Source organism: Malus sylvestris, chromosome 15 (assembly GCF_916048215.2).
Source record: "Malus sylvestris chromosome 15, drMalSylv7.2, whole genome shotgun sequence".
In the NCBI taxonomy this organism is placed as follows: domain Eukaryota; kingdom Viridiplantae; phylum Streptophyta; class Magnoliopsida; order Rosales; family Rosaceae; genus Malus; species Malus sylvestris.
The window spans coordinates 23,976,311-24,039,539 of NC_062274.1; the positions used below are offsets into that span (position 1 = coordinate 23,976,311).

General features: G+C 39.1%; 2 protein-coding genes and 1 pseudogene across 3 annotated transcripts; all 3 read left to right on the plus strand.

Annotated features, from left to right (window-relative positions):
* Positions 1-6,245: 6,245 nt before the first annotated feature.
* On the plus strand, positions 6,246-45,977 carry LOC126604490 (probable disease resistance protein At5g66900). Of its 2 annotated transcripts, XM_050271767.1 has the most exons (6): positions 6,246-6,594; positions 6,943-7,343; positions 7,607-7,968; positions 8,050-8,258; positions 8,413-9,191; positions 45,747-45,977. In XM_050271767.1, exons 1-6 carry the CDS (start codon positions 6,384-6,386, stop codon positions 45,795-45,797), a joined length of 2,013 nt encoding a protein of 670 aa, XP_050127724.1. In that variant the 5' UTR covers positions 6,246-6,383; the 3' UTR covers positions 45,798-45,977. The 2 variants fall into 2 exon arrangements, with proteins under 2 accessions (XP_050127724.1, XP_050127723.1); XM_050271766.1 differs by lacking the exons at positions 6,246-6,594; positions 6,943-7,343; positions 7,607-7,968; positions 8,050-8,258; positions 8,413-9,191 and adding exons at positions 42,406-43,342; positions 43,531-43,934; positions 44,188-44,549; positions 44,631-44,839 and having other exon boundaries at positions 44,968-45,977.
* LOC126604493 (probable disease resistance protein At5g66890) lies at positions 12,070-12,935 on the plus strand (annotated as a pseudogene).
* Positions 45,978-46,992: 1,015 nt separating the features above from the next.
* LOC126602838 (uncharacterized) lies at positions 46,993-47,505 on the plus strand. Its single transcript, XM_050269685.1, has 2 exons — positions 46,993-47,108; positions 47,229-47,505. Exons 1-2 carry the CDS (start codon positions 46,993-46,995, stop codon positions 47,503-47,505), a joined length of 393 nt encoding a protein of 130 aa, XP_050125642.1.
* The last annotated feature ends 15,724 nt before the right edge of the window (positions 47,506-63,229 follow it).

Consider the following 63,229-nt stretch of genomic DNA (forward strand, 5'->3'; position numbering starts at 1 on the left):
AAATGACTGAAAGCACTTTTAGAGAAAATGTTTTTGGGTCCAAAAGCACTTCAAGTGCTTTTCCAGAATTTACTTGCATTTTTACTAAGGATTGGTTCTAAAAACATTTTCACCAAAAGCGCTTTCAGTCATTTTAAAAGCACATTCAAATAAGCCCATTAGCATTCCAAGAATCCATACATTTGAATTTTACTAACGTTTTTTAGTGCAATTTCAAGAAAGAGTATTTTCGGGAAATGTAAGTATGAATTCTAAGGATTGGTTCCAAAAACATTTCCTTGTCGTCCTTCAAATCGAAGGTTGGTGACTTTCAATTACCTGGAGAAATCAATAGTAAGTCATTGATGAGATTCGAACTCACGCTGTCATGCAAGAACACAATACCTTTCCACCACTGTAGTAAATGATCACTTGCATGTAGGCCTGGTAATTCCTGACACGACTCGATAACCCGACATGACACGACACGAAATTAACAGGTGTTCGGGTCGACACGATAACAAAACGGGTCGTTATCGGGTAACCCGATAAGCACCTGTTAAGATAACGGGTTGGTTCGGGTATACACATAGGTAACACGATACACGATAAGAAAAATATTAATTTTATAATTTTATAACCCTAAAAAAAATACTATAATAATTATATATATTAATTTAACAATTTTATACCCCTAAAAACTATAATAATTATATATATATATATATATATATTAAATTAACTATAATAATTATAATAATTATATATACTATAATAATTATACCCCCAAAATATTAACTATAATAGTTATATATATATATATATATATTAAATTTTATACCCCTAAAAACTATAATAATTATACATACAAAATAAATAGATTTAAATCTACTTAATAAATAAATAAATATATATATACACACACACACCATTGAACTTCATCGGATACGAATTATACGAAACTAATTTCAACGATCCAACCGTTAAACTTGTTTGTATATGCTTCGAGATCGCATCAGCAAAAAATTACAAAAAAAAAACATTCACAGATCAAGTAACGAGACAAAACTTTACAACGGTTATAAACGAAAAATCACGACTTAACGGTTATTTTAACTCCGATTTTGATGATTTTTTACAGCTACACTCCTTGACCCTATATGAATACAATGAATGAATTCGATCTTCAATTTAAAATATTTACACTAGTGGATACCACAAAATCTTATGTTATACTTGATGAAAGTTTGAATAAACTCGTAAGTGTTAATGAATCTATTGTTTTGATAGGATACACATTCTACGAAACTAATTTCAACGATCCAACCGTCAAACATGTTTGTATATACTTCGAGATCACATGTGCCAAAAATTGCAAAAAACAAACATTCATAGATCAAGTAACAAGACAAAACGTTTCGACGGTTATAAACTCGTAAGTGTTAGTGAATCTATTGTTTTGATGGGATACGCATTCTACGAAACTAGTTTCAACGATCCAACCATCAAACATGTTTGTATATACTTCAAGATCGCATACGCCAAAAATTGCAAAAAAACAAACATTTAGAAATCAAGTAGCAGGACAAAACTTTTTTACGGTTATAAACGAAAAATCACGATTTAACGGTTATTTTAACTCCGATTTTGATGATTTTTTACATCTATACTCCTTGACCCTATATGAATACAATGAATGAATTCGATCTTCAATTTAAAATATTTACACTAGTGGATACCACAAAATCTTATGTTATACTTGATGAAAGTATGAATAAACTCTCAAGTGTTAGTGAATCTATTGTTTTAATGAGATACGCATTTTGCGAAACTAGTTTCAACGATCCAACTGTCAAACTTGTTTGTATATGCTTCGAGATCGCATATGCCAAAAATTGCAAAAAACAAACATTCAGAGATCAAGTAACGGGACAAAACTTTTCGACGGTTATAAACGAAAAATCACGATTTAACGGTTATTTTAACTCCGATTTTGATGATTTTTTACAGCTATACTCCTTGACCCTATATAAATACAATGAATGAATTCGATCTTCAATTTAAAATATTTACACTAGTGGATACCCCAAAATCTTATGTTATACTCGATGAAAGTATGAATAAACTCTTAAGTGGTAGTGAATCTATTGTTTTGATGGGATACGCATTCTACGAAACTAGTTTCAACGATTCAACCGTCAAACATGTTTGTATATACTTCGAGATTGCATATGCCAAAAATTGCAAAAAACAAACATTCAGAGATCAAGTAACGAGACAAAACTTTTAGACGATTATAAACGAAAAATCACGATTTAACGGTTATTTTAACTCCGATTTTGATGATTTTTTACAGTTACACTCCTTGACCCTATATGAATACAATGAATGAATTCAATCTTCAATTTAAAATATTTACACTAGTGGATACCACAAAATCTTATGTTATACTTAATGAAAGTAAGACTAAACTTTTAAGTGTTAGTGAATCTATTGTTTTGATGGGATACGCATTCTACGAAACTAGTTTCAACGATCTAACCGTCATACTTGTTTGTATATGCTTCGAGATCGTATACGCCAAAAATTGCAAAAAAGAAACATTTAAAGATTAAGTAACGGAACAAAACTTTTCGACGGTTATTAACGAAAAATCACAATTTAACGGTTATTTTAACTCCGATTTTGATGATTTTTTACAATTACACTCCTTGACCCTATATGAATACAATGATTGAATTCGATCTTCAATTTAAAATATTTACACTAGTGGATACCACAAAATCTTATGTTATACTTAATGAAAGTACGAATAAACACACTAGTGGGTCACCTTCATTAAGCTTTGAGTTCCATTGACAAGGTTTAAACTTTTGAGAAAGGCTTTACAACCTTGAAAACAAAAACGCTTTCATTTTGCATATCTTTGCACATTTAATATTTGTAATAGATTAGTAGTGTATGAATGTATTTTTTATGAGGCTCTTATAAATGTAGTACTTAAGCGACAAATGTGTTTTAATGTTTTGAAGTAATATTTATGTTACAATGTGTGGTATGTGCAAATTTAAGAAAAAAAATATTTTTCTTAACGGGTCATAACGGGTTGGGTCACTTTACCCGTTGGGTAAAGTGACCTGACCTGTTAAGGACCCGTTAAGATAACAGGTGTGACATGACACGACCCGTTAAGATAACAGGGTGTTACACGAAAACGATACGAACACGACTGACACAACCCGTTTGCCAGGCCTACTTGCATGGCCTGTTATTTGTTTAATTAATTTCAATATGACTTAAGATTTTAGGTAAAATTATTAGAAAATTTTCTGTTAAAACTATTTGATGGTCATTACTTTTACGTAAGTGTAGACGTAGAAGATAAACATTGAATAAAAAATAGAGAAAATAAAATTATAACAAAAAAATTAAAATAAATTATCATCCAACATCATGATTTTTTTAAGTCATCTCTATATGGGCTTGTGTTCACGGCTGAAAGAGATTGGATCTGAGAAATAAAATCAGATTAACAGGGACACGTAAGTCAGAATTTATAAATATATAAGAATAAGTTAGATAACGCACGTTATTTTGAATTCATAACCTATTATATCTTATTTATTTTACATTTTGACACAATAAACAACGAACTAGACTGAAGTCTATTTTAGTACATACCCACTCACATTGGGTGAACAATTTCCTTTCATTTTGTTGTATTATAAAGTGTTGATTATTTTAAAATTCTAAAAAGGAAAATCGATTACGAGAAAATAAAGAAAATAATGTGGCAGTTTTATTTTAAGTTGACATTTTTCTATTGTTATTTTAATTTTTTTTAGTTATTAAATGAGGTATATTATCCTTACATGGCTGTAAGATTGGTATAAAATTTATGTTTATGTAATTATTAAATTGTCCTTTTTTTTACTTATTGTTGAATTTTAATAAAGGGGTTAGAATGAAAATTTATGAACTTTTGATTGACAATCAAAGTTCTATTAATATGCAGTTTAAATTTGTCACAACCTATTCCAATCTCAAATAGGGTGTATATAAAGTGAGAAGACTAGGTAAAGCTTTCAAAATATCATAGAATAGGTGTGTCAAATTAGAATTCTTTGTCCCAATCTCAAGTAGGCCGCACATAAAGTAAGAAGGCTAAGTAAAGCTTTCAAAATACCATAGAATACCTCTGTCAACTTAGAATTCTTGTCCCAATCTCAAATATGCCGCATATAAAGTGATCAAGCTAGGTAAAGCTTTCAAAATATCATAAAATACCTCTGTCAACTTAGAATTCTTTGTCCCAATCTAGGGGTGGGCAAACGGGTATAGGAACCGCGGGTCGGGGCGGGTATTGCGGGTAAGGGGCGGGTCCGTGCCGGTTCCTAATTTTTAAAAAGAGAAACGGGGCGGGCCAGGCCAGGCCTTTGAAACTTTAGGTTCGGGCCGATTCCATAAGTGTAGAAAAACGGGTACCCAGACCGACCCGTTTCTAATTATAATGAACGGGCCATATTGCATGATAAGTTATCATCCATCAACTGTTAGTTTCTAGATCAACCCTAGCCAATTCCTTCAGGTTCCAGAATCACGCCCTCGCCTCTCCCTCGACTCCATCGCCTCTCCCTCGACTCCCTGGACAACCTCGCCTCTCCCTGGACTCCATCCACTCCATCGCCTCTCCCTCGACTCACTCCACTCCAACTCTCAATTGTCTTGCCCTCACCTCACAGTGCTCACACCAGCCTCACTATCTGGGTTTTAATTTCCCAGCTCCAAGGTGTGGTGGCCCCTATTTCTCTCACCTCACAGTCCTCATTTTCTACATGCTCCCAGGTTTGGCCCCAGACTTACAATCTTTCCATACCAGATATCTTGTTTGATAATAATTTCATAAATTAAGGTTTTTTTTTCTTTATGTAAAAATTGAAAACGAAATTGTTACGAATCCTTAATTTTCCGGTTTACAATTTGGTAAAGCAAAAAGAGGTTTTACTTTCTAGATGTACACGATATATTGGGAATATTTTTGTCTCATATATGGTATGAATTTTGCAGACTAGATGTTTTTTTTTTTTTTTTACTGGTTGTATTACCAAATTACTTACTTTAACAAGTTGTACTGTCTCCTGCAGATTGCTTGTGAAATTAATCTCATTATTCCATTGAGAACCACATCTCCAATGGAATCATTTGCAGTCTCCGAGTTTCCAGCTTTAGGTTCCGATCCCTATGAAGTAGTTGTTATGTGTTCTGCTACAAGGTTTCCCCGCCAGTGTTCGAAGAAGATTTATTAGAATTTGCTATCCCCGTCGAGGAAGGTGGAGGTTTCGGGAAAATAAAAAAAACAAAGAACCCGTGAACCCGGCCCGAACCGACCTGTTTCAACCGGGTCGGGTAAGGTCCGGTTCCTATATAAGAATTTTCTATTCCCGGCCCGGCCTGGCCCGTTTCCTTTGCATCCAGGTTCGGTCCGGTCCCTCCAAAAATGAGCCCGGCCCGACCTGTGCCCACCCCTATCCCAATCTCAAATAGGCCGTATATAAAGTGAGAAGGCTAGGTAAAGCTTTTCAAAATATCATAAAATACCTCTGTCAACTTAGAATTCGTTGTGCCAATCTTAAATAGGCTGTATATAAAGTGAGAATGCTGGGTAAAGCTTTCAAAATATCGTAGGATACTTCTATCAACTTAGAATTCTTTATCTTAATATCAAATAAGCTGTATATAATTATAAAGTGAAAGGCTAGATAAAACCTTCAAAATATCATTGAATACTTTTGTCAACTTAGAATTCTCGTCCCAATCTCAAATATACCGTATATAAAGCGAGAAGGCTAGGTAAAACTTTCAAAATATCATTGAATACCTCTATAAACTTGAAATTCTTTGAATTTAATTGAAAAAGGGAAAAACAGTAAAAAGGAACCCAGGTCCAAAGTAGCTGATGTGGCTGTAAAAATAATAAAAAATATCAGATATTTCAAATAATTTTTAGAATTTAAAATTAGGTTGGGTGCTCTCACCTCTTACGAAACTTTTCGAATTTAAAATTAATTAATGTTTCAATTTTTTTAATATTTTTAATATCGAAACAGGTGGCTGGTAATTCCGAAGAAAGTACTTGGAAGCACGGTAATTTCGAAACACGTGGCCTGTAGTAATTCCGTGTCTCGTCTCGCTTCTTGACTCGTTCGCTATATATGTGCCGAAACTCGAGTCGAAAACAAAAAACGCGCCTAACGTTCTCAGTTTCACAACGAACTAGATTATTTTACGTTCTCTCTGTAAATCCATTGGAATTTCTGTTGTTGTCACATCACCAACAACAGATTGCGTTGGTTTCTTTGAGGATTATCGAGACGGTGTTCTCTCGAATAGAAGAGAGTTTGAAGATGAACGATAATCAGCCTGATGAAATGGTTAAATGTTGGCCTGCGGTGCCTGAACCGCCATCGGTTACAGTGGGGTTGGATTTGCCGTTGAAGGAGTTGAAGATGAAGCTCCTTAAGGATGAAAAGGTGTCTATGCTTGTGCTGACTGCTGCTGGAGGATGCGGGAAAACCACCTTGGCAAAAATGTTTTGTCAAGATCAAGATGTCAAAGGTATGCTATTTGTGATTTCAACTTTTTTTGGTGAAGTTTAACTCCTAGTTAAAAATTAATACACCATGTAGAGGATTATGCGAGTAGAACTACGCGCTAGGGCCTACAAATTGTCCGCTAATCCCTCCAAACATACATACTAACCAAAATTTGTTAAAGAACATAAAACTACAAGTCTTGTAATGATATGAACTTGGTATGATTTTCTTTGTACTAGTGGTAAGTTAAGTTGATGCCCTCCTCTTAGAGTTAACAGGTCTTGTAATGAGCTCCTGTTTGATTACTTGATATGAGAATTGCAGACATATCTAGTCAACCTTTTATTTAACACCTTCTTTGTTTCGATAGATACATTCAAGAATAACATCTTCTTTCTCAATGTCTCGAAAAAGCCCAACTTGGACCTTATTGTACACCAACTATATCAACGGATGGGGTACGAGCTGCCTGCTTTCGAAAACGAAGTCATGGCAGCTAACTGGTTGCAACAATTTCTCAAGGAATCTGGACAAAATCCTCTACTGTTTGTCCTGGATGATGTTTGGTCAGGATCAGAGTCCCTTCTTGAGAAGTTTGACGAATTCAAGTTTTCAAATTACAAGATTTTGGTCACATCAAGATTTGCATTTCCAAGATTCGGTTCTCCTTATCATTTGGCACCATTGAATGATGAAGATGCAATGGCTCTTTTTCACTATTCGGCATCCTTGAAGGATAAGAGCTCTTCTTACGAAGATCTTTCGAGAAAGGTGATTTCTTAGTCCACAATACACACACACACAGAGACACACACATATATGTGGATATATATATGATTATTTATGCCTCAGAAGAGGGTAAAGAAATAACGTTTGAGCATCCACACACGTTAATGAACTGTGAAGGATGAAGTAAGAAGAGTGAAAGAGTAGACAGTTTACAATTTTATCAGCTTTATGAAACCATTTAGATGATTTTCAACAACTTAATCAAATAATAGTAATTGAATTCATTTTGGATAATCAAATTGCAGATTATCAAGCGCTGTAAGGGATGCCCACTTGCCATTGCATTGGTCGGGAGATCACTTTGCGGCCAGCCTATAGAAATTTGGCAGAAAAGAGTAGTGGAATGGTGCAAAGGTTCATCTGTTCTTGATTCTGACAAGGATTTGCTTGCTTGCCTCCAAAGCAGCTTAGATGCCCTGGATAAAGAAAAGGCTATCATCAAGGAATGTTTCCTCGATCTAGGTTCTTTTCCGGAGGACCAAAGAATTGCTGCTGCCGCCCTCATTGATATGTGGGCGGAGTTGTATGGTCTAGATGAAGAAATTCTGACCATTGCCAACCTTCATGAGCTCACCACCCGAAGTTTAGCTAATCTTGTTGTCACAAGGTATGCAGGCTGCTCATAATTTTTTCTATTTCATTATGTATGCCGAACAAATCATTAAAGAAATTAGTATTGATCATCCAGACATGAGGGGGAGACAGATGGCTATTACGCTGAACACTTTGTCACCCAGCACGACATGCTTAGAGAGTTGGCGATCCATCAGGCGAGTCAAGACCCAATAGAACATAGGAAACGACTATTTTTAAACATCTGTGGGAACAGACTTCCTAAGTGGTTGACAGAACAAAAGTATAAAGCGATCAAGGCTCGACTTTTATCTATCTCAACAGGTTCAATCAATCTCTCTTTAGTAAATACTTATACATGTGCGCTCGGGACACACGTGTGCACACACACACATGCTCATTCTTACTAAGACTTCAATCGGACCTCGACACATTTAAGTTCAACCCACGCTAACATCTTAAAGCTTATTGTTTGCAGATGGAGCCTTCTCAGCAAAATGGCCAAACATGCAAGTACCCGAAGCAGAGGTTCTAGTTCTGAATTTTGAAACGAAGAACTATGCCTTACCTGAGTTTGTGGAGAAAATGGATAAACTAAAGGTTCTAATACTAAATAATTACGGTTTGTTACCTGCTGAACTAGATAATTTTGAACTACTTGGTTCGCTATCAAATCTTAAGAGAATTAGATTAGAACGTATTTCAATTCCTCCCATAAGCAAGGTCCTTAAACAGTTGAAAAGCTTGCAGAAGATCTCTCTTTTCATGTGTGATATCGGCCAAGGTTTCGTCAAAATTTTAGATGCACTGCCAAATCTAGTGGAATTGAACATTGATTATTGCTATGATCTGGTGCAACTTCCTGCCAACCTTTGTGACCTTGTTCACCTTAAGAAGCTTAGCATCACCAACTGTCATAAGCTATCTGCCTTGCCTGCAGACATCGGAAAGCTAGTCAATCTTGAAGTGTTGAGGCTTAGGTCATGTGCAGATTTGTTAGAGTTGCCAGGCTCGATTAGGAACCTTAAAGTTTTGAAATTTCTCGACATATCTGATTGCTTTAGCGTAAAGGAGTTGCCAGAGGACATTGGTGCAATGTGCAGCATGGAAAAGATCAACGTGAGCCAGTGTTCAAAACTGAAAGAGCTGCCTGCTTCTGTTATGGATCTTGAGCAGTTGAACGAAGTGATATGCGACGAGGAGACGAAAACTTTATGGGAACCCTTCTTGCCAATTCTCACAAACATGCGCATTAAGGTGATCAAAGAAGATATCAACCTAAATTGGCTCAACAAGCTTCCACCCTAAGCCATGGTCCTTCCATCAATGAGTGTTGGTGCAATGTATGCATCGTGATTGTGCTTAATGTTATTTTTCCTTTGTAATTTACTTCTATTTTATGTTTTATGTGTTTTTAAATAAACTGGCAGCACTGTAAATTATTGTAAGGCCAAATTGAATAAATGATCCCTATGGTTATAAAGTATTCGAAAGATAGTTCATGTGCTAAAAAATCTCAGATTTAAACCCGTGTGGTGTACTCCGTTAGCAAATTTAGTCCAAAAGTGATTTTTTCGTTAACTATATGTTAATACATGGATAAAATTGTACTTTAACATGTGCACTCTTCCTCATCTCTCTGCTCTCTGCAACACACCCCCCACCAGTACCTCTTGAAGCAGGTTACTGAGACGCTGCTTCTTCACCTCAACCGGCAATAAATCATCAATCTCTTTCTCAATATCAAATATTGTCTCATCAACTGGTGCATCCATATAATTTCCCATGCTTGAAGCTGCCTGGATGGTTGATTCTTTTAATTCATTCAGTCCCTGCAATACAAAAGTGCTTCAATTAAAGCACGATGATCACCTGATAATTAATATCATCAAATCTTCTAAACTACGACCTTCTTGCCATTGCAAATCAAAACCATAGGTTTAATATATCAAAAAACTTGAAAATCAAAATATATATTCTTGTCATACTCAAGATGAGGCCTCCTGGTAAACCAAAGGCGTCTGCATTTGTCGATAGGCATCTTGCATATTTCCATACAGTAAGATAAAGAAAAGGTTTTGTGTGATTACCTGGTGTTTAAGAGTAGCTAAACTCTTTGTATGCATTGGAGACTGGGATGACTCCATTTGATGGAGGAATTCCAAGTAGACCACACATTAAAGTCTGCCATGAAAAAGCACCAATGATATAGAGGACTGGAACATTGAGCATGTCCTGTGAGAGGCTAGTCTTTCAAGCCTTTCAATTCTTGCTGTTCGTAGAAAGCAACGAAAGGCCAGTCTTGAAGCTTCCTGCCAATCTCAATGACGGCTTTCTTAGAATTGGTTTTGTGAAAATTCAAATTACAGAGAGAGCAGAGAAACGAGGAAGAGTGCACATGTTAAAGTACAATTTTATCCATGTATTAACAGATAGTTAATGGAAAAATCACTTTTGGGCTAAATTTGCTAACGGAGTACACCACATGAGTTCAAATCTGAGTTTTTTTAGCATATGGGCTATCTTCCGAATACCTTATGATCATAGGGATTATTTATCCGATTTGGCCTTATTGTAATTATTCACCATGGCTATTATTGTAAATAACATGTTTGCACTCCTCATTGTACAACTCTTTTATTGATTCTCTTTGATTTATCCAATCAATGGGTGTTTGTGCAATGTATGCTGGGATAAGTGCATGGAAAGAAAATAAGAGTTCAAAAATAACTACCCTTTGATTTATCCAATTAATGAGTGTTGGTGCAAAATGTATTAACTTTTGGTTGTTTCTCCATTCTCTCTCTTGCTGCACCTCTTTATCCCCCTTCAGTTAAAATATGACATAACATTACTATTTTATTTAAGGGTAATTCAAATTAGTAGATAAAATTTTGCAAACTAAGTGACATGGAAATTGATGATTGGAATATGACTTAAACGTAGATAAATGTGCTTAATCCTATTGGTAACATATCATTTAGTTTGTAAATTTTGTCCTCGTAACATTACTCATATAAATTATTTATTCAACAGCACAACATTTTTTTTACTATTTTATTTTCAACTATAAATGCTACAACACAAAATTTTAAAAGCAGTGCAATACCAAATCATATGCACTAGAAAATTCTGTATCTTCTCGCCTCCTAATAGCGCGTCAAATGTCTTTCCCGGCTCGTTCGTTTTCTTTGGGTGAAATTCATTGCTCTTCGTTAAGTTGTATATATGTGTGCTGAAACCAACAGACACCTTACATAACATTCTCACTTTCTCATCAAACTAAATTAACAAAGAGGATTAAGGGTTAGTTTGGGACTATTGTGTTTAAAAAAAAAAAAAACTAATATTGTTATGATTTAAGAATAATCAGCTGTAAAATAAAGGTGATGAGCGTTTGCTTAACTGAATTTTAAAAGTGCTGTGAATATGAAAAGCAACGCAAAAGTGTTTGGTAAAATTTAATGTAAAAGTGATATAATTGTATACAATGATAGATGGACATAGTAGTAGGAGTGGGGGCAACGACAGCAGTGGTGGTAATGGTGATGGTGGTTGTGGTGGAGTTGGTGGTTGCGGTGGAGCTGGTGGTGGTGCTAATAGTGGGATATGTTGGTTGAGGTGGAAAGGTAACATTGGTGGTATGGCGGTGGTAGTGGTGGCAGTTGCAGTTATGGTGGTGTCAGTGGTGGCGGCAATAATGGTGGTAATGATAGTTGTGGTTGTGATGGCGATGATGGCAGTTGCAGTAATGATGGTGGTGATGGTGTTGGCAATGATAGCATCGATGGTGGTAATAGTGGCGGTGGCAATGGCGGCGGCGGTAGTGATGGTGGTGACAATGATGGTAGTGATGACAGAGGTGAAGGTTGTGGTTATGGCGGCGGTGGTGGTGACAATAATGGTGGTTGTAATGGAGGAGATGGTGTAAGGTTAGTATTTGTAATGGTAGGTGATAGCGTTTATTTTATTCTCTAAGGAATGTGTTTGGAAGGTTAAACAATGTCATTTTAAAAAAAAAAATTAATGAAGGTATTACAACAATTGAAAATTATTATTATAGACACAATTCTACTTTTTTTTTTTATTAAAGCCGCTTTTAAAAGCAACTTACATGCTGCTTTTAAAAGATGCTATTTGGAGTCTCTTTGTTTTGGTAAATATGTCTGGCTCCAGTCGGAATGGGTGATTTCAGAACGACATTTGAAATGCTGTTTGATGCTGTAAAATCAGTGCAGGAGGAGAATAAAATGTTCCAGCACCTCTCCCGAGACATCAAGTTCGCACAGGACTCTGTACAACCACTCATCAAAGACATCGAAAAGTATAACTCGAAAGAGGGACCGCAAATTTTGCAATACAGATGGAGGAGGGAACAAGCTTTCAACAACTGTTACATAATCTCAGTGGCATTCCCGAATATAGAAGAAATGTATATCGACTATTGCAGTGATTTAATAGAGTTGCCCGCCGAGATTTGTGATCTTAGTAAACTAAAGAAGCTCAGTGTCACTAACTGTCATAAGATATCTGCCTTTACCTGAAGGGATTGGAAAGTCGGAAAATTTAGAAATGTTGAGGCTAAGATCCTGCACAAAACTGTCAAAGCTTCCAACCACGATGAAGAACCTTGGAAAGGTAAACTTTCTTGACATATCTATTTGCTTCAGCATCAAGATGTTGCCCAAAGACATAGGTGAAATGAGTAGTTTAAAGAAGATGAACATGAGACAATGCTCAAGGTTGCAAGAGCTGCCTCCATCAGTCATGGATCTTAAGCAGTTAAGGGAAGTTGTCTGTGATGAAGATACAAAATACTTATGGGAATCTTTCTCATTGTGTCTCAACAACGTAAGGATAATTGTGGCCAAAGAGAATATCAACCTAAATTGGATCCACAAGACTCAGTTCTAATACCTGTGTTTCCTTGATGAACGTTGCTCTTCAACCTCTCTTGACTTGTGTTTCATTGTCTTCCTATTTTAGGCTATTTCCCATCTCCTTTTTAGTTTGTTCGTGGCTAGAATTTCCGTTGGGGATGTTTCCTAGCGGACGAGCACACAGCTCACCAAGAGGTTGGCACCGGTTGATGCTTTCTGTTAGGCTTCTGCTCACTGGCGGGCTTGTCAGGCAAATCTTGTTGGGCAAGGCTTGTCGGGCAAGGCTGAAAGAGAAGGACATGGTTAACTTTGAAATGTGCCTTTGTAGGGCCTTAGGTGTAGGTCTTGAGGCTCACAATCAAGATTAACTTTTAGGTGTTCAGGCATGCCACTGCCATCTTTAGCATGATAGATGTAAAACAGATGTTGAGTTTTAATTGTATATATACCCGATAGGCTGTTTTAGTTATGAAAGGTGCCTTTGTAGGGCCTTAGGTGTAGGCCTTGAAGCTCTCAATCAATAACTAACCCAGTACTCGAACATATAATGTTTGTTTCATTGATTGCAGAAGTGTTATGACTATTATACTTCTAATTACCTGAGCCCGAAGAGCAGAATGAATCCAAATAGGTGCCTTTGTAGGGCCTTAGGTGTAGGCCTTGAGGCTTCCCATCAGAATTACTTCTATACTCAAACGTTCTACGATAATCATAATATAACAGAAATAAAACTAGGAAATAGGTCGATTACTTGCGCCCTAAGTAACTTCGGACTTCTTGTTATCAAAGTCTGTCGTGGATGGGTTAAGTCCACATAAGGTTCTTTTTTATGCCTTGAGACCAAAGACTTTTGAATGATCAATCTTACATGCCCGAGGGTTTAGAACTTAGATCTGATTTAAACTGTGACTACATATTCCAATCGGATTCAAGCACTGAGGAGTCTTTTAATCATCAACTTGCTAGAAATAACTTGGATACAAATGGAAGTATACAACATATTACTAGACTTATGAATGAAAAGACAAAAACAAAGAGGGTCGGGCAAGGTTTCACTTTGTCGGGCAAAGCTGGTCGTCTTGCAACTTCCTATCTTTGTGATTTATAGAGGGGTTTGAGAACTTGGAAAGAGGGATAAGGAGATGAGTTTACAGAAGGAAATCGATACTACAGTAAGATTTAGACAAAGTAGCAAAGCTTTTACAAAAGCTTTTGGTGAGGGTTGATCCCGAAATGGATGAAGGCTTGGGCTGACTACAGCTTCGTTGAAAGCAAATCTGGCTTGAGCAGAGTTTGTGCTTATATTTGTTTGGTTGTTTGAGTGTCCTCATCTCTGATTTTTCTTTCTTCTTTTATAGACAGTTTGGCTTGGCATCCAGTAGCTTTAATCTTGCCCGAATGCAGCTTGAAGGGCAATGACTCATCAGCTTTTTACTTGTATTGCTACTGTAAAGTGCTTTTGGGCTGATTAGCTGGCTGGTCTACACCACTTGGTCTCTAGGTAGGTGAACAAGTGGTTCAAATGATCTGCACCTAGTCGGGAAAAGGCCTTTTCTTCCTTCTGGGCTTTAGCTGGACTTCGGGCTTCTTTCCTCCTAGTCATTCTTTTGGACCGACTCCCTTTTGAGCCCAAAGTTCAAGTTTTAACCCAAACAGTGCCCCCTTCAATTAATATTCAGGCTGGAATTCCAGGCGCCAATATTGATTGAATAGCCGCATGCATGTATACCTCATCTCGGAACTTGTGTTTTCTAAACGGGACGAATGCAATCTTGCATCTCTTGCTCTTCTCATGACCTTTGAGCTATCCTCTGAGGTTTCTATAAATTCAGGCTCGAAATTGCTCCTGTCCAGCCAACAGATCCTCTTCAGCCTTCTCTTTTATCTCCCTTAACTGGAAAATGGGTTCCTCCGAATTCAATTTGGGTTTCCTAAAACTCCCTTTTCATGAGAAAAAGGATTTTCATCAAATGTCTACTATCTTCAACACCTTTGGTCAAACACCCCGTTATCTCCAACACCTTTGGTCAGACGGTCTCCTTCTGATAGTTTACCCTCATGCTCGTTGCTTTTATAAGTCGGGCTTCACCATCATACCTGGTGACGGTTCGCATTGAGGGTCCTCTACCAGGCTCATCTTGGCCGCACAACCCGATCACCTGATCGGGTTCTATCCATGAAGATAACAGAAAACTGGTTGAGACACCACTGCATCCAAAAGGAACCATACATAGTGCACTGAGGCAGAATATGATGTAAATTTCACCAATTTGTCGAAATGAATAAAACATTATTTTATCAACTTTTTATCTTTCTGTCTTCTTGAATGGTTGATGAACAAACACTGTACTTTGACATCTCGAAGCCTGCTTTATCTTGCATCCTCTTCAATATAACAGTCTCTAACATCCCATAATGTAGGACATTACCTTTTTAAGAATTTGACATTAATGGGATGTCTCTGCCAATTTCCTTCGAGGTCCGCCAAGTAATATCCTCCCTTGTCTAATACTCGACTAATCATGAAAGGACCTTCCCATGTCGGGCTCCATTTTCCAAAGCCCCTAAGTTGAGCCCCTAGAGGGAGGACTGTCTTCCACACTAAATCTCCTTCATTGAAAGACTTTATCTTTACCTTTTTGTTATAAGCTCGGGCAATAGCTCTTTTTCCTTCTTGAATCTGGTTCAAGGCTTCAATTCGGGCTACATCTAAGTCTTCAATCCCTTGGCACATGGCTTCGATGTACTCCTCACTATGTAACCCAAACTGATTTTGAATTCTGACAGAACTTTCATTGATCTATATGGGAAACACTGCATCTTGCCCGAAAGTTAAAGCATAAGGAGTTGTCCCTATTCCTGCCCTCTTAGAGGTTCGGTATGCCCACAGAGTATTCCCCAACTTTTCATGCCACTTTTCCGGACTATCTGTCACCATTATTTTGATAATGTTTACCAAAATCTTGTTGCTGAATTTTGCCTAGCCATTTGACTGTGGGTAGTAAGGACTGGACTGGATCATTTTTATTTTGTATTTGCTTGCAAACTCTTCAACTACTTTTGAGATAAAAGATGGCCCACGATCTGTTACTATAGTTTCGGGCACCCCAAATCTGTGCAGAATCTTGGTCTCAATAAAATTCTTGACTGCAGCTAAGGGTATGGATTTTACGGCCGAGGCCTCTACCCATTTGGTAAAGTAATCCGTTGCTACAATTATGAAAGTATCCCCCTTGCTAGAAGCTAGATAAATCTGCCCAACGAAGTCCATTGCCTATCCTCTGAAGGGCCAAGGCTTGACTACTGGATTTAAAGGTACTGAAGGCACATGTTGTAGTGGTCTATGTCTTTGACATTCTTCACACCCTCGGGAATAGGACTTGCAATCTTTTTCCATGTCGGGCCAGAAATACCCATACCTTCTAAGCAACCACCTCATCTTCGTTCCAGCTTGATGTGCCCCGTATATTCCTTCATGTACCTCGACCATCACTCTCATAGATTCCTCTTGGCCTAAGCATTTCAATAGTAACTCGTCTGGAGTTTTCCTTAACAGGTTCTTTGCCCATAAGACATACTTGGTTGCTTGCTGTATATTATTCTTGCTTGTGGGTGAAGAAGGATCCTTTAAATGATGAATGATAGGCGACCTCCAATCTTCTATCTCAGTTTCTAGAACCATTACATCCAGACAAAATCCTCTTTCTAGGATAGAAGGAATGTTTCTTCTTTGAATCTCGACATCTACCCCATATTTTCTTTCCTGTATTGGCACGCCTGAGGCTAATTGCGCCATCTCGTTGGCCGCTAGGTTGGATCCCCTGGGAACATGATTAACTGATATCTCAAAATCCCAATAACTCAACAATTGCATGGCCGCCAAGTAATACCCTGCCATGGTGATATGTCTGCACTTGAAATCCCCATTTAGCTGGTTTATTACTCTCTGAATCACCAAACACCTTTACCTCTACTGCCCCCAGATCTATCAAGATTTCCAAACCAATTATTAAGGCTTCATACTCTGCCCGATTATTGGTGTTCCCTTGGTAATCTAGGAGGAACGAGTAATAATGATAAACCCCTTAAGGGTTCACAATGACAATCCCAGCTCCAGAGGCATTCTGAGTGTAAGAACCATCAAAATAAAGCTTCCAAGGAGTAATCCAGAGGCCAGTCACTCTTTTTATCTCTTGCTGGACCCACTCCTTTTTACCCGAGATATCTTTGCTTGGCGGGATCCAAACGCTAGTAACTTCCAAGGTCCCCGAGATATTGATTATCTCATCTTGAGACTCTTGATGCTCCACCAAGAAGTCGGCAATTGCTTGGCCTTTGACTGCCCTTTGGGGTACATACTGAAAGCTGAATTCTGATAATGCTAGAATCCACTTCCCAATTCTTCCCGTCAACATTGGTTTTGACAACATATACTTTATCACATCTATCTTGGTAATGATGTGCACGTGACAAGGTAACATGTAATGCCTTAGCTTACTGGCAGTGAAATATAGAGCTAGGCACAATCTTTCCACTGGGGAGTATCTTGTTTCTACCTCGTTTAGAATTCTACTGAGGTAGTACACCGCCTGCTCTTTCCCACCTTCATTGTTTTGAGTTAGCAAACTTCCGATTGATTTTTCTGAAGCTGAGATATATAGCTTTAAGGGTTTTCCCCTTTGAGGTGGTACCAACACTGGTAGAGAAGTCAAATAGGCTTTGATACTGTCAAAAGCCCTTTGGTGTGGTGGTCCCCACTCGAAATCTTCTTTATCTTTCAGTCTCAGCATAAGAGTCAGTGGTTGGATCTTACCCGCTAAATTGGCAATGAATCTCCTTAAGAAATTAATTTTGCCTAGCAGCCTCTGAAGTTGTACTTTATTGGTGGGTGAAGGCGACTCCATTATTGCCCGAGATTTGTTTTTGTCGACTTCTACTCCTCTTTAGGTCAGCCATGGGCATGGGATATTCATCTTTTGGTGTGGCGCCATTAATATTTCTGTAATCAACACAACATCGCACTGCTTTTGTTATGGCTTTTAAAACGGGTACAATGTTGGCTAACCACTCTACATACTTAGCTGGTCTAATAAATCTAGCTTTTACTAGTCTTTTAATTTCTTCTTTGACCTTCTCTTCTATCTCATTTGACATCCTTCGTGGTGCTTGCTTAACAGGTTTATACCCCTCCTTGATGCGCATTCTGTGTTCCAGCAAGGTTGAATCCAAACCTGGCATCTTAGTGTAATGCCAAGCAAAACAATCTTTAAATTCTTGTAAAAGACAGATAATCTTCGCCCGATCATTAGTTTCTAACAAGCCACTGATTTGTATAGGTCTTGGATCTTTTTCTGTCCCCAAATCAATGACTTCCAAAGGATCCTGAACCTCTGGTGGTGGTTTGTCTGGTTCTGCGCACAAAAATTCAACTAACTCCAGGCTTTTGGGCAAGTTGTCTGGCCCATCCAAGTCATATATGCACTCAGCCATTCGTATGGCCATATCCAATTCTTCTCCGTAAAGCTCTTCTCTGCTTCTATCCTGATTGGTCGGAGTTCCTAGCTGCAATTCCTGCTCTTCTTTGTCTAAGAGCTCCCTTTCTTGCTTTCTTCCTTTCCCATACACCAACAGTCTTTTGATCAGGGACATGACTGCCATTACTTGATCCTTCCTATTTTGTTCTGTCATTGATGATGTAGGGGTGTTGAGACGATACAAGGTCTATCCCACTATTCTCTAGTAATGAGCATTCCTTGTTCTAAAAGCTTTTGGGCCGTCACCTTGGTAAGGCGACCGTTCTCATCTGCTCCTGAACATTTCAGAATTCCTACGTTGGGATTATAGAAACTCGCCTCCGCAACATTGGTTGTGGGGAGAAATGGCCGTGATTCGGCCTCCACCATTTCCCAAAAGCCTAGTCCCTATGTCCCTGCCTCATGATAAACAACCACTTGTTGATGTAGAGTGGAGGGTATGACGAGACTTTGGTGGATCCAGTCCCTTCCAAGTAAGGCTCCATAGGTGGAAGTGCAATCTACCACAAAGAATGCCAACATGATTTGTTTGGACCCCAAATCCACTTCTAAAGGCAATATCCCATGAGTTTTGGTAATAGTGCCCGAGAAGCTTGAAACCATGAAGTCCGTAGGAATAAGATCTTCTGTGCCTCTCCCTATTCTTTTCATTTGCTTGGCTGGCAGTACATTAACAGCCCCTCATCCATCAATTAAAATTCTTTTGAAAGACACCCCTTCCAAATGAGCCGCAAAATATATTGGCTTAAGATGGTTGGCTAGTAACATGTTTGGACAACTGAACACCATTTTATCCGTATAGATCCTTAAAGGACTATCTTTGGATGCTTCGGAAAATTCAGCTTTTCCTGACTCTCTTTCTCCAGCTATCTTAACACTGACATGGGCCATCATTGGCTCCGTCGTCACATAGTCTCCTTTCATAGTGGCAGGTTGATTAGGCTCAGCACCAAACATGGCGGATAACACATACACCATGTTGATATGAAAATTGCTAGGCTCTAGCAGTTCTTCTTTCTTGCTCCCGATTTGTTCCATGAACTCATCTAACCAGGCCATCGTATCTTCTGGAAGTAGTGGTTTTGGTGCCCCCTTATGTTGATTCATGCCCGAATATGGTGTTTGCTTTGGAACTTCACTGAAAGGATCCACTAATGATAAAGAAGGTGGTTTTCTTTCAGGCGAAACAGTTCCAAAACAAATAGGCTCCGTCTTCCATCTGGGAGTTGGCATCATGATCATATCTTCTTGAGCTCTCCTCAAGTACCTATATTTCCCAGGGTGTAGGCTTTGCGGTACATGGTTTCCTTCACCTTCTGTTTTACTATTAGCTCTCTCCACCTCTTTTTTACTCCTCCAGCGGAACTGACTACTCCCCCAGATGACGTTTTTTCGAACTTTTGATTCTTGGATGCTTCAGACGTCGCGGGGGTCTTTAAAGAATTCATGTAGGCTTTGTGCTGCCTCTGGACCCTTCTAACCATCGAGGCTCCCATTTGTTTAACGGGCTGTCCATTTTTTCCAACCACATACCATTTTCGCTCGAGGCGGGCAGGGTTATCTTTCTTGACAGGATTTGTTATCCTATCATTTCTCTTAACTTCTTTTCCCATATGGCCATATTGAAGATGTTCTACACCCCTATCTTTTGGCTTTTTGGCATCCTTGTCTTCTGCCTCCTTAGAAGCTTTATGATTACGAAATATCTCTGATAAAGCTTTGGGTTGGGAATCGCCTCCTAACCGCTGAAAAACACTTCGAGAAGTATCTATTCCTGCAGTCCGCCTAGCTTTCTCACGGGCCTCTTTTCTTTCTTCTTCTTTCTTCCTCCTGATCAGCTCATGATCCATGAGGACTCCTGCTGGTGGTATTTCGAGCTCACACTTGCATTGGCATTTATTGCAAAGAACCATCCTTTTGATTATAGCTGCTTTTGGATGTTCGGTCAATCTGATCACCCCTTTTGTGGATTTGTCAGCCAGTCTTCCTTTTTCTATTTCCCTTGCGACCTTTTCTTTCCCCTTCTCGGCCCATGCCATACTGATCATATTTATTGGGGCTTTTGAGAAGGGATCTGTATGTTTGCCCACCACTGATTCATCTGGCTGGTTGGTTTTAAGTCTCTCTTTCCCTATTATCTTTTACCCCAAGTTGAGGTAAAGATATAGGAATAGTTGGTCTTACAACTAGGTCTGCTTTCCTTCTGAAGCCTGCGGAGGCGCTATCCAGTCTTTGTAACATTTGCAATAAGGTAGTTTACAAGTCTTCATCAAAATGTTCTGGAACATCTGCTCTTTTTAAATCTTCAAGTTTTCTTGACATATTTCTTTGGTAAGTAAGATCTGATTAAAGGAATCTCACCAGGCGTGCCAAAACTATGTTTGTGGCTAGAATTTCCGTTGGGGATGTTTCCTAGCAGACGAGCACACAGCTCCCCGAGAGGTTGGCGCCGGTTGATGCTTTCTGACGGGCTTCTGCTCACTGGCGGGCTTGTCGGGCAAGGCTGAAAGAGAAGGACAGGGTTAACTTTGAAAGGTGCCTTTGTAGGGCCTTAGGTGTAGGCCTTGAGGCTCACAATCAAGATTAACTTTTAGGTGTTCAGGCGTGCCACTGCAATCTTTAGCATGGTAGATGTAAAACAGATGTTGAGTTTTAATTGTATATATACCCGATAGGCTGTTTTAGTTATAAAAGGTGCCTTTGTGGGGCCTTAGGTGTAGGCCTTGAGGCTCTCAATCAATAACTAACCCAGTACTCGAACATATAATGTTTGTTTCATTGATTGCAGAAGTGTTATGACTATTATACTTCTAATTACCCGAGCCCGAAGAGCAGAATGAATTCAAATAGGTGCCTTTGTAGGGCCTTAGGTGTAAGCTTTGAGGCTTTCCATCAGAATTACTTCTATACTCAAACGTTCTACGATAATCATAATATAACATAAATAAAACTAGGAAATAGGTCGATTACTTACGCCCCAAGTAACTTCGGACTTCTTGTTATCAAAGGCTGTCGTGGATGGGTTAAGTCCACATAAGGTTCTTTTTTATGCCTTGAGATCAAGGACTTTTGAATGATCAATCTTACATGCCCGAGGGTTTAGAACTTAGATCTGATTTAAACTGTGACTACATATTTCAATCGGATTCAAGCACTGAGGAGTCTTTTAATCATCAACTTGCTAGAAATAACTTGGATACAAATGGAAATATACAACATATTACTAGACTTATGAATGAAAAGACAAAAACAAAGAGGGTCGGGCAAGGCTGGTCGTCTTGCAACTTCCTATCTTTGTGATTTATAAAGGGGTTTGAGAACTTGGAAAGAGGGATAGGGAGATGAGTTTACAGAAGGAAATCGATACTACAGCAAGATTTAGACAAGGTAGCAGAGCTTTTACAAAGGCTTTTGGTAAGGGTTGATCCCGAAAGGGATGAAGGCTTGGGCTGACTACAGCTTCGTTGAAAGCAAATCTGGCTTAAGCAGAGTTTGTGCTTGTATTTGTTTGGTTGTTTGAGTGTCCTCATCTCTGATTTCTCTTTCTTCTTTTATAGACAGTTTGGCTTGGCCTCCTGCAGCTTTAATCTTGCCTAAATGCAGCTTGAAGGGCAATGACTCATCAGCTTTTTACTTGTACTGCCACTGTAAAGTGCTTTTGGGCTGATTAGCTGGCTGGTCTACACCACTTGGTCTCTAGGTAGGTGAACAAGTGGTTCAAATGATCTGCACCTGGTCGGGAAAAGGCCTTTTCTGCCTTCTGGGCTTTTGGTGGGCTTCGGGCTCCTTTCCTCCTAGTCATTCTTTTGGGCCGACTCCCTTTTGAGCCCAAAGTTCAAGTTTTAACCCAAACACAGTTTACGCCCTTTGTTTCGTAAATAGTAGTGTGGGATATTGCAAGGTATAATCATTGGTCGTTAAATGAGCACTATTTTGATAACCTTAAGAAATTTTCTAAACTTGTGAAATGTGAAGGGAAATTTAATATCTGAGCAATAAGTTTAATGTGAAAGTTTTTTTTTCAGAGGGAAAATGTGCTTTGTGTTTTTAATGGGACTTCTTAAACTCTACTTTAACATAGTTTCACAATCAATCCCTATACACAGTTTCTTAACCTTTTGGTTTGAAAATCTGTATGTATAGTTCAACACCACAGTGTGATTATGCTCTCCCAAACTAAGTTTTATAAGTAACAACAACAACAACAAAGCCTTTTCCCACTAAGTAGGGTCGGCTATATGAATCCTAGAACGCCATTACGCTCGGTTTTGTGTCATGTCCTCCGTTAGATCCAAGTACTCAAGTATTTTCTTAAGGTCTCTTCCAAAGTTTTCCTAGGTCTTCCTCTACCCCTTCGGCCCTGAACCTCTGTCCCGTAATCACATTTTCGAACCGGAGCGTCAGTAGGCCTTATTTGCACATGTCCAAACCACCGGAACCGATTTTCTCTCATATTTCCTTCAATTTTGGCTACTCCTACTTTACCTCGGATATCCTCATTCCCAATCTTATCCTTTCTCGTGTACCCATACATCCCACAAAGCATCCTCATCTCCGCTACACCCATTTTGTGTACGTGTTGATGCTTCACCGCCCAACATTCTGTGCCATACAACATCGCTGGCCTTATTGCCGTCCTATAAAATTTTTCCTTGAGCTTCAGTGGCCTACGACGGTCACACAACACGCCGGATGCACTCTTACACTTCATCCATCCAGCTTGTATTCTTCTGTTGAGATCTCCATCTAATTATCCGTTCTCTTGCAAGATAGATCCTAGGTAGCGAAAACGGTCACTTTTTGTGATCTTCGCTAGATTGCTCCGGTCATTAGTGTGGATAAGTATATAAATGGATAGAGATAGGAAAGCAAACACAAGATGTACGTGGTTCACCCAGATTGGCTACGTCCACGGAATAGAGGAGTTCTCATTAATTGTGAAGGGTTTACACAAGTACATAGGTTCAAGCTCTCCTTTAGTGAGTACAAGTGAATGATTTAGTACAAATGACATTAGGAAATATTGTGGGAGAATGATCTCGTAACCACGAAACTTCTAAGTACCAGAGTGTGGTATCGTCTTAACTTGCCTTATCTGTCTCATAGGTAGATGTGACATCTTCTCTGGAAGTACTCTTCCTCCATCCAGGGTTGGTATCTGTAACTGGTGAAGATGCACAAGGTAATGTATCAATTTCACTTGAAGCTTACTTGTAGTTTCAGGCTTGGTCAAGCGCGATACAAACCATGTAGTAGGAGTCCCCCAAGTCGCCGAGCTAGGGGATCTGCTGAAAGAGGTGACAGACAAGGTAAGCAATCAGAGCTCCGGCTGATTGTTCACATTCTCCCTATCTTGCAGGCAGCATGAAGGATAAAGAGAAGAAAAATGAGAAGAGATGATATGGGATACTTTTGCTTTTGAAGAAGTAACTTTCCACAGGCTTATTCTTGAACTGGGCTGGAGGGTTTTCTGGTTTCCTCCAGAGTATAAGGCCGACTGAAGAATTTGAGGGTCAAAACAAGTCCATCAAATCTAGAGTACGTTCGACCCTGCTGATATGGGATACTTTTGCTTTTGACAGAGTAGTGGATGTATCGGCACGTGTGCTGTTATGCTTGTCTCCACATGCTTCCTTGTATCCTTCTCACTTGCCTTATATGTTCCTCAGGCAGATGTGGTATCTTCCCTAGAAGCATAAGATGTTGAAGATGAGTACTGGAGAGCAATGCCAGGTAAGTAATCAAGTAAGGGGTTCCAGGCAGTCAGTTCCTGGCTGGAAGCTTGATTCCAAGTGCTGACTGATTGCTCTTTCTCTCCTTATCTTGCAGGTAAGAACAAGGCCAAAGGAAAAGACAGGGAAAAAGCATGATATGGGATACTCTTGCTTTTAACCCTGATGATATGAGATATTCTTGCTCTAGTATAGCTTGTTTACAGAGGTATTATCGGGGGGAAAGAAAGCTGAATATTTCGAAAGGCTTCGTTGGGAGTGCCCTCTCAGATAAGAGGAAGGGTTGAGCATTTTTGCAGGTCTGCCTGTCCGTTGGGGATGGAGGTCGACATATATAGGAGTCTCCCTAACATCAAGTAATAATGCTATTCCTTTACCCTGCTTGGTCATAGCACGGTAGTGGGAGCTGCCAGCTTCACATGTTTTAACTTTGTCAGAGCACTTTGAAAAAGTGGTTTGTGGTATCTGGAAAGCTGATGTTGCGTGTGAAGATTACAGACAAGCTTTATCCAAGGAGATCCAGCTCTTGAAGTTGGGAAAGTGGTGCCTCTTCGGTTTTCGAACAAGCAATCCTGTCGGGGATCTGACTCTCGAGATTCGAAGAACGATGCCTCTTCGATTTTTGAGAAAGCAATCCTGCTGGGGTCTGGCTCTCGAGATTCGGAGAGCGGTGTCTCTTCGATTTTTGAGAAAGTAATCATGTTGGGAGTCTGGCTCTCGAGATTCGGAGGGCGGTGCCTCTTCGATTTTGGAGCAAGCAATCTTGTTGGGAGTGTTTTCTCGAATGTGAGTAAAGGTTGGGCATGTTTGCTAGTCTACCTTGCCACGAAGCACAGAGGTTGACACACAGGGACTTTCCAGTTATCCAGCAGTGGTACTGTTCCTTTACCCTCTCTTCGATTTTTGAGAAAGTAATCATGTTGGGAGTCTGGCTCTCGAGATTCGGAGGGCGGTGCCTCTTCGATTTTGGAGCAAGCAACCTTGTTGGGAGTGTTTTCTCGAATGTGAGTAAAGGTTGGGCATGTTTGCTAGTCTACCTTGCCACGAAGCACAAAGGTTGACACACAGGGACTTTCCAATTATCCAGCAGTGGTACTGTTCCTTTACCCTTGTGGGTAATAATATGGTAGCTAGACCTTCAAAATTTATGTGTCTAAACTTTGTTAGTGTTGTTTCTTTGCTATTATTTTACCCTTCTTGGTCAGAGCGATGTAGTGGGAGCTGCAAGCTTCACGTGTCTCAACTTTGTCAGAGAACTTTGGCAAAGTTATCTGTGGTACCCATGAGCTACTGTTGCCTGTGGGAAGTGGGTGATTGAACAGTACGATTCATGTGCTTTCTACTTCTCCAGAAATCTTCGACAGAATGCCCATAATTTCCGCAAAGCTGAGTGTGCGTGTGACAGGTGCTGACAAGGCTGGAAAAGTAGGTGCCTCTTCGATTTCTGAGATCGGCCCTCGTGGTCTCTGAGCAGCCCAGCTTTTGAGAAAGCAAACGCCTCTTCGATTTCTGAGCAGGCGCCTCTTCGATTTCTGAAGCTTCGTCGAGTGCAGATTTTTATAGGGGGTGACATTAAGTTCCAAAGCACACTTGAATATCCACCAGTAGAAGCTCCATTCTTGCACTTCTATGATCTTGATTTGTCCGACCTCTTCTTTCTTCAACACCTTTGAAAATGTCTGGCCCCTCCGACCGTCGTTTTGACTTGAACCTTGTTGAAGAGGCAGCCCCGCCTTCTCCAGACAACATATGGCGCCCATCCTTCGTCTCCCCTACTGGTCCTCTTACCGTGGGGGATTCCGTGATGAAGAATGATATGACCGCTGCGGTAGTGGTCAGGAACCTTCTCACTCCCAAAGATAACAGACTACTTTCCAAACGGTCTGATGAGTTGGCCGTTAAGGATTCTCTAGCTCTCAGTGTTCAGTGTGCAGGTTCTGTGTCTAATATGGCCCAACGCCTATTTGCTCGAACCCGCCAAGTTGAATCATTGGCGGCTGAAGTGATGAGTCTCAAACAGGAGAAACAGTTGCACCGGCTCGCACATGACTATGCTACAAACATAAAAAGGAAGCTTGACCAGATGAAGGAATCTGATGGTCAAGTTTTACTTGATCATCAGAGATTTGTGGGTTTGTTCCAAAGGCATTTATTGCCTTCGTCTTCTGGGGCTGTACCGCGTAATGAAGCTCCAAATGATCAACCTCTGATGCCTCCTTCTTCTAGGGTTCTGTCCAGTACTGAGGCTCCGAATGATCCCCCTCCGGTGCCTTCTCTTTCTGGGGCTCTACCGACTGCTGAGACTTCTCCTAAGCAACCTTTGTGAAGGCTCCCTCTTGTTTGTTTATTTTGACTCAAGTATATGTACATATTTGTAACTGATCGGGGATATCAATAAATAAGCTTTCCTTCATTTCAACGTATTGTGTTAAATACACCAAAACCTTCTTCGCTAAGTTCTTTGAATTTTCTTTTGTTGAAGCTTGTATGTTGAAGCTTTGTGAGTGGAGCATGTAGGTTGAGGTAGTGTTCCCTTAATTTCCCGAGTGAGGAAAACTTCTCGGTTGGAGACTTGGAAAATCCAAGTCACTGAGTGGGATCGGCTATATGAATCTTAGAACACCATTGTGTTCTGTCCTGTGTCATGTCCTCCGTTAGATCCAAGTACTCTAAGTCTTTTCTTAGGGTCTCTTCCAAAGTTTTCCTAGGTCTTCCTCTACCCCTTCAGCCCTGAACCTCTGTCCCATAGTCGCATCTTCTAATCGGAGCGTCAGTAGGCCTTCTTTGCACATGTCCTAATCACCGTAACCGATTTTCTCTCATCTTTCCTTCAATTTCGGCTACTTCTACTTTACCCCGGATATCCTCATTCCTAATCTTATCCTTCCTCAAGTATATGTAAAAGGAACAAAAAAGAAGAGGCTGAAGAGTCTCCATAAGACAGGAACTTTTATGTCACAGAGTCAGGTATTAATCTTGTCGTCGGTAAGTTTCTCAAGTATCTATATTCACATTTGTTGGTCAAGTTTTCAGAATTATGTTCACATATAATCTGAATTCATTGCCAAATGTTGAGGAATTGATTGTTATTGACTATTGCGATGAATTGGTCTCAAACTACGTTTTCCAACCAACACAGTTTGATCAGTTTTAAAAAAAAAAACACTGTTTGATTAGTCTCGTTCAATACCATTACGTGATCAGCTTAAATTTACTTTTCATGTTCAAACTTTTAATAGTTAAACTAAGAAAGAATGGGCCATATTTTATTTCTTTTAAAAGTTGTTCACATAGAAGTGGACATTGACAAAGTAGATCATGAATAACATTATAACATTGTAATTTGGATGAAAATACACACATCCAATACTTTAATTAGATGCATTATACTTTAAATGAAAATAAATAAATTTAATATTCTTAGAGAAGGTCACAATAGAAATTTCACAACTAAGAACGGATTAGAGCATGCCAATACTTAAAAAGCCGACTTGGCTTTGTAATGGGAAGGGTACAAAGAAATTTCACAGCTAAAAATTAATTAGATCGTGACAATGAGGTAGATGAGGGGGTTCTTTTCTCCAAATAAACTCTTAAAGTATTTTTATATAAAACTTATAGTTTTGAAACAAATAATTTTACATTAGAAAAGATAGCTTATACTTTCACTAAAAAAGAGATCTGATTTTTATTAATTAACATTGAAGTTTTTGCCTATTCAAGAGATGTGGGTCCCGTATTTCAATCAACACATGTGAGTTTCATCTCTATTAAAAAGATGATACAAATGATGGTTACAAATAAATGGTAAGAACAATATTTTTATTTACAAAAAAATTATTATGCACTGCTATCTAATAAAGTAAACAAGGTCAAAAGGAGGACAAAGTGAGTTTCTTTTAGCGCTAATATTCTTTTAGAAACTATATATTTGATTGTATGAACAATAAAGTCATTGTACAATTTAAATTTAAAACTCATAAAGAAAATTATACAAGGCATACAAAGTTTATTAATCAACATTGAACCTTTTGTGCATATTCTATGAAAACATAAGGAAATTATACAATGGTCTCCTCACAAGAAATTCTCAACTCTTTCATTTTTTGTGAACTTGTGATACACGCTAAAGGGGATGAACTCTTCAATGAAATTTTGACACGTAAAAATGAGACCTATTCGTAAGTTTATTGAAAATAATAAAGCTCATATGAGTAGCCTAGAATACAATTTCCTTGTGTTTTCATAGCATATGCACACAAAATATAATGTTGCAAAATAAGTTTTATATTTTATGTATATAATTATAAGTATAATATTTTCTTATCTTCTAGTACAAGTTTTGTGCATATTCTACAAAACCAAAAACAAATTAAAACTCAACATCTTAGCAATATTTTCTCAAAAAAATAAAAAAACATTTCGTAGTAAACGAATATACTTTTCCCTCACACTAAATTTCGTAAATATTTTATGAAAATGTAAGGAAATTACACTATGGTCTCCTTGACACGCCCCGATCCCGATATTCCTCGAATACCAGGATAGGCACGTGTTGGCCGACACCCGAGGGTGACGAAAGCCATTTATTGAATGCAAATGCTGAGAATAAGAAATAGATAAGACCTAGAAATATAAAAGAATAATGATTATGCATTTAAGAAATGTGTTCAGAGCATACAACTAACTAGAACACTAAAAGAAATAATATAAAAATTGAGTTAACAAAGGAGTGGGTCCTACACCGAGAGGACTCGAAGATGCCGATGCAAAAGTGCTTGGACGTCGGGATTGTATGCACCGATTTTAAGTCCTGAAGGGGGCGCAAAACAAAGGTGAGTGGACCAAGTTTATATATACATAATAATAAAACAATTATCAACGTACTAACCCCCAGGTTTATATAAAGAAAACTACTAGCATAATAAGTGATAGGTTTACTGAAAACCCTAGCATGCCATAAAACATCTCAACAGGTATAATACGGAAAAACATATCATCGCATGTATCATTTCGTAGATCGTCTCGTAAGTGTGGTGTGCTGCTAGTAAGATCATTGAAATAAAAATAACTCCCGACCCTATGCCAGCACCGTGGTCTCTGCGCCCGTAGCCAGATATTACCAACTCCCGGCCCAATGCCTGCTCCGTGTCCCTCAGCCCGTAGCTAGGGATTATTTCTCCCGGCCCATATGCCAACACCAGATCCTCGCCCTAGGCGACATACTGTCCACTAGGTACGCACAAATAGTTATGCCTCTCATAAATAACCATTTCATAGTATAAAGTCATCCATCGTCTATACCATAAAAAAGGGTTTTGAAGACACGTTCTAGTATCCTATCGTCATCCATCAGATAGTCTACCAGTTCATGGTTTTTATAGAAAATACGATATATTAAAATATAGCTCAATATAGGCCAACAATTAATTCCTCACTAAAAACACGAGACGAAAATCAACATATTCAATAAACATGCTTAACATAAAATCAAATCATAAACTCGTAAGGCATGCTATTCATTTATGAAATTGAACTATAAAAATCATGTAATTTTAGAAGGGGTCCACTCACAGTACTTAGGCGCAAAAAACTGCGCTACTAGCGAAGACGGAAACGTCACAATAATTGTCCCTAAACATTTAAAAAAACTCTACTCAAACAATTTAATTTAGGAAAACGGACTTCAGAAACGGGTCCAGGACGTCGAAATTAACCTAAGAGAGGTCCCAGACAAAACCTTGAAAAGTCAACCCTAAAGTCAACGCTGACTGTTAACCGATCAAAGTCAAAGCTGACCGTTGTCCGAGTCAACGGTCAGAGTAAAGGGTCAAAGGTCAACTAGGTCTGGGCTAAGGGTTTGGATCAGGATTAGGGTTTAGGTTTAGGTTAAATAAGGTTATGACCTTTTGTGTTTTGGTTTTGGGTAGGAATAAATGGGTGGTTTGGGCTTGAGCCTAAACCCATACAACACACACATACAAATGCCAGCACACACACCTGCACGACATAACACACACACACGGTACAACACACTCACATACACACGCACTGACACACACACACACACACACCACCTACATGGACACACACAAACACACACACCACACACAAACACAATCCTCAGCCTAAGGCAAAGCACGGCCCAATACACACACACACACACTCACTCACATGCACGGCCCATGCATGGCACGGCCCATAGGCCAATTAACCCACCAAAAGAATAGAAACTGGGCTGGCTAAAACGGGCCTAGAGCCCGTGGGCTTGAGAAACGGCCTAAAAGGCCTGGTGTCACTGGAATTAATGGAGAAGAACGCCGGAGTATTTTCTGGGAATGAAGGACCGAGAATCACAGAGGTGAAATAGGGGTTAAAACCCTTGAATTTCCAATCAAATTCAACATGCAAGGAATAGGAATTATACCTGAGGTTTAATGGAAGTCAATTCGAGTCCACAGAACTTCGAATTTGTCGAGCTTAAACATGATTTGCGCTGGAGCCTCTCATCGGGAAACTGGTAAAGGAAGAACAGGGAATTACAGAGGTCGTTATCAGTGAATTCCAACTCAAATTTCTTCCATAAAATTAGAAAACCCAACTAGGGATCGATTGGAAGAAATCCTAAGCTGAATCAATGACTGGAACATCAAGTTCCATCTCTAGCTCAGCGGAACTCATGGAGCTCTCCATTCCGCTCCATCCCGTAACCAGCTCGAACATGCAGAGCAACACTTCAAATATACAAACCAACCAGATGACGGATTTGGTGGTTGAGGGTCATGATTTGATTGGAAAGGATGAAGGTTGTGGGTGAGGATGCATGGTGGTGTGCGTGGTTTATAGAGGGAGAGGGAGTGAAACAGAAACAAAAAGAAGAAGAAGAAAGAGTCATGGGGGGGGGAACAAAGAGAAAGAGAGAGAGATGAGGTTTGTTAGGGTGCTACCACGTGACAGTTTGAGGGAGTTTAGGAATCTGGATAAAAGGTCTAGATTTAGTCAAGCTAGGGGACCAAAATGATAAATTCAATAAAACTTTGGGAAAATATAAAATTACATATAAGTTCAGGGGTGGGGTTTAACACTCCTCTCAAGAAATTCCAAGAAATTCCTAGCTCCATTATTTTTCGTTAACTTATAATTCATGGGATCAATTTATGAAAGGATGTATGATACACGTAAATAAGATCAATTTATAAGTGCATTGAACATGACATATTATGTTAATAGAGAAACATATAATTTTCTTATGTTTTCATGCCATGTGCACAAAAAGTTTTATTGGTGTTGAAAATTTTGTATGTATATAAGCATATTTTCTCATCTTATAGTATGCTAAAAGGAAACCAGATAGTAGCATCTTCCTAATAAATTCTCTAACTAACTTACACCAGGCCTATGAATTCACTCGCAACAAAATTTGAACTGAGAAAAAAATTCATCTTACACTATTCTCCAATGAAATAAGAAAGGTCAAAATGAGGGCAAAGTGACTTTCTTTTAGCAATAGTAACCGTTTTTTTTTTTAACAAACAATATAATCCACACTAAGGAGCTGAGGGAGGTGGGTTAAGCCTCACAATGACTAACAATAATGTGGTTCAAATTCTCCTTTGGTGAGAATTGAACCTAAGAACTCTCACTTACAAGTGAAGAGGAATACCACTAGACCTTACTACTAAGTTGCCTAATAATAGTTCTTTTAAAAACTATATATTTGATTACATGAACAATAAAGTCATTGTATAATTTATATTTAAAACTCATAAAGAAAGTTATTTAGGAAATAAAATTATATTTACAAAGACATACAAATTTTATTAATCAATATTGAAACAATTGTGCATATTTTATGAAAGCATATTGATGAGATTATAATATAGTCTCCCACATGAAATTCTCAGATCTATTAATTTTCGTGAACTTGTGATACACGGTAAATGTGTGAATTCTTCAATGAACTTCTGATACATGTAAATCAAATCCATTCTTAAGTTTAAACTAGAAATGACGAAGCAACCAAGAAGAACGAAGTAGACCCAGGAGGAGCCAATAACGCACCAACACAAAACTAAAATACTCATTAGGAGAGACTCACAAATAACGTCAAGAAAATAGTAAGGCTAGGAGAATGGAGATGGGCACCCATTGGCCACAAGCTGAAGAAAGGGGTCGGGAGCTGTGAATTTTATAAATATATGATTTTGGTAGAGGAAAGGAGAGAGCCGCTAGCAGTAGTTTCTTATATATTAGCATTCCAAGAATCCATCCTGTTGACTTTTATTAATGTACTTCTGGTACAATTTTAATAAGAGTATTATCGGAAAGTGTAAATATGTATTTTACACTAATAAGAAAGATGTAAATTTGGGAGCTCATTTATTTATGGTCTCTTTTAACCAGTGAAAATGGATATACATATTTTATTAGTCCACCTCTTAAAAATGCAAATATACATTTTATTCACATGTTTACACTAATCCTTTGAGAGCTTTCCAACCAAAAAAATTTAAATTGTACATTTGTAGACATTTTGCATCTTGTATTAGGAGATAAAATTTTCAATGTGCTTGGTACGAGATAGTACACCACATGCTCTAATATAATTGGAATAAAAAATTAATTTTTCAAGTGTTATTCTATTTGTATAACGATATGTGTTATATTACTTTGTGTTTCGTGCACTGAAAAATATCTCTTTTCAGATATGCTAGTGGAGTACCAATTTGGGGTTGTTGAAATTAATATTTTTTTTTTTTGTCAAAGGGTTGTTGAAATTATTTAAAAGAATAAATTATAGTAATGGTATCTCAATTTTAATGAAATTAGAGCAATAATTCTTCAACTAAAAACCTATTATCATTCGTCATTCAACTCATCAAAATGTGTAGCTATGATCATTTTCGTCAACTTTGTCAAAATTTTGTCAGAATGAATTATGTTAGAAGGACCATTGCTACAATTAGATTAAAGTTGAGGGATCGTTCTCCAATTGGGTTAAAATTAAGGGACCATTCTTCAGTTAAATTAGAGTTGAGGGACCATTGGTAATAGATTTTTAGTTGAGGGACTATAACGGCTCGTTTTACGAGTTAAGAGACCAATGCTAATAGATTTTTTGTTAGAGATCATTATTTCAATTAAGTTAAAGTTAATTGACTATTACTACAATTTACTATATTTAAAAAGCAACTTATTAAAAAATCTGATGAATGGTGAACAGTAAAGTTTAATGAAAATTTTATGAGGATAGTGTTACCCTGGGTTTTTAATTAAAATTACAGCCAGTATCTTCGCTTCTCCTTTCCCCTTTCTCCATGTCGTCCTTCAAATCGAAGGTTGGCGACCTTCAATTACCTGGAGAAATCAACAATAAGCCATAATTCCTTCAATTAGAGGATGCTCTGCCTGTCTTCTGCTGACTTTTCTTTAAATTTTGAGCTTATAGTGCTCACATGGGAACATAGAGAGAGAGAGAGAGAGAGAGAGAGAGAGAGAGAGAGAGAGATTGAAGTTTTTATGGAAGGAAAGAAATTTGAGCTTTGTGTAGGATAGAGCAGGCGAGTGAGATTGCATGCGACGAATCCGTTAGGTTTCTGACTTCAAATGGCGCCGTTGTGGTCTGATCCGTCCGAGTTATGGAGATCGGACATTGGAGCTCCTAACTAGCGATAATTTGGAGCTGCAGATCCGATGAGAAATTCAAAATATTTGGAATGGCTATGGGGAAACGGGATGACACAGAGAGATTGGGTGATTAGGATTGTGCCGTGGGCTGGGAGGTCGCGGCGGCGGCGGAAGGAACCCAGACCTATGGGTAAAACAGTAAAATTATTAGAAATATTTTGAAATTTATGGGCTGGTATTTGTTCAATTAATCTATGGGCTGCTATGTGTTTAATTAATCTATGGGCTGGTATGTGTTTAATTAATATATGGGCGGGTGTTTGTTTAATTAATCCATGGGCTGGTGTTTCAATATGACTTGGATTTAACGTGAAATTATTAGAAAATTTCTATTAAACCATTTGATGGTTATTACTTGCACGTAAGTGAAGACGCAGAAGATAAACATTGAAGAAGATAAACATCGAAGGAAAAATGGAGAAGATAAGATTATTAAAGAAAAAGGTTAGATAAATTATCATCCAACCTTATGATATTTTTAGTCATCTCTATATGGGCTTGTTTGACGGCCTGAAAGATATTGGACCTTAGAGAGAAAATTAGATTAATAGCGATTTGAAAGGTAAAACTTGTAACCTATGTATAAAGATAAATTAGATAACACATTTTATTATGAATTCATAACTCATCATTACAACAACAACAACAACAACAACAACAACAAAGCCTTTTCCCACTAAGTGGGGTCGGCTTTCATATATGAATCCTAGAACGCCATTGCGCTCGGTTTTGTGTCATGTTCTCCGTTAGATCCAAGTACTCTAAGTCTTTTCTTAGAGTCTCTTCCAAAGTTTTCCTAGGTCTTCCTCTACCCCTTCGGCCCTGAACCTCTGTCCAGTAGTGACATCTTCGAACCGGAGCGTCAGTAGGCCTTCTTTGCACATGTCCAAATCACCGGAACCGATTTTCTCTCATCTTTCCTTCAATTTCGGCTACTCCTACTTTACCTCGGATATCCTCATTCCCAATCTTATCCTTTCTCGTGTGCCCACACATCCCACGAAGCATCCTCATCTCCGCCACACCCATTTTTTGTACGTGTTGATGCTTCACCGCCAAACATTCTGTGCCATACAACATCGCTGGCCTTATTGCCGTCCTATAAAATTTTCACTTGAGCTTCAGTGACCTATGACGGTCACACAACACGCCGGATGCACTCTTACACTTCATCCATCCAGCTTGTATTCTATGGTTGAGATCTCCATCTAATTCTCCGTTCTCTTGCACGATAGATCTTACGTAGCGAAAACGGTCGCTTTTTGTGATCTTCGCTAGATTGCTTCGGTCATTAGTATGGATAAGTATATAAATGGATAGAGATAGGAAAGCGAACACAAGATGTACGTGGTTCACCCAGATTGGCTACGTCCACAGAATAGAGGAGTTCTCATTAATTGTGAAGGGTTTACACAAGTACATAGGTTCAAGCTCTCCTTTAGTGAGTACATGTGAATGATTTAGTACAAATGACATTAGGAAATATTGTGGGAGAATGATCTCGTAATCACGAAACTTCTAAGTATCGGAGTGTGGTATCGTCTTGACGTGCCTTATCTGTCTCATAGGTAGATGGGGCATCTTCTCTGGAAGTACTCTTCCTCCATCCAGGGGTGGTATCTTTAACTGGTGGAGATGCACAAGGTAATGTATCAATTTCACTTGAAGCTTACTTGTAGTTTCAGGCTTGGTCAAGCGCGATACAAACCATGTAGTAGGAGTCCCCCAAGTCGCCGAGCTAGGGGATCTGCTGAAAGAGGTGACAGACAAGGTAAGCAATCATAGCTCCGGCTGATTGTTCACAGTCTCCCTATCTTGCAGGCAGCATGAAGGATAAAGAGAAGAAAATGAGAAGAGATGATATGGGATACTTTTGCTTTTGAAGAAGTAACTTTCCACAGGCTTATTCTTGAACTGAGCTGGAGGGTTTTCTGGTTTCCTCCAGAGTATAAGGCCGACTGAAGAATTTGAGGGTCAAAACAAGTCCATCAAATCTAGAGTACGTTCGACCCTGCTGATATGGGATACTTTTGCTTTGATAGAGTAATGGATGTATCGGCACGTGTGTTGTTACGCTTGTCTCCACATGCTTCCTTGTATCCTTCTCCCTTGCCCTATCTGTTCCTCAGGCAGATGCGGTATCTTCCCTGGAAGCATAAGATGTTGAAGATGAGTACTCGAGAGCAATGTCAGGTAAGTAATCAGGTAAGGGGTTCCAGGCAGTCAGTTCCTGGCTGGAAGCTTGATTCCAAGTACTGACTGATTGCTCTCTTTCTCCTTGTCTTGCAGGTAAGAACAAGGTCAAAGGAAAAGACAGGGAAAAAGCATGATATGGTATACTCTTGCTTTTAACCCTGATGATATGAGATATTCTTGCTCTAGTATAGCTTGTTTGCAGAGGTATTATCGGGGGGAAAGAAAGCTGAATATTTCGAAAGGCTTCGTTGGGAGTGCCCTCTCAGATATGAGGAAGGGTTGAGCATTTTTGCAGTTCTGCCTGTCCGTTAGGGATGGAGGTCGACATATATAGGAGTCTCCTTAACAACAAGTAGTAATGCTATTCCTACTTTGTCATAGCACGGTAGTGGGAGCTGTCAGCTTCACATGTTTTAACGCTGTCAGAGCACTTTGAAAAAGTGGTTTGTGGTATCTGGAAAGCTGATGTTGCGTGTGAAGATTACAGACAGCTTTATCCAAGGAGATCCGGCTCTTGAAGTTGGGAAAGTGTTGCCTCTTCGGTTTTCGAACAAGCAATCCTATCGAGGATCTGGCTCTCGAGATTCGGAGAACGATGCCTCTTCGATTTTTGAGAAAGCAATCATGCTGGGGGTCTGGCTCTCGAGATTCGGAGAGCGGTGTCTCTTCGATTTTTGAGAAAGTAATCATGTTGGGAGTCTGGCTCTCGAGATTCGGAGGGCGGTGCCTCTTCGATTTTGGAGCAAGCAATCTTGTTGGGAGTGTTTTCTCGAATGTGAGTAAAGGTTGGGCATGTTTGCTAGTCTACCTTGCCACGAAGCATAGAGGTTGACACACAGGGACTTTCCAATTATCCAGCAATGGTACTGTTCCTTTACCCTCTTCGATTTTTGAGAAAGTAGTCATGTTGGGAGTCTGGCTCTCGAGATTCGGAGGGCGGTGCCTCTTCGATTTTGGAGCAAGCAATCTTGTTGGGAGTGTTTTCTCGAATGTGATTAAAGGTTGGGCATGTTTGCTAGTCTACCTTGCCACGAAGCACAGAGGTTGACACACAGGGACTTTCCAATTATCCAGCAGTGGTACTGTTCCTTTACCCTTATGGGTAATAATATGGTAGCTAGACCTTCAAAATTTATGTGTCTAAACTTTGTTAGTGTTGTTTCTTTGCTATTCTTTTACCCTTCTTGGTCAGAGCGATGTAGTGGGAGCTGCAAGCTTCATGTGTTCAACTTTGGCAGAGAACTTTGGCAAAGTTATCTGTGGTACCCATGAGCTACAGTTGCGTGTGGGAAGTGGGTGATTGAACAGTAAGACTCATGTGCTTTCTACTTCACCAGAAGTCTTCGACCGAATGCCCATAATTTCCGCAAAGCTGAGTGTGCGTGTGACAGGTGCTGACAAGGCTGGAAAAGTAGGTGCCTCTTCGATTTCTGAGATCGGCCCTCGTGGTCTCTGAGCAACCCAGCTTTTGAGAAAGCAAGCGCCTCTTCGATTTCTGAGATCGGCCTTCGTGGTCTTTGCGCAGCCCAGCTTTTGAGAAAGCAAACGCCTCTTCGATTTCTGAGATCGACCCTCGTGGTATCTGAGCAGCCTTGCTTTTGAGAAAGCAAACGCCTCTTCGATTTCTGAGCAGGCGCCTCTTCGATTTCTGAAGCTCCGTCGAGTGCAGATTTTTATAGGGGCTGGCATTAAGTTCCAAAGCACACTTGAATCTCCACCAGTAGAAGCTCCATTCTTGCACTTCTAAGATCTTAATTTGTCCGACCTCTTCTCTCTTCAACACCTTTGAAAATGTCTGGCCCCTCCGACCGTCGTTTTGACTTGAACCTTGTTGAAGAGGCAGCCCCGCCTTCTCCTGACAACATATGGCGTCCATCCTTCGTCTCCCCTACTGGTTCTCTTACCGTTGGGGATTCCGTGATGAAGAATGATATGACCGCTGCGGTGGTGGCCAGGAACCTTCTCACTCCCAAAGATAACAGACTACTTTCCAAACGGTTTGATGAGTTAGCTGTTAAGGATTCTCTGGCTCTCAGTGTTCAGTGTGCAGGTTCTGTGTCTAATATGGCCCAACGCCTATTTGCTCGAACCCGCCAAGTTGAATCATTGGCGGCTGAAGTGATGAGTCTCAAACAGGAGATTAGAGGGCTCACGCATGAGAATAAACAGTTGCACCGGCTCGCACATGACTATGCTACAAACATGAAGAGGAAGCTTGACCAGATGAAGGAATCTGATGGTCAGGTTTTACTTGATCATCAGAGATTTGTGGGTTTATTCCAAAGGCATTTATTGCCTTCGTCTTCTGGGGCTGTACCGCGTAATGAAGCTCCAAATGATCAACCTCTGATGCCTCCTCCTTCTAGGGTTCTGTCCAGTACTGAGGCTCCGAATGATCCCCCTCCGGTGCCTTCTCTTTCTGGAGCTCTACCGACTGCTGAGACTTCTCCTAAGCAACCTTTGTGAAGGCTCCCTCTTGTTTGTTTATTTTGACTTATGTATATGTACATATTTGTAGTTTATCGGGGATATCAATGAATAAGCTTTCCTTCATTTCAACGTATTGTGTTAAATACACCAAAGCCTTCTTCGCTAAGTTCTTTGAATTTTCTTTTGTTGAAGCTTTGTGAGTGGAGCATGTAGGTTGAGGTAGTGTTCCCTTAATTTCCTAAGTGAGGAAAACTTCTCGGTTGGAGATTTGGAAAATCCAAGTCATTGAGTGGGATCGGCTATATGAATCTTAGAACGCCATTGTGCTCGGTCCTGTGTCATGTCCTTCGTTAGATCCAAGTACTCTAAGTCTTTTCTTAGAGTCTCTTCCAAAGTTTTCCTAGGTCTTCCTCTACCCCTTCGGCCCTGAACCTCTGTCCTATAGTCGCATCTTCTAATCGGAGCGTCAGTAGGCCTTCTTTGCACATGTCCAAACCACCGTAACCGATTTTCTCTCATATTTCCTTCAATTTCGGCTACTCCTACTTTACCCCGGATATCCTCACTCCTAATCTTATCCTTTCTCGTGTGCCCACACATCAAACGAAGCATCCTCATCTCCGCTACACCCATTTTGTGTACGTGTTGATGCTTCACCGCCCAACATTCTGTGCCATACAGCATCGCCTGCCTTATTGCCATCCTATAAAATTTTCCCTTGAGCTTCCGTGGCATACGGCGGTCACACAACACGCCGGATGCACTCTTCCACTTCATCCATCCAGCTTGTATTCTATGGTTGAGATCTTCATCTAATTCTCCGTTCTTTTGCAAGATAGATCCTAAGTAACGAAAACGGTCGCTCTTTGGTATTTCTTGATCTCCGATCCTCACCCCTAACTCGTTTTGACCTCCATTTGCACTGAACTTGCACTCCATATATTCTGTCTTTGATCGGCTTAGGCGAAGACCTTTAGATTCCAACTCTTCTCTCCAAAGGTTAAGCTTTGCATTTACCCCTTCCTAAGTTTCATCTATCAACACTATATCGTCTGCGAAAAGCATACACCAAGGAATATCATCTTGAATATGTCCTGTTAACTCATCCATTACCAACGCAAAAAAGTAAGGACTTAAGGATGAGCCTTGATGTAATCCTACAGTTATGGGAAAGCTTTCAGTTTGTCCTTCATGAGTTCTTACGGCAGTCTTTGCTCCTTCGTACATATCCTTTATAGCTTGGATATATGCTACTCGTACTCCTTTCTTCTCTAAAATCCTCCAAAGAATGTCTTTTGGGACCCTATCATACGCTTTCTCCAAATCTATAAAGACCATGTGTAAATCCTTTTTCCCATCTCTATATCTTTCCATCAATCTTCGTAAGAGATAGATTGCCTCCATGGTTGAGCGCCCTGGCATGAACCCGAATTGGTTGTCCGATACCCGTGTCTCTTGCCTCAATCTATGCTCAATGACTCTCTCCCAGAGCTTCATTGTATGACTCATTAGCTTAATACCCCTATAGTTCATGCAATTTTGTACGTCGCCCTTATTCTTGTAGATAGGCACCAAAGTGCTCGTTCGCCACTCATTTGGCATCTTCTTCGTTTTCAAAATCCTATTGAAAAGGTCAGTGAGCCATGTTATACCTGTCTCTCCCAAAACTTTCCACACTTCGATTGGTATATCGTCTGGGCCTATTGCTTTTCTATGCTTCATCTTCTTCAAAGCTACAACCACTTCTTCCTTCCGGATTCGACGATAAAAAGAGTAGTTTCTACACTCTTCTGAGTTACTCAACTCCCCTAAAGAAGCACTCATTTCATGTCCTTCATTGAAAAGATTATGAAAATAACCTCTCCATCTGTCTTTAACCGCGTTCTCTGTAGCAAGAACCTTTCCATCCTCATCCTTGATGCACCTCACTTGGTTTAGGTCCTTTGTCTTCTTTTCCCTTGCTCTAGCTAGTTTATAGATATCCAACTCTCCTTCTTTGGTATCTAGTCGTTTATACATATCGTCGTAAGCCGCTAACTTAGCTTCTCTCACAGCTTTCTTCGCCTCTTGCTTCGCTGTTCTATACCTTTCACCATTTTCACCAGTCCTATCCTTGTATAAGGCTTTACAACATTCCTTCTTAGCCTTCACCTTTGTTTGTACCTCCTCATTCCACCACCAAGATTCCTTTTGGTGTGGGGCAAAGCCCTTGGACTCTCCTAATACCTCTTTTGCTACTTTTCGGATACAACTAGCCATGGAATCCCACATTTGGCTAGCTTCCCCATCTCTATCCCACACACACTGGGTGATTACTTTCTCTTTGAAAATGGCTTGTTTTTCTTCTTTTAGATTCCACCATCTAGTCATTGGACACTTCCAAGTCTTGTTCTTTTGTCTCACTCTTTTGATATGTACATCCATCACCAACAAGCGATGTTGATTAGCCACGCTCTCTCTTGGTATAACTTTGCAATCCTTACAAGTTATACGATCCCCTTTCCTCATTAGAAGAAAATCTATTTGTGTTTTTGACGACCCACTCTTGTAGGTGATCACATGTTCTTCTCTCTTCTTAAAGAAGGTGTTGGCTAAGAAGAGATCATATGCCATTGCAAAATCCAAGATATCATATGTTCTTTCTCCTTATTCTTGGACAAAATTGCACCTATAAAACAAATAACAACTTAGATCAAGGCCAAGAGTCTCACGCGCCCACGATGAATTTGGAGGGGGGGCTTTGGTCCAAAAACCTCCGATGCCAAAGTTAGAATTTTGAGGGAAAAGTGTTTTGAGAATTTTGAGTGTTTAGCAAGAGTGAAGACTAAGGTTTTTAAAGAAAATAAGGTAGAATATATAAGGCATGGCCGGCCCCCTTGGGAGAGAAGATGACCAGCTTCTTGTGTGTATTTTTGGGTTTAATTGGTAGTTTAATTAGACATTAATAGATTAATTAGGTAATAAATTCACTAATTAGCTAATTAACATAATTTAAAAGGAATGTTTTGGGGGTTACCTTGTGGAGAAGATATGATGAGGGACGGATGAAATATGTTATAAATAAATACCTATTTGGGCACTTTTAACTTGATTGAGGGATGATTGTCCACTGCTCACGTGTATAAATTCCGGTGTGCCTCAAAGATAATTTTGTCCTTTTAACCCAAAAATCCACGTGTCGCCTCTTGACTATTTTTTGCTCCACAATCATGTCCTGTCCACTTTACTTTTAACACAACGAACAACGAATTAGATTAAAGTCTATTTTAACTAGTACATGCTTACATATATTGTGTGAACAATTTCATTTTATTTTGTTTTGTATTATAAAGTGTTGATTATTTTAAAATTTCTTGAAAAAGCTTACATGAGGTGCTCGGATCAGAGTCGATCGTTTTCGAGTCGTAACCCTTTTCGGAGCAGTGGGGAAGATGGTGGCTTGGTAGTTGTGTTGGGTGATCTCTGCCTCTTATGAAGCTTTTTCTATTTTTCTATTTTTCTAATTTTTATTGTTAATTTTCTTTTTATTTGTTTGTTATTAAATTTTGTGGGATCCACATATGTGTCACGTTAACATTCTAACAGAAGTTTTGACGAAAATATAATGGCAAATTGATTTGTAACATCCAATTCAAAGGCTACACTGATCGATTTCAATTTCAAAGGTCACCTTAATTAGTGCGTCGATTTCCGACTATTTGCGTTAAAGACACATTTTAGAAAAATCTACTACACAAAGCAGTGGGGAAGATGGTGGCTTGGTAGTTGTGTTGGGTGATCTCTGCCTCTTATGAAGCTTTTTCTATTTTTCTATTTTTTATTGTTAATTTTCTTTTTATTTGTTTGTTATTAAATTTTGTGGAATCCAGATGTGTGTCACGTTAACATTCTAACAGAAGTTTTAACAAAAATATAATGGCAAATTGATTTGTAACATCCAATTCAAATGCTACACTGATCGATTTCAATTTCAAAGGTTACCTTAATTAGTACATCAATTTCCGACTATTTGCGTTGAAGACACATTATAGAAAAATCTACTACACAACGTGTGGGGGGTGTTGATTTGAACGCCCGGTGAAGCACGGGAAGACCAAAACATGTAGCCAGAAAATTCGGTGTCTCGCCTTCCCAACTCGCTCGACCTATATATGTGTGCTGAAACACAGAGTCGAAAACAAACAACGCACGACATTCTCCGTTTCTCATCAAACTAGATTATTTTACGTTCTCTCTGCAAAGCGTTGGAATTTCTGTTCTTCTTTCATCACCCAAGAACAGATTACGTAATTGAATTAAGTTTTGAGTCTCATTGTTTCCGTAAATTATGTCTCTGGTTTCGGTCGGAATGGGTGCTCTGAGAACGTCATTTCAAATGCTGTTTGATGCTGTAAAATCAGCGCAGGAGGAGAATACAATGTTCCAACACCTACTCGGAAACATCAAATCCACACTGGAATCTCTACAACCACTTATCAAAGACATCGAAAAGTATAACTCCAAGGAGGGGCGGGAAAATTATGCAATACAGATGGAGGAAGGAGCAAAGCTTGTTCAAAAGTGCAGCAAAGTTGGCGTGTGGAGAAAACACACATACACCAAGAAGCTTAATCAACTGGACAAATCTCTTCGAAGAGTGTTTGATGTGCTTAAACTGCAGGTTATGAGGGATGCGAGGGAGACGTTGGTTCCTTTGAGGAATATCGAGACGGTGCTCTCTCGAATAGAAGAGAGATTGAAGATAAAAAATAACCAGCCTGAAATGGTTAAATGTTCGTCTGCGGTGCCTGAAGCGCCATCGGTTACAGTCGGGTTGGATTTGCCGTTGAAGGAGTTGAAGGTGAAGCTCCTTAAGGATGAAAAGGTGTCTATGCTTGTGCTGACCGCTGCTGGAGGATGCGGGAAAACCACCTTGGCTAAAATGTTTTGTCAAGATCAAGAAGTCAAAGGTATACTATTTATGATTTCAACCATACACAGTAACCAAAATTTGTTAAAAGAAAAACAACGAAGGGGACATGAAACTAAAGCGCACGAAAGGAATATAAGAAAGATTAGAAAGACCTATATTCTCTGTACTAAAGTTAAGCTGATGCCTTCCTTTTATTAACACCTTTCCTACATTCTGTTTGAATAGATACATTCAAGAACAACATCTTCTTTGTCAATGTCTCGAAAAAACCCAACTTGGACCTTATTGTACACGAACTATATCAACGGAAGGGGTCCGAGCTGCCTGCTTTCGAAAACGAAGACATGGCAGCTAACTGGTTGCAACAATTTCTGATGGAATCAAGACAAAATCCTCTACTGTTTGTCCTGGATGATGTTTGGTCAGGATCAGAGTCCCTTCTTGAGAAGTTTGATCAATTCAAGTTTTCAAATTACAAGATTTTGGTCACATCAAGATTTGCATTTCCAAGATTCGGTTCTCCTTATCATTTGGCACCATTGAATGATGAAGATGCAATGGCTCTTTTTCACTATTCTGCATCCTTGGAAGATAAGAGCTCTTATACTTACGAAGATCTTTCGAGAAAGGTGATTTCTTAGTCCACAATACACACACACACACACACACACATATATATATATGCTTATTTATGCCTCAGAAGAAGGTAAAGAAATAACATTTGAGCATCCACACACGTTAATGAACTGTGAAGAATGAAGTAAGAAGAATGAATGACTAGACAGTTTACAATTTTATCATCTTTATGAAACCATTTAGATGATTTTCAACAATTTAATCAAATAATAATAATTGAGTTCATTTTGGATAATGATATTGCAGATTATCAAGCGCTGTAAGGGATGCCCACTTGCCATTGCATTGGTTGGGAGATCACTTCGTGGCCAGCCTATAGAAATCTGGCAGAAAAGAGTAGTGGAATGGTGCAAAGGTTCATCTATTCTTGATTCTGACAAGGATTTACTTGCTTGCCTCCAAAGCAGCTTAGATGCCTTGGATAAGGAGAAGGTTATCATCAAGGAATGTTTCCTCGATCTAGGTTCTTTTCCGGAGGACCAAAGAATTGCTGCTGCCGCTCTCATTGATATGTGGGCGCAGTTATATGGTCTAGATGAAGAAATTCTGACCATTGCCAACCTTCACGAGCTCACCGCTCGAAGTTTAGCTAATCTTGTTGTCACAAGGTATGCAGGCTGCTCATAAGTTTTTCTATTTAATTATGTATGCCGAACAAATCATTAAAGAAAATAGTATTGATCATCCAGACATGAGAGGGAGACAGATGGCTATTACACTGAACACTTTGTCACCCAGCACGACATGCTTAGAGAGTTGGCGATCCATCAGGCGAGTCAAGACCCAATAGAACATAGGAAACGACTATTTATAAACATATGTGGGGTCAAACTTCCTAAGTGGTTGACAGAACAAAAGTATAAAGCGATCAAGGCTCGACTATTATCTATCTCAACAGGTTCCATCAATCTCTCCTTAGTTAATACTTAATACATGTGCACTCGGGACACACGTGTGCACACACACACACACACATTTAGGACTTCCACACATTTAGGCTAATATCTTGAAGCTTATTGTTTGCAGATGGAGCCTTCTCAGCAAAATGGCCAAACATGCAAGTACCCGAAGCAGAGGTTCTAGTTCTGAATTTTCAAACAAAGAACTATGCCTTACCTGAGTTTGTGGAGAAAATGGATAAACTAAAAGTTCTAATACTAAATAATTATGGTTTGTTACCTGCTGAACTAGATAATTTTGAACTACTTGGTTCGCTATCAAATCTTAAGAGAATTAGATTAGAACATATTTCAGTTCCTTCCATAAGCAAGGTCCTCAAACAGTTGAAAAGTTTGCAAAAGATATCTTTTTTCATGTGTGATATCGGCCAAGGTTTCGTCCAAATTTTAGATGCACTGCCAAATCTAGTGGAATTAAACATTGATTATTGCCATGATCTGGTGCAACTTCCTGCCAACCTATGTGACCTTGTTCACCTTAAGAAGCTTAGCATCACCAACTGTCATAAGCTATCTGCCTTGCCTGCAGACATTGGAAAGCTAGTCAATCTAGAAGTGTTGAGGCTTAGGTCATGTGCAGACTTGTTAGAGTTGCCAGGCTCGATTAGGAACCTTGAAGTTTTGAAATTTCTCGACATATCCGATTGCTTTAGCATAAAGGAGTTGCCCGAGGACATTGGTGCAATGTGCAGCATGGAAAAGATCAACGTGAGCCAGTGTTCAAGACTGAGAGAGCTGCCTGCTTCTGTTATGGATCTTGAGCAGTTGAACGAAGTGATATGCGACGAGGAGACGAAAACCTTATGGGAACCCTTCTCGCCATTTCTCACAAACATGAGCATAAAGGTGATCAAAGAAGATATCAACCTAAATTGGCTCAACAAGCTTCCATCCTAAGGCTATGGTCCTTCCATCAATGAGTGTTGGTGCAATGTATGCAGTATGATTGTGTTTAATGTTATTTTTCCTTTGTAATTTACTTCTATTTTATGTTTTATGTGTTTTTAAATAACATGGCAGCACTGTAAATTATTGTAATTATTCACCATGGCTGTTATTGTAAATAACATGTTTGCACTCCTCATTGTTCAATTCTTCATTGATTCTCTTTGATTTATCCAATCAATGGGTGTTTGTGCAATGTATGCAGGGATAAAGGCAAGGAAAGAAAATAAGGAAAATTAATTAAAAGGACTTGAAAACTTTGAGTTTTAACGAAAATGACAAAATAAATGGGAAAATGAATAGTACCATGATTGACTTTTTAGTGTAAAAATATGGTTTTTTGTTAAAATGAACAGTATCGGAAGTTTTTTGTTAAAATTCCCAAGAAAATAAGAGTTAAAAAATAACTGGCCTTTGATTTATTCAATCAATGTATTAACTCTATTGGTTGTTTCTCCGCTCTCTCTCTCTTGTTGAACCTCTTCATCCCCTTTCAGTTAAATAGGTCATAACATTACTGTTTTATTTTAAGGGTAATGCTAAGGATATTAAATTTGTAGACAAAATTTTGCAAATTAAGTGACATAGAAGTTGATAATTAGATTATGATGTGCTTAATCCTATTGGTAACATATTATTTAGTTTGCAAATTTTGTCCCCATAACATTACTCGTATTTAAAACTATTTATTCAAGAGCACAACATTTTTTTTACTATTTTATTTTAAACTATTTATGCTACAGCACAACATTTTAAAAGTAGTTCAATACCAAATCATATGTACTAGAAAATTATATATCTCCTCGTCTCCTAACAGCGTGTCAAATGTCTTTCCCAGCTCGTTCGTTTTCTTTGGGTGAAATTCATTGCTTGTTCGTTAAGTTGTATATATGTGTGCTGAAACCAACAAACAACTTACATATCATTCTCACTTGCTCATCAAACTAGATTAACAAAGAGGATTAAGGGTCAGTTTGGGATTGCTATGTTTTTAAAAAAACTAATTATGTTATGTTTTATGAATAATCAGTTGTAAAATAAAGCCGATGACCGTTTGGTTAATTGAATTTTAAAAGTCCTATGAATATGAAAAGCAGCGCAAAAGCGTTTGGTAAAATTTAATGTAAAAGTGATATAATTGTACACAATGATAGATGGACATAGTAGTAGGAATGGGGGCAACGACAGCAGTGGTAGTAATGGAGGTGGTGGTTGCAGTGGAGGAAGTGATGGTGGTGCTAATAGTGGGATGTGTTGGTTGAGGTGGAAAGGTAACACAGGTGGTAAGGCGTGGTGGTGCTAATAGTGGGCTGTGTTGGTTGAGGTGGAAAGGTAACACCGGTGGTAAGGTGGTGGCAGTGGTCATGATGGCAATGGTGGCAGTTGGAGTTATGTTAGTGTCGACAATGATAACAATGATGGTGGTAATGATAGTTGTGGTTGTGATGGCAATGGTGGTAGTTGTGGTAATGGTGGTGGTGATGGTGTTGGCGATAACAGCATCGATGGTGGTAGTAGTGGTGGTGGCAATGGCGGCAGTGCGGTGATGGTAGTGATGGTGGTGACAATGATGGTAGTGATGACAGTGGTGGAGGTTGTGGTTATGGCGGTGGTGGTGGTGGTGACAAAAATGATGGTTGCAATGACGATGATGGTGTAAGGTTAGTATTTGGAGTGGTAGGTGGTAGTCTTTACTTTATTCTCTAAGGAATAGAGGAACAGAATGTGTGTGGAAGGCTAAACAATGTCATTTAAAAAAAATTAATGAAGGTATTACAGCAATTAAAAATACTTATTATAGACCTTTCTTTTTACTAAAGCAGCTTTTAAAAGCAACTTGCAGGCTGCTTTTAAAAGCTATTGTCTGGAGCCCATTGTTTAGAGTCTCTTTGTTTTGGTAAGTATGTCTCTGGCTTCAATCAGAATGGGTGCTCTCAGAACGGCATTTAAAATGTTGTTTGATGCTGTAAAATTAGCGTAGGAGGAGAATAAAAGGTTCCAACACCTCTCCCGAGACATCAAGTTCACACTCGACTCTGTATAACCACTCATCAAAGACATCGAGAAACGTATAACTCGAAAGAGGGACTGCAAAATTTTGCAATACAGAGGGAGGAGGGAGCAAGCTTTCAACAATTGTTACATCTCAATCTCATTGGCATTTCTGAATCTAGAAGAAATGTACATCGACTATTGCAGTGATTTAATAGAGTTGCTTACCAAGATTTGTAATCTTAGTAAATTAAAGAAGCTTAGCGTCACTAACTGTTACATCTCAATCTCATTGGTATTCCTGAATCTAGAAGAAATGTAAATCGACTATTGCAGTGATTTAATAGAGTTGCCTTCCTCTCCCTTTCATTGTTTTCACTTTCTTCTTCCTCCTCCGACATACACACACGGACGACAACGGCAACACCACCATTTGTGTGGCCGTGAAATCCTTAATCCAAAACCCTAAAAAATCAAGAACCTTCCTCACCGCCACTGCCCTCGCTTCGCTTCTCGCTGTCTCCAATCCAGCCTATCTTCATCTCGCTGTCTCCAAGTTGTATACTTTGAAGGAGGAGAAATTGAAGATGGATAACGGAGGCAGCGACTCAATCCTCTTCTTCTCGCTGTTTTCAGTCCAACCTCTTTTCCTTCCACAAGCAGCGACTCAAGGTTATCTTCTCCACCTCCTCCTCGTTTTCTTTTTTCTGAATTGAAACAAATTCAAAGTTGTAAACTTTGAAGAAGGAGAAATTGAATTGTTGTTGTTCTTTTTGTCTACAGATTCTTGAAGTAGCAGAGGAAAAATGAGAGTTTTATGTTTTTGTTTGTTTGTTTGTTTTTTTTTTTTTTTTTTTTGCAATTATCAGTTTTGGCTGTGGTAGTCTAGTGGGTTTCTGGGTTTCTGTGTTTCCATTTCTATTGCAGATCAGCAAAGCCATTTCTGGTGGGTTTCTGGGTTTTGTGGAGATCGGCAAAGGAGCACTGTTTCTTATTTGAGGGTGTTATTGGACTTTAGAAAGTTTCATTAAAGGAGCACTGTAGCTCTGCGTGCTTTGAAAAAAAACCAGTTTTCCAAAGCAGCATTTTAGGTGCTTCAGCTTTTCTGATGATTTCAGCTTATTCAATCCATTTTTTTTTAGTTTACCAAACACCTTCAACATAAAAACTTTGAAAATAAGCAACTTTTTTTTAAGCACCTCAATGCCAAACCATACGTAACTGTCATAAGCTATCTGCCTTAGCTGAAGGGATTGGAAAGTCGAAAAATTTAGAAATGTTGAGGCTAAGATCCTACACAGAACTGTTAAAGTTTCCAACCACGATGAAGAACCTTGGAAAGGTAAAATTTCTCGACATATATGTTTGCTTCAGCATCAAGATGTTGCCTAAAGACATAGTTGAAATGGGTAGTTTAAAGAAGATCAACATGAGACAATGCTCAAGGTTGCAAGAGCTGCCTCCATCAGTCATGGATCTTAAGCAGTTAAAGGAAGTTGTCTGTGATGAAGAGACAAAATACTTATGGGAATCTCTCATTGTGTCTCAACAACGTAAGGATAATTATATCAACCTAAATTGGATCCACAAGACTCAGTTCTGATACTTGTGTTTCCTCGGTGAACGTGGGCTTCATAAATAGTAGTGTGGGATATTGCACGGTATAATCATTTGTTGTTAAATGAGCACTATTTTGACAACCTTAAGAAATTTTCTAAACTAGTGAAATGTGAAGGGAAATTTAATATCTGAGCAATAAGTTTAATGTGAAAGTTGTTTTATCAGAGGGAAAATGTGGTTTGTGTTTTTAATGGGACTTCTTAAACTCTACTCTAACATAGTTTCACAATCAATCCCTATACGCAGTTTCTTAACCTTTTGGTTTGAAAATTTGTATGTATAGTTCAACACCATAGTGTGATTATGCTTCCCAAAATAAGTTTTATAAGTAAAAGGAACCAAAAAGAAAAGGTTGAAGAGTCTCCATAAGACAAGAACTTTTATGTCACAGGGTCAGGTATTAATCTCATCGTCAGTAAGTTTCTCAAGTATCTATATTCACATTTGTTAGTCAAGTTTTCAGAATTGTGTTCGCATATAATCTGAGTTCATTGCCAAATGTAGTGGAATTGATTGTTATTGACTATTTGCGATGAATTGGTCTCATACTATAGTTCAACACCACCATCTGATTCATGCTCTCCAAAATAAATTTTATAAGTAAAAGGAACAAAAAAGAAAAGGTTGAAGATTCTCCATAAGATAAGAACTTTTATGCCATGGTGTCAGGTGTTAATCTCGTCCTCGATAAGTTTTTCTAGTATCTATACTCACGTCTATTGGTCAAGTTTCCAGAACATGTGTTCACATATAATTTGGATTCATTACCAAATCTAGAAGAATTGATTGTTGTTGACTATTGCAATGAATTGGTCTCAAACTATGTTTTCCAACCAGCACAGATTGATCAGCTTTTTTTTTTTTTTTTTTTTAATAAAAAAAAGTTGTTTGATTAGTCTCGTTCAATACCGTTACGTGATCAGCTTAAACTTAGTGGAAATTAGGTTCACATCCTTCTTTTTGTTACTCCATTGATTAAAATCCTATTCATTTTCAATTTTTGATCAAGGTCCTTGGGTATTAATTACATCATTAATTATTTGAATAATAAAATATTTTTATTTTTAAATATATTCCTTTAGTGTTAAAAATGTTACATTTAGTATATTTATATTTATGGTTAAAAATTTTACCATATATTTTTATTTTTAGTTTGTACCTATTTTTAATTTGCAAATATTTTTTAATTTGTACCAATTTTCTTTTCATTTTTAATTTGTACCCATATATTAGTTTCTTTTTGTGCCCATATTTTTAAAATTTTTATTTGTGTTTGGATTCATGTGTATACCGTCACGTGACATTGTATATTTAATCAATGATAGAAAAATTACATATGGTATATTTATGTTTTATGCCTAAACTTTGTATCATATATTTATATTTTTAGTTTGTACCCACTTTTAATTTGCAACATTTTTTTTTTAAATTTGTAGTATTTTCTTTTTAGTTTTATTTTGTACCCATGTATTAATTTCTTTTAGCGCCTATATTTTTTTTAAAACTTCATTTGTACTCATAATTTTCTAATCTTTTATCTGTACCCTAATTTATTTATAATGTATCCATTCTTCTTTATTAATGTACCACTTTGTTATATGTGAAATGTACCAATTTTTTTAACACTATTGATAGATTCTTTTGCCATTTATTATTTCTTATTTTAACATAGTTTTTATCCATTTATTCAATCAAAATGTTTGAATTTTTTTATTGTAACTGTTTCTAATAGTATTATAATGAGGGATTTTAAATTTATAGGATTATAAATCTCATAAAATATCAAACAATTAATGTCAAAACTATAAAAATATAAATATTAATAGTAATATAATGAGGTGTACAAAGTCAAGGGACTTTGATCAAACTTTGAATACTATTAAAGTTTTAATCAAAGAATGTTAAGGATTAGAGACCGCATCCAAAATATCTCAAAATATTTTTCTTGTTCAAAATTTTAATAGTTAAACTAATAAAGAACGGGCCATATTTTCTTTCTTTTAAAAGTTGTTCACATAGAAGTGGTCATTGACAAAGTAGATAATGAATAAACATTGTAATTTGGATGAAAATACACAAATTCAATACTTTAATTAGATTTATATACTTTAAATGAAAATAAACAAGTTTAATATTCTTAGAGAAGGGCACAATAGAAATTTCACAACTAAGAATTGATTATAGCATGCCAATACTTAAAAAGCTGACTTGGCTTTGTAATGGGAAGGGTACAAAGAAATTTCACAGCTAAAAATTAATTAGATCATGACAATGAGGTAGATGAGGGGGTTCTTTACTCCAAATGAACTCTTGAAGTATTTTTATAGAGAACTTATAGTTTTGAAACAAATAATTGTACATTAGAAAAAGATAGCTCATATTTTCATTGAAAAAGAGAGCTGATTTTTATTAATTAACATTGAAGTTTTTGCCTATTAAAAAAATGTGGGTCTTATTTTTTAATAGAGGTAGGACCCACCAACACATATTAGTCTCATCTCTAATAACATTTTTTTGCAAAAATTATTCACTGCTTCCTAATAAAGTAAACAAGGTCAAAAGGAGGACAAATTGGTTTTCTTTTAGCACTAATACTCTTTTAGAAACTATGTATTTGATTGTATGAACAATAAAGTCATTGTACAATTTAAATTTAAAACTCATAAAGAAAATTATACAAGGCATAAAAAATTTATTAATCAACATTGAAACTTTTGTGCATATTCTATGAAAACACAAGGAAATTATACTATGATCTCCTCACAAGAAATTCTGAACTCTTTCGTTTTTCATGAACTTGTGATACACGGTAAAGGGGATGAATTCTTCAATGAAATATTGATACACAAATGAGACCTATTCATAAGTTTATTGAAAATAATGAAGCGCATAGGAGTACTCCAGCCCATAATACAATTTTCTTGTGTTTTCATAGCATATGCACCCAAAATATAATGTTGAAAAATAAGTATTATTTTTTATGTATATAAATATAATATTTTCTCATCTTCTAGTACAAGTTTTGTGCATATTCTACAAACCCAAAAATAAATTAAAAATCAACATCTTAGCAATATTTTCTCAAAAAAAAAATAAAAAATTGCTCGGTAAACAAATATATTTTTCCACACTAAATTTCGCAAATATCCTATGAAAATATAAGGAAATTATACTATGGTCTCATCTCAAAAAAATTCCAAAAATTCTCAGCTCTAAACTTATAATTCATGCAAACGGGATCAATTTATCAAAGGACTTATGATACACGTAAATGAGGTCAATTCATAAGTCCATTGACCATGACATATCATGTGAATGGGAATAGAGAAGCATACGAGTTTCTTATGTGTTCATGGCATGTGCACAAAATGTTTTATTGGTGTTGAAAATTGTGTATGTATATCAGCATATTTTCTCATCTTGTAGTATGCTAAAGGAGTAGATCGCAACATCTTCATAATAAATTCTCTACCTAGCTTACTCCAGGCTTATGAATTCACTCGCAACAAAATTTGAACTGAAAAAAAAAAGTGACTTTCTTTTAGCACTAATAATAGTTTTTTTTTTTTTTGAATAAACGATATTATATACCCTAAGAGGGTGGGGAGTGAGCTAAACCTCACAATGGCTAGCAATAATGTGGTTCAAAGTGGTTCAATGTGGTTCAAATTTGTCTTTTGTGGAAATCGAACTTAAGACTTCTCACTTACAAGTGAAAAGAAACACCACTAGACCATAGTATTAAGTGGCCTAATAATAGTTCTTTGAAAAACTATATATTTGATTGCATAAACAATAAAGTCATTGTATAATTTATATTTAAATTAAAACTCATAAAGAAAATTATAATTGTCAAGCCCTGATCCCGACATATGTCCAAGATCGACACATGATGTCAGCTCATCCCTATTTATTTATCATATCTCATCTCCGAGACAAGTCCAAAACCCAATCAATGATTCAACCAAGCAGTGACTTTCCTTTATTTCATGGCTGAATCTAACCTTTGCATTAGACTGCCTACGTACCCTAAATAGGGATCAAGCCATTCATAGTTCACCATTCACTACACTCCAATGTTTATCACAGTACGTTCTAACAAAAAGGCATAGCATCCCTCAATCAATTATTAAAACTTGACAAGCATGAAATTACTAGATTTAGGGCTACATAATAAACCCACATGACAATCAAGATTTCCACATCATCCATCATATAAATCACTATGTTTCAACATAATATTGCAATTCATAGCATGCAACATCTCAAAGAACAATCAACGAAGCGTAATATTATTCTCTAGCCACATTGGTCAACGAGTCTAACCATAATAATAACAATCATATCCAACATCATTCCACAATCACTCCAATTAATCAATTCCATGAATCAAAGAAGCACGATATTAACATTTAACTACGTTCATCAATCAATACGATCACATATTAATTCACAAAATTTAATAAAGGAATCCTACATAATTTCCTACCTGGATTCCAAGTAATAACATGATAAATCTAATTTATAAACACAATGTCTACTGTGAGCAATTCCTATTCACTCGAATCTAGGGGCCGGAAATGAGCAAGAATAGGGATTATGGACAGTCACCGGAATCTAACTAAATTATGGTTGCCTATCGAACTGTACTGAGTACAACTAATCCTCATCACCCCTAGAATGCATATGGTCCCCTATTGCGAATATACCAAGCAGAACCATAGGCATAATCTAAGCATGCATGCAGTGATCACCCATCGAGGATATACCAAGCATGATCACCCTTGAAATACGTATGGTCCCATATCACAGATATAACAAGTAGGGCAATATCCTATAGCTTTAGGTTGTGATCACCCATCGCGGATATACCAAGCATGGTCACTCCTAGAATGCGTATGGTCCCCCCATTATGGATAAACCAAGCAGAACCATATGCATAGTCTAATAATGTAGGCAGTGATCACCCATCGTGGATATACCAGGCATGATCACTCCTAGAATGTATATGGTCCCTCATTGCAGATAAACCAAGCAGAACCATAAACATAGTCTAATAGTGCATGTGGTGATCACCCATCGCAGATATACCAAACATGATCACTCCTGAAATACGTATGGTCCCCTATTGTGGATATACCAAGCAGAACCATCCTAACCACTGCTACATGGTGCAGTCATATCAATACACAATAATTACCAAATTAATATGAATCATAATTCCTAGCATACACACCATCAATCCGATAAGACAACGATCATTGAATCACATCGTACACATTCTATAACATGTGTCATTTCATCATGAATCACAATTTCAATTGTACATGCTATCAATTCCACTTAACTAACCAGTCTCCAATTATCCATACAAATGAGTTCTACGGAATAGTTCTAACGAGGTTCCAACTCATATTTTCATACAATATATATATGATAGAAAAGTAATATTTTAATATAAAACACATTTATAAAACCATGCCATATCCATTAAATATACTAGCAAGGGAATTTTTAGGGTAATCATTGATACCACATGATTAGAACATTAGTCCTTGCCAAAAAAAAAAAAAAAAAAAACCTAACCCTAGATTACATATTCAATTTAATCTCTTGAAGTGTACTTTTATCAAAATTTATATTCAATTTTTGTTATTTAATGTGTATTTTTATTTAATCTCTCTACATTAAATTTTAATTTTATTAATGCACATATTTAGTCCTTTAATTATAAATGAACACAAATGAGAAAATATTTAAAAAAAGTTGCGATACAAAAATATATAAATACATAAGTGTACAGAAATGACTGTGCAGAAATATATAAAATTAACTTTTTTTGCACCGAAATATTTGTACCTGCATGATTGTACCGAAATATATTATAATGAATCTAAATGTATGTACCAAAATGTATTATATAGAATTAATGTACCAAAATGTCAATACCGAAATGTATGTACCAAAATGTACATACCAAAATGTATATGTGAACACGGAAAATTCCTGAAACGAAAGAGACAAGAACGACGTGCACAAACAAAATATTTGTATTTTTGAAGATTTTGGGTTACAATCTCTCTCTATTTTGATCCTCTGATTCGATCTCCGTAAGGTGTTGATTGGTGGATGTTTTGTTGATCCAAGGGTCGTTGATGCTTAATCTTGGATGAACTGTTGGAAGTTTCTTCAAAGGGCCGTGGGCTTGATCTTTAAGGTGGATTTGAGCGGATCTTCAAGGAGCCGTTGGGGCTTGATCTTGAAGAACAGTGATGAACGGATCTTCAAGGGGTTTTGGGCTTGATCTTGAAGAACAGTGATGAACGGATCTTTAAGGGCTTTTGGGCTTAATCTTGAAGAACGGTTGGATGTGTGTGGATTTGTCGATGTTTGTTGATCCAAAGGGCCGTTGGGGCTTGATCTTGGATGAACGGATGATGAACGATGGTGCTTTCTTCAAGGGTCGTCGGGGCTTGATCTTGAATTGGTGGAAGTTCTTCAAGGGCCGTTGGGGCTTGATCTTGAATTGGTGGATGATTGTTGATCCAAAGGGCCGTTGGGGCTTGATCTTAGGATGAACGATGAACGATGAACGAAGAACGCTTTCTTGATTCTTCGGGAACCTGGATGCTTGAGAGCTTCGGAATTTCAGAGCTTCAGGGCTTCAAGGTGTAATCTCAATTGGTCCCCCCATTTGGAATGAAATAGCCTTCTATTTATAGAAATTTCCAAGGCCTAATTTTGAATATAATATTCCAGATGAAATAAGTCGTTTCTGCCAGGTGTTGACACGTGTCCTATTTGATGACTTTTCCAACTCATTTCAATTTTCATTGAGTCACACGCTACGTGTAAAATTTATGTAATACATGAGCGTTGACACTTTGATTTATCGGTCAACATTTATTTACCGAAATTTCGATGTCTACAAATGCCCCCACTTCAAGGCACGTCGTATACATGTGCTTGTCACGTGTAGGAGATGCGTTTTGAAGTCCCTTACTGTAGATGTCGATCCAAGGGCCGTCGAGGCTTGATCTTGAATTGGGCTGGAGATTTCTTCAAGGGCCGTTGAGGCTTGATCTTGAATTGGGCTTGAGATTTCTTCAAGGGCCGTTGAGGCTTGTTCTTGAATTTTTGTTTGAAATTTCTTCAAGGGCCGTCGAGACTTGATCTTGAAGGTTGAAATTGGACCACAAGGAGCTTCATGTGGTAGATGATCTTTGGCTTTGGTAGTGGGTGAATCGGCACATATTTTGTTGCGCTTGTTGACTTTCCACAACTTTGATCTTGAACTGGGTTGAAGGATTTTCTGGATTCCTCCAATTGTTGATTTTCCACAGCTTATTCTTGAACTAGGTTTTGATTCAAGGGTGGTAGACACTTAATCTTGAATCGGACTTGTAATTTCCTCAAAAGTCGTCGAGGCTTGATTTTGAATTTGGCTGGAAGCTTCTTCAAGGGCCGTTGAGGCTTGATTCTTGAAGGCTGACTCGAACACATGGCAAGCAGGCACGAGGTGAAGGTGACGACTTGTTGCTTTGTTCAATCTTTCTAATTCACACCTGAGCAGTTTGGTCAACGGTATGATCTTCAAGATTGATGGGCTCTTCTTCCAGTTGGTGACTTGATCTTTAAGGATTTGATTCAAGGGTGGTGAATCAGCACGTGCAGCCCACAACGCCTAGTAAGTCGACCCAAGAATTTAAGGGTCAAAACGAGTTCTTCATCTCAGACTCTTTCTGCCGAGTTGACTGTGCATGCTGCATTCTTCTCTGCTTGTTTCTTCAGGCAGATATGGCAGCTTCTCGAGTTCTTCAGCTCGGACTCCTTCTGCTGAGTTGACTGTGCAGACTGCATTCTTCTCTGCTTGTTCCTTCTGCACCTTGTCTCCACATGCTGCAAGGTATCATTTTCACTTGCCTTATCTGTTCTCCAGGCAGATGTGGCAGCTTCTTTGGAAGTACAACAGCAGTGGGAAACGAGTACTCGAGAGCAGTGCTAGGTAGGCAATCAGGGAAGGGTTCCAAGCAGTCGGTTCCTTACCCAAGTTTGAGTGGAAGTTCCGGCATATTGTTTTCTTTATCCTTGTCTTTGTAGGTAAGAACAAGGACAAAGGAAAGGACAGGGAGAACGCATGATATGAGATACTCTTGCTTTCTACCCTGGTGATATGAGATACTTTTGCTTTGGAGTCATTGGCTTGCAGAGGTACCCCAAGGAATAAGGAACATTGAATGACTCGAGAGGCTTCGTTGGGAAAGCATTTTTTTGGAGATGAAGAAAGGCTCTGTATGTCTGCCTTGCTATGGAAGGCGAAGGTAGACAATTATAGGAAGTTCTTTGATACCTGTAGAGGTACTATTCTTTCACTCGTGTCGGCAACCAATGCGTGATCGATCTATATGGCTTCACATGCTTTCTTCTTTATCAGAAATCTTTGACAAATTGTCCGTAATTTCCGCCAAGCTAAGTGTGCATGTGACAGGTGTTGACGCGGCTGAAAAAGACTGGCGCCTCTTCGATAACTGGGATCGGCGCTTCGACAAATTACCCGTGATTTCCGCAAAGCTGAGTTTGCGTGTGATGGGTGCTGACGTGGCTGAAAAAGACTGGCGCCTCTTCGATATCTGGGATCTGCGCTTCGACAAATTGCCCGTGATTTTCGCAAAGCTGAGTTTGCGTGTGACGGGTGCCGACGCGTCTGGAAAAGCAAGATGCTTCTCCGATTTCTGAGCTTGCCTCTTCGATTTTTGAATGGCCTCTTCGTATTCTGAGCTCGCCTCTTCAATCTCTGAAATCCCGTCGAGTGCTGATTTTTTTTTAGAGGCACGCTGTTCGTTTCAAAGCACACTTGAATTTTACTTGTGAAAACTCCCTTCTTGCACTTCTAAGATCTTGATTCGTCCGACCTCTTCTTTCTTCAACACTTTGAAAATCTCTGGTCCATCTGACCGTCGTTTTGATTTGAACCTTGGTGAAGGGGCAGTCCCTTCTTCTCCAGACAACATATGGCGCTCATCCTTCATATCCCCTACTGGTCCTCTTACCGTTGGGGATTCAGTGATGAAGAATGATATGACCGCTGCGGTGGTGGCCCGGAACCTTGTCACTCCCAAAGATAACAGACTACTTTCCAGGCGGTCTGATGAGTTGGTTGTTAAGGAGTTTCTGGCTCTTAGTGTGCAGTGTGTGGGTTCTGTGTCCAACATGGCCCAACGCCTATTTGCTCGAACCCGTCAAGTTGAATCGTTGGCGGCTGAAGTGATGAGTCTCAAACAGGAGATTAGAGGGCTCAAGCATGAGAATAAACAGTTGCACAAGCTCGCACACAACTATGCCACAAACATGAAGAGGAAAATTGACCAGATGCAGGAATCTGATGGTCAGATTTTACTTGATCATCAGAGGTTTGTGGGTTTGTTCCAGCAGCATTTGCCTTCGTCTTCTGGGGCTGTACCGCGTAACGAAGTTCCAAATGATCAACCTTTGGCTCCTCTTCTTCCTGGAGTTCCGCCGAGTGGTGTGACTTCAAACAGTCAACCTCCGACGTCTCTTTTTCCTAGAGCTCCACCGAGTACTGAGACACCACTTGAGCAATAAAGACTCCCTCCCGTTTGTTTGCACATTTGTAAATTTTTTTTTTTTTTTTTTTGGTATGTAGAATGCAATTTTATGTAAAATTTCGAGAAAAAAAAACAAATAAAATGGACTTTTATTTCTCTTAATGCTTTTTTTTTTGTTTGCTGTATATATTATACACACACACATTTATATATACACATACATACATACATACATATATATATATATATATATATATTTTTTCTTTCACGTGGAGTGATCCACCATCCCAAACCCATTTTCCCTTTGTTTTTTTTTTTTGCATGGTGCTAGCCATCAAGAATCCACCTTCCCTTTTTTTTTTTATTATTTTATTTTATTTTTTGGTCTGCTTTCACATGGTGCTGATCCACCATTCCCCTTTTCTTTTCTTTTTTCACGTTGTGCCAGATGCACCATCCCCTCCTTTTTTTTTTTCTTATAATTATTATTATATTTTTTTTTCTGTATAAATTTGGGTGATGGGTAGAGGAATTTGCAGGGAGCGGAGCAAGGAGGCCGAGAAGATGGTGCTTCGAGCTTCACGACCGGCTAGTCGTTTGACGGCAGTCGTTGAAGTTCTTTGCTATCATGGTGGTCATAGTGACGAGCTCGAGGGAGGCTAGGCGCTGCGGTGGAAGATGGGCAGAGAGGAGCGGTGCAGCTTTGGAAGTAGCAGGAGATGACGGAGAAGGAGTCTCGCTCGATGGCGTTTGAGATTGGGCTGCCCCATGCATTCACAAGTACATCCTTACCTCGAACCTTTGCGGGGACCAGCTTCTGCTTGGGAACGATCCTGCAGTGATGAAGGTGGACTTGGCGAGGCGGAGTGCTAAGACCGGGAGCTGGATTCGACAGATGAAGACTCGAAGTTGATGCCGGTGTTGTGGCGACGGAAGCGTTGTGCAGCAACGTTGTGGGCCCTGGCGTCCGTTTGGCTGTGGGACCACGCTTTTGTACTTGGAGGAAGGGAGCTTCCGAGACTTGACCTCGAAGCTGCCGGTGCCGCCGCTGTTGCTGAGCTTTGAGTCCAGAAGTGCACTGCCCGTGCTGATGTTGCCGATGCGGTCGGGGAGGAGGAGTTGACAGCAGGCTGATCACTATGAACGGCTTAAGCGGCGGAGATGGCGACTTGGTCTACTTCAACGGCAAGGAGGAGATGCGGGAGGCTCAACTCTTGTAGTGCCGTGAGGTGGGAGACCTTCTTGTGGTTGTCAGGGTCTCTGACGGTGGTTCTGACGGCGTAGCCCTTCTGGAGTAGCAGCTTGACCAGCAGAGACACCACGAACCCGGTTCTGCCGATGACGCAAGCCGTCTTTTTCGAGATGGGTTGTTGGGTGGCCATGGCTTCCTCTTCCTCTGTCAGATTTTTAGTTGAAAAGGTGGGTGATTTATAACTCTTTGGAGATTGGGAACCCTTGGCCGTGGCAGGAACTGATATGTTACTTTGTAGATATCTCTGGCTTGCTGATACCGTGCTGTCTAAAGAAATGCTTTCGTTGCTTGTTTGAGATGCAAAATTTGAGGCGTGATCATTTCCTGTATCTATCATTCCTTTTGTCTTCTGCATCGCTTCAAGTATTTGCTTAAGAGCTCTGAGATCATTTCCTGATTTTTTGAACTCAAGATCTGCCAGCCTTTTTTTTCATTTCAACATATACTGAAGATGATGAATTTGGAGCTTTTATAGGTTCTTCTTGTTGTTTGAAATCTGATCGTTGAGAACCCTTGCTTCTGTGTGGCTGCCTCCATGGAGCTGCTTCTATTGGAAACTTTAGAATTGGAGATGGGCTTCATGACCAGATCAGTGCCTCTCATCTGCGGTGAGCTGTCTTTCTTTGTATTTGCGAGGAGTATCCCAGAATAAGTATCTTGCTTGTTTTCATTGGTTGCTCTTGATGATCTGGAGAAGGGGAAGAGAGAGAGAGAGAGAGGGAGATCGAGGATGTTGATGTCGGTTGGTTGGGTTGAGCTTGGTGTCGGCGCGGTGGAGCGAATTGAGATCAGGACCAAAGCGTCGTCGTCCAGGCTGATCGATTTGCGATCGCATCGAAGCGCAAGCTTCGTGACCGAGTCGAAGTGGGCGAAGAGAGCAGGCAGGAAAGGAAGAAGCCCAGCCTGGGCGTTGAGAGAGGCGGTGCCGGCTCTGTCCGTCCACTCTCAGACACCGGTGGCAGACGAGCGAGCTCCGTTTCCGGTCGCCGGCGCAGAGGAAATGGAAAATACTCGCCAGACACTCGTCGGGAAGATCAGACGTGTAGTCAGGGCCCTGAGTGACTTCCCCGTACAACTCGGAGTCTTCGTCGGTCGAGGATGAAGCAATCGCCACCGTTTTGAAGCTGAACCGTCGGCTCGTTGAAATTTCTCTGGAGCTGTGCTCCGCCGGAGCCTCAGGAAGCCAAGAGGACTGTCCCATAGTGCTGCTGCAAGTGAATTGAACGCGCCGCCAGAAGAGAGACAGAGGGAGAGAGAGGTGGTGGTTGGTATTTTCAACGTTATCTTAAAATGCGTGTGTGGGATCTGTGAGCGACGGCGGATCTTAGACTGATCATCGAGAGCGCGGTAAATTTACCGGAGGAGGAGACGGCGCTTGAGTCGGTGACTGGAATGGAGAAGGGTCTGGTTGGAGGAGAAAACCCGAAGTGGGTTTTGAGAGCTGGGCTTATTGGGATTTAGAAAGATGGGCCGCCCTCTTTTTTTTTTTTTTTCACAAAGAAAATGTTTGTATTTGTAATAAAAATATACTCTCAATAGTCAAATATTCAATAAAATCTTATTTATTTATTTTTTTTTTTTTATGTGACTGAACTCGAAATTGAATGCTCGAGCTGCCTACGTACCCTTCCAACGAAAAGATCAAGTCAAAACGTAGTTCAAATACATACATTTTTTTTTTTGGTATTTTCTCTTTTTTTTTTCTTTTTTTTTTTGTGCCATTTGCAGTTTCAGCTCATGCAAGCAAGGAGCGTTGGTGTTGCCTTTTATGCTCGTGCAGACCAGGAGCGTTGTGCCATGCAGTTTAGGCTCGTGCAGGCGAGGAGCTTTGGTTCGTGCAGTTTAGGCTCGTGCGAACAAGGAGCATTGGTGAATTTGTCAAGCAATTTTGGAGAGGCGTTCCTCACAATCTTCATAGCAAGGAGCCTTGACCGAGTGATTGAAGAAGTCTTCGGGCAAGAAATCACGCATCGTGATGGGGACGGACGATCTATATGTCGAAATTTCATCATCTTCAACACGTTCATGTTGCTTTGAAGGTTGACAAGAGCTGCTTTGCCCCCTTTCCGATTGGCGGACTTGTGGAGGAGACGTATGCTTCTTGTGCAATTTCTTAGGAGTGACTTGAGTCCATCATTCAACTTTGCTTGTCTTGGAGGATGCCCCCAGCGGTTGAGGTGAAAACTTTGAGTCGGAAGAGCCAGAAGTGAAGGTGGTATAGTTTGACTTCACCACATCGTCAAGATCTAGCTCGATGATTCCTTTCTGAGCCAGCTTCATGATGAGATCTTTCAGCACGAAACATTTTTCTGTCGGATGACTGATGAAGCGGTGGAATTTACAGTACCTTGGACTGTCAGTGCGATTCATCTCTTCTGGCCGTTTGCACTCAGGCAAACCAATCACCTTCTTTTCCAGCAAGTCTTCTAACATGGCAACCACATCAGAGTCGGGGAATGGATAAGTCCTCTCCTCAAGCTCCTTCAAAGTGCGTCTACGCATCTCTTGATCACGAAAAGCTTCAGTTTGAATCGCCTTGCCTCGTGTGGAGATTTTGATGGGAGCTGTGACCGTCATCGCTTCCTTGGTGGGTTTCCATGCAGCCTTTTCCACCTTTGTCCAAAGAACTTTGTCGTTCTTGTAATCGGCGATCGGTTCTTTCTTCCCATGATGGGCGATGCTCAACTCCATGTCGTGGGCGCGAGTGGCCAATTCCTCGAAGGTCCGTGGTTTAATGCCTTGAAGGATGTATTGCAAACCCCATTGCATGCCTTGGATGCACATCTCGATTGAAGAGGTTTCTGAGAGCCTGTCTTTATAGTCGAGGCTTAGAGTGCGCCATCTGTTGATGTAGTCAATGACTAGCTCGTCCTTCCACTGTTTTATGCTCGTTAGCTCTAGCATGCTCACAGTGCGGCGGGTGCTATAGAAGCGGTTGAGGAATTCCCGCTCTA

Coding starts and splice junctions, on each gene's coding strand:
- LOC126604490 (XM_050271766.1), top strand. CDS start 42,721: ATGTCTCTGGTTTCGGTCGGAATGGGTGCTCTGAGAACGTCATTTCAA. Junction 44,550..44,630: donor GCTAATCTTGTTGTCACAAG/GTATGCAGGCTG, acceptor TTGATCATCCAG/ACATGAGAGGGAGACAGATG. Junction 44,840..44,967: donor ACTATTATCTATCTCAACAG/GTTCCATCAATC, acceptor TATTGTTTGCAG/ATGGAGCCTTCTCAGCAAAA.
- LOC126602838 (XM_050269685.1), top strand. CDS start 46,993: ATGATAGATGGACATAGTAGTAGGAATGGGGGCAACGACAGCAGTGGT. Junction 47,109..47,228: donor AGTGGGATGTGTTGGTTGAG/GTGGAAAGGTAA, acceptor CAATGGTGGCAG/TTGGAGTTATGTTAGTGTCG.